This window comes from Prionailurus bengalensis, chromosome E1 (genome assembly GCF_016509475.1).
Source record: "Prionailurus bengalensis isolate Pbe53 chromosome E1, Fcat_Pben_1.1_paternal_pri, whole genome shotgun sequence".
Lineage (NCBI taxonomy): Eukaryota > Metazoa > Chordata > Mammalia > Carnivora > Felidae > Prionailurus > Prionailurus bengalensis.
The window spans coordinates 11,851,846-11,921,776 of record NC_057347.1 but is presented as its reverse complement, the minus strand read 5'-3'; the positions used below and the strand labels follow the sequence as shown (position 1 = coordinate 11,921,776).

Genomic DNA, 69,931 nt, shown 5'->3' with positions numbered 1-69,931 from the left:
TTCGAGCCCCACGTCGGGCTCTGGGCTGATGGCTCAGAGCCTGGAGCCTGTTTCCGATTCTGTGTCTCCCTCTCTCTCTGCCCCTCCCCCGTTCATGCTCTGTCTCTCTCTGTCCCCAAAATAAATAAAACGTTGAAAAAAAAATTTAATAAAAAAAAAAAAAAGAAAACAGTGAAAAGAAAGTTGGAGGTGGTTGTATTAATATCAAACATAGTGAGATTATGTACAGACAGTTGTTCATAGTATTCTCCTATCCTTATAGTGTTTGCAGATTCTGTAGTGATAAATCCTACACGGAAAATTAACAGAGATAAAAATAATGCTGAAAAGTCAATTCACCAAGAGGATAAAACAATCTTAAATATATATAAATCTAACAGAACCACAAAATGTATAAACCAAAAATTGACTTTAAAACCCCTGAAATTGGGGTGCCTAGATGGCTCAGTCAGTTAAGCACCAGATTTCAGCTCAGGTCGTGATGTCACAGTTGGTGGGTTAGAGCCCCGCATCGGGCTCTGCACTGACAGCTCAGAGCCCGGAGCCTGCTTCAGATTCTGTGTCTTCCTCCCTCTCTGTCCCTTCCGTGCTCTCTGTCTCTTTCTCTCTCAAAAATAAATAAACATTAAAAGAAAACAAAACCCTGAAATGGACAAATCCATAATTACAATTGGAGAATTTAACATTGCCCTGTAAGTAATTGATAGAATAAGTAGACAACAAATCAGCAATGAAATAGAAAAACCAAACAACACCATCAACTGACTGTATCTAATTGACATTTAATATAACCTTCACCCGATAACAGCACAATACACATTCTTTTCAAGTGCATGTGGAACGTTCACCAAGATATACCATGTAGTGGGTCATAAAACAGGCCTTAACAAATTTAAAAGAATTGTAATCATACAAGGCATGTTCTCTAAATAATGGAATTAAAGAAGAAATCAAAAAACAAAAAGATAACTGAAAATTTTCTAAATATTCGGATATTAAAGAACACACTTCTAAACAGTTTATGGGCTGAGGTAGAGGTCTCAAGGGAAATTAGAAAAAAATTAGAACTGAATGAGAATTAAAGTACAATGTATCAAACTCTGTGAGATGAAACTAAAGCAGTGCTTAGAGAAAATAGTATAGCATTACACATTATATTTTAAAAGAAGAAATTCTTAAACAACAATTTAAACTTCCACAAAAACTACAGACTAATATCCTTCATGAACATAAGCATATAAACCCCCAACAGAATATAAGCAAATTGAATTCAGCAATAGATTAAAAAAAAAAAAAAAAAGTTCATACCATGACTAAGTAGGGTTTTTCTCAGGAATGTATGAGATGTTCATTGTTTGAAAATCATTGTAATCCAGCCAACAACAGCCTGAAGAAGAGAAAACTGTATGATCCTATAAACTGCTGCATGCAGAAAAAGCATTTGTCAATATGCAACATCCATTCATGATTTTAAAAAACTCTCAGAAAACTAGGCATAGAAAAGCACTCCTTAATTGGATTTAAAAACGGGGGGGGGGGGGGGATCTACAGAAAGCTCACAGCTAACATGATTCTTAATGGTGAAAAAGTGAATTCTTTCCCCCAGGATGAGAAAAAAGACAAAAATGTCTTCTAAAATCCTAAAACAAAACAGCTAATCAACACTCAAATGTCTTAGTGTTTAAAATCTTTGAGGCTTTGAGGCACCTGGATGGCTCAGTCGGTTAAGTATCTGACTTCAGCTCAGGTCATGATGTCACGGTTCCCGCGTTTGAGCTCTGCATCGGGCTCTGTGCTGACAGCTCAGAGCCTGGAGCCTGCTTTGGATTCTGTGTCTCCCTCTTTGTCTGTGCCCCTCCCTGGCTCGTGCTCGCTCGCTCTCTCTCTCTCAGAAATAAATAAACATTATTTATTTGAGCCTTTAATTTTCACATAAGAACTGACTGGACTATAAATGTCATGGTATCTTGTATCTGCTTCATATCTAAGGAAACTATGAAACATACATACTCGAGGCATAGTATATTTTTTCTTTTCAGTTTTTTCTGTTTTTTTTTTTTTTTTTTAATAGAGAGAGAGAGAGCATGCGCAGGGGAGGGGCAGAGAGACGGAGACAGAATCTGAAGCTGGATCCAGGCTCCGAGCTGTCAGCACAGAGCCCGACATGGGGCACAAACCGTGAGAACATGACCTGAACCAAAGTCAGATGCTCAACCGACTGAGCCACCCAGGCGCCCCTTTCTGTTCAGTTTTTGACATATAACTCACATGCCATAATCTTTCACCCTTTTACAATTTACTTATAATTCAGCTGTTTTTCATATACCACGAAGTTGTGCAACCATCACCGCTACTTAATTCCAGAATATTTTCTTCACTCCAAAAAGAAGTCACTTTCCTATTAGCAGTCACTCCCCATTCCCTCTTACCTCTTCCCATCCCCTGGCAACCATTAATCTACTCTCCATCTCTATGAATTTGCCTAATATGGAAATTGCAGATAAATGAAATTATGCAGTATGTGACCTTTTATGTCTGGCTTCTTTTACTTAGCATAATGTCTTCAGGGCTCATCCATGTTGTAGCAGGTCACAATTTCCTTCCTTTTCAAGGCTGAATACTATTCCATTGCATGGATAATACCACATTTTGTTTATCTGTTTATCAGTTGATAGGCAATTGGGTTTTTACCACCTTTTGGTTATTATGAGTGATGCCATTATGAATATTCATGTGTAAGTTTTGGTGTGGATATAGTCTTTCAATGTTCTTGGATTTATATCCAAGAGTGGAATTTCTGGGTCATATGGTAACTCTAAGTTTAACTTTTAGAGGCCACGGCCAAACTATTTTCTAAAGTTGTGGCACATTTTACAAGCCTACCAGTAATGCGTGAGATTTCTTGTTACTTTACGTTCTTGCTGCATTCAGAATTTTCAGTCTTTTCAATTTTAGCCACTATTAAGTATATAGCGGTATCTCACTGTGGTTTGGATTAGCATTTCCTTAATGAGCAATGATGTGGAGAGTCTTCTCTGTGCTTCTTGGCCGTGTCTTCTTTGGAGAAATGTCTATTCGTACCCGTTGCTCGTTTTATGTTGAGTTATTTGTCTTTTCACTGTGGAGTTGTAAGAGTTCTTTCCATACTCTGAGTAAAAGTCCTGTTCCAGATATACGATTCGCAAACATTTCCTCTCATTCTGTGGGTTATCTTTTTACTTTCTTGGTAGGCCCCTTTGGAGCATAAAAAGTTTTAAATTTTGGTGAAGTCTTTTCTTTTTTTTCTTGGGCAGAGCATATCTGAAAAACATCCTGACGTACCTTCCCCTTATGAGTTAGCTGGCTTCTTTCTCTTTACCCCTTTTGCTGTATAAGCTTAAGCCATGAGGTTTATGCAGCCCCAGAAAGGGAAGGGGAAATAGCAGCAGCTAGAATACAAAGGCCATTTGATTCAAAGTCAGCTTTTTGGTTAAGATTTCTAAATTCTAGGGGCGCCTGGGTGGCTCAGTCGGTTGAGCATCTGACTTCGGCTCAGGTCATGATCTCACAGCTCATGAGTTCGAGCCCTGCGTCAGGCTCTGTGCTGACGGCTGGGAGCCTGGAGCCTGCTTCGGATTCTGTGTCTCCCCCCTCTCTCTGCCCCTAACCCACTCACATTCTGTCTCTGTCTCTCTCAAAAATAAATAAACATTAAAAAAAAAATTCTAAATTGTAAAAATTCCCTCCGTATAGCAAAGGAAACGCATGGTGTTCTTTGCCGTGGGGAGCACTCTATCCAAAGGGAATTTCTAGACACCTAGGAAGAAATGGGAAAGGCTTCTGGAACCAGGAGCTTGAGAGGAAAATTAGATAGGGAAGCAGTCAGATGCTGACCCTGGCTTCTTCTCACTCTTGAGTCGAAAGCCTCAAAGGGCAGGTCGGTTAGAAACCACGGCGTTCCCAGAGCTTCCCTGGCATCAACGGGGAAGGGGGCAAGCCCTCTTGGAGAAGGATCGTGTCAACTTGGTGCCAGATCAGCACGGCTCTTCACTGGCAGGCCTGCAATATCTGAGGGAGGTGTCCAGCACCAAGTGGACCTGAGGTAGCGTCCTGCACGGGCTATGCTGTGGCTCACGCGTACCCAGGGCTGCGAGGAGACGGTCAGAACACAGAGGCTGCAGTTCAAGGACTCTGTGAAGAGGCACCAGGCCAGGACCGCAGGCATCTCAGTGTAGACCAGCACGGGGGCCGGTGGGGAGGGGATTGGTACAAACAGCTATGCTGTAGAGACAGAAAGAACAGCACGCAGATCCAAGCTTCTGCCCGCCTCCCACCGTGGAGTTATGAAGCCTTATTCTTGCGGCCATCATGTTGCCTGGGAGGAATCACCAGCAAACACTAGCCTGGACAGTGGAAGAAGACACAGGTCCAAGCGGTGGGGTGGGAGGAGATCCTATCTATTTTATGCAAAGACAATGCTTTTGGCAGGCGGGGTCCTCCACCAATAGGGCAAAATAATCCTTTTTATCATAAAAATCAACTTGGCACACTGTAGGCTATTTTCAATTCACCAAGAACTCTTTGCGTGCCTTTCACGTGCCAAGCATAGGAAGGAACCTGGGGAAACATGTAGTGAATCACTGCTGTGGCCCGTGGGTGAATGAAAGAACATATGGAAAGCCTTTGGCGCAGTGCCTGGCACACAGTAAGCCCGCAGTAAATGTGAGTTCTCTGTCCGCCCTAACCCGGTTAGCAGAACATCTAGATTAATGCAGAGGTCGGAGGGTCATATGATGAAAAGGATTGGTTTGAAGTCATATGGACTTGATTTACAGGCCCGCTGTGTGACCTGGGAAGAGTTACTCTACCTCCCTGAGGCTATTTCTACCCTGTGAAATGAAGATACCCACCTGTGGGGTCATTGTGAAGATACAACACGATAAAGTGCTTGCACGCTGTGTGTAGGTCACCATGACTGATAAAGAAAACAACATGTGAGGTAATACAACCGATACGCATTGAGTGCTTACTATGTGTATGACTCAGTTCTGAAAGCTTTAAGTGCAAAAAGTCATGTCATTCCACAAGAACCCTAGGAGGCAGGTGCTATTATTATTCCTGTTTTGCAAATGAGGAAATTTAATGAGTGGTGTTTAAAGACATGTCAAAGTGTCATAGCTGGTAAGTGCCAGAGTCAGGATTAAAATGGAGGCGGTCGAACTCCAGAACTTGCGTCCCCAGTCACTGCGCTACAGTGCAAAGATCAGGTACCGGGTTCCGATCAAAGCCACTAATGCATGGAGACCATTTCACAGGGCTTGGCCCCTGAGAGACACTCGGTGAAAGATCGATGTCATTGTGTACATGGTGGCGCTTGGAATCCGACTGATTTGAATCCCAATTCTAACACTTACTAGTGACCTAGTGTATTAGTGACCTATTGATGTGTAACATTACCCCGAAACTCGGAGGCTTGAAATCACATTTACCATCTCACGGTTTCTGAGTTACAAATCTGAGACCAGCTGAGGTGGGTGGTTCTGAGCCAAGGTCTCTCGTGAGATTGTAGTCAAGGTATCAGTTGAAGATACATCATCCGAAAGCTTGACTGGGGTGGAAGGGTCTGTTTCTGAGGTGGCTCACTCACATGACTACTTAACGTCAGGTGGTCTCAGTTCCTCTCTGGGTATTGGCAGAAGGCCCGAGTTCCTTAACATGGGGACCTCTCCATGGGGCTGCTTGAGTATCCATAGACATGGCAGGGAGAGTACTGAGAGAGAGAGAGAGAAGCCACAATGCCTTTTAATGACCTATTCTTCTACCATGTTATTGGTCAGAAGTGAATAAGTAAATCCAGCCGTATCCCAGGGCACAGGAATTCAGCTCCATCTTTTGAAAGGACATGTATCAAAATCATTTATTTAAAATGACCACATCAAGGGGCAAGTTATTAATCTCTCGGTGCTTCAGTATTTTTATCCTTTAAAATGGGTTAATATTAGTTTTCTTCATAGCAACTTTGTGGGTTAAGTGAGACAATTCACAGAAAGAGCCTAGATGGTGCCTGACACATAGGAGGCATCCGTATCTGTTAGCTCTGATTGCCATTTATTATTAGCTATGCTGAACATGGCTATGTCTCTTGTCACTTAGTCTCAGTTTGTTCACCTATCAAATGGGATTAGTGATATCTACTCTGTTCAAGGCACATAAAAACTGTTTGCTGAATGCATGCACAAGTGAATTTATTGAATACATACTATGTGTCAGGCCCTGTTCTAGGCACTAGGGACATAAAACTAAACAAACCAGACAAGGTTTTACCCTTATGCAACATACATTCCAAAAGGGGAAGACAAAAAATAAACCGACAAGTAAACAATAAAGCAAATCATTAAAAAAATTTTTTAATGTTTATTTATTTTGAGAGAGACAGAATGCAAGTGGGTTAGGGGCAGAGAGAGAGGGAGACACAGAATCTGAAGCAGGCTCCAGGCTCTGAGCTGTCAGCACAGAGCCCAACACGGGGCTCAAACTCATGAGCTGTGAGATCATGACATGAGTTGAAGTTGGACGCTCAACCGACTGAGCCACCCAGGTGCCCCAAAGCAAATCATTTTATTAAAAAAAGTTTAATGTTTCTATTTATTTTTGAGAGAGAGGTGGGGGAGGGGCAGAAAAAGAGAGACACAAAATCCAAAGCAGACTCCAGGCACTGAGCTGTCAGCACAGAGCCCGATGTGGGGCTCGAGCCCATGAACCGTGAGATCATGACCTGAGCCAAAGTTGGATACTTAACTGACTGAGCCACCCAGGTGCCCCATAAAGCAAATCATTTTAGAAAAAGGAAGCAAAACATGGTGTTGTATGAGAAATAAAATACAGTGAGATAACCCACCAGAATGGCTAAAAAGACTGACAACATCAAATGTTGGTGAGTATGTGGAACAAACAGAACTCGCATGCATTGCTTATGGGTGTGTAAAATGGCTCAATCAGTTCGCCAAATATCTGGAAGTTTCTTATAAAACTAAACACACACCTTTCCTGGGATTCGATGATCCCGCTTTAGGTATTTACTCAAGAGAGAAGAAAATCCACACCAAGACTTGTATGAGTTCATAGATGCTTTACTCATAATAGCCCCAAACTAGAAATAGTTCAATGCCCATCAATGGGAAAATGGACAAAATGACATATATTCCTGCAATTAAATAGAATTCAGCAATAAAAGAATCTTCTGATACAACGTGAACAACACAAATGATTCAAAAACATGCTAAGTGAAAGAAGTCACAAAACTAATATATAACATATGATTCCATTTATAGTTCTAGAACAGGCAAAACTCATCTATGGTGAAAAAAAAAATGAGAACAGTGGGAGATGGGTTTGATGGAGGAGGAGCAGGAAGGAACTTTCTGGGAAGATGGAAATGTTCTAGAGCTGCATTGTTTGACATGCAGGCCACCAGCCATGTGGATCATTATTGTTTTTATTTTAATTTTTTTAATGTTTATTTATTTTGAGAGAGAGAGAGAGAGAGACAGGGAGTATCCCAAGCAGGCTCAACGCCATTAGCATAGAGCCCGACATGAGGCTCGAACCTACGAACTGTGAGATCATGACCTGAGCCAAAATCAAGAGTTGGACGCTTAACCAACTGAGCTACCCAGGTGCCTCCATGTGGATTATTTAAATTAAATTATTCAAAGTTAAATAAAATGGAAACTTTGGCTCCACAGGTGCAATAGGCACATTTTGATTACTCAACAACCACACATGGCCAGTGGCTACTGTATCCGGATAGCATTGTTCCATATCTTCCTAGGGATGAATTCCTAGGGATGAGTTGTCAAATCTCATGGAATGATAAAGTTAAGATTTGTGCATTTCATTTGTAAAATTTACCTTTAAATATATTGAACTCCCTTAAAGCTACCTAGGCTGATGTGTTTAGGGTGGGGTATGCTGCTGTCTGCAGCTTACTCTGCAATGCATCCAAGAATAAGATGGGCTGATGGATGGGGAGGTGCACTGACGTATGGTAAAGCAAATACAGCAAACTGTTAACTGTGGAATCCAGGTGGTGGGCATATGTATCTTCATGATACAAGTCTCTCAACTCCTCTGGGTGAAAACTTTTATAATAAAATTAGGAAGCAACACATGGTGACATAATTAAAGAATGAATATCCAAGTGGAGAAACACAGTGGGGAGTCTTAGTGAGGGGGTCAGGGAGTAACCAGACAAGGTTACTTGCAGGATCACATTCATTCACTCACTCACTCATTCAGGATGTAGGGACGAATCAGACCTGGTCTCTTCCCTTGAATCCGGGAGATGTCAGGAGAGTAACCACTTGTGCCAAGGTGCTGAGGACCTACTATGTGCCCGGCTGGAGCATGGGTCAGTGGGACAGCACAGCCCAAATACTTTCTTAACCGCTCCACACTGCTTCCTTGTGGCTCTACCTCTCTGGCCTTAGAGTGGACTACCTTACCCTTCCGTCACCATAATTTCGGAAAGATCCAAAAATGTTCGTTCCATCAGGGTGGGGACTTTGTTCACTGCTTGATATCCACCACCAAGCACATAGGAGATGTTCAGCAATATGGTGCCAAGGAAATATAAGAATGAAGCTTGTGGTCTCAGTGGCCTCTCTACCCCCTAAAGCCTCTTTCCCTGCTTTAGGACTTTGACCTTGCTGCTTTCTCTCTCTGGACCGCTCGGTCTTTCTGTTTTTTGCATCCCCTATTCTCATCATTTATGTCTCTGCTCCAGCATCACCTCCTGCAAGAGGCCTTCCCTGACCACCCTGCCTGTCTCCCCACCTCTCCATCATCGGGTGCTTTTTGCATCATCGTCTGCTTTTTGGTTTTTGTTTTTTGTGGTGTTTTTTTTTTTTTTTTTTTGCTAAAAAAAAAAAAACAAACCTATACCAGGGTACAAAATAATATATACTTACAGATTTATTTGAAAACCATCAGTTTTATGAAGGCTTTGTAATGTTTGCAAGGTGTTTGTTTGTCCTACTTATATCAGCCTCTCCCCAGATATTCGCTGTAAAGCAGGGAGGCTCTCCGGGGGCACATCATCCTGTTTTGGTTCCTTCATACTGTTGTCACTCTCTGAAAAATTTTTTGCCCGTTTTGTACGTTTGTTTGCTTTTCATCTGTCTGCCTTCTAAGAGGTAAATTCCAGGATGGATGGCAGGGACCTGGTCAGTTTTGTCCACAGCCCCATACAGTGAGTGCTCAGTGACACAGCCTCGCTCCATCAGCGCGCACTGCTCCTGCAGTCACGCTGCGGCTGTGGGAGGAGGCAGTCCAGGCCCGGGGTCCCGGGAGAAGACGCGAGTGGAGAGCAGGGGACTGTGGCCTGTCCCCAAAGCCCCGCCCCCTGAGCTCCGCCTCCGCCGGAGCGCGTGCCGCAGCCTCGCTCTGGGGCCAGAGCCTGCGCGCTGCTCCCCGCGCGCCCCGCGCCCCGCGCCCTGCTCCCCGCGCTGTCCGCGCGCCCGAGCCGGCAGGGGTTTCTTTCCCCCATCGCGGTCATGTCTCCGGGTCCGGCCCGGCGGGGTGGCGCGGCCCAGGCCACGGAGCCCGCGGCGAGCGACCGCCAGGGACCATGATCCGGCTAGGCTGCTGGTGTGCGCGGCGGCCCCGCGGCGCGGCGTTCCCCGCGGGGCGGCGCTGGGGGTCGGGCGGGCCGGCGGGCCGGGCGGGCGGCCGCTCCCTGCGGGTGCTGGTGGACATGGACGGCGTGCTGGCCGACTTCGAGGGCGGCTTCCTCAGGAAGTTCCGCGCGCGCTTCCCCGACCAGCCCTACATCGCGCTGGAGGACCGGCGCGGCTTCTGGTTGTCGGAGCAGTACGGCCGCCTGCAGCCCGGCCTGAGCGTGAGCACCCCCTCGCCCCCCGCCCCGGCCCCGCTCGGCGCCGCGGCGGGGCCGCCGTTCCCGCTCCGGGGCCCCTAGCCCAGCCCGGCGGGACTGAGGCCCTCCTTCCCGGTCCTGGGCCGGGAGCCCGCGTGACCTTGGGTGGTGGGTCATCGCCCTGAGCCTCGGGGTAGTCCTCGTGTGAAAGGGGGGCCTGGGGAGGACCGAGGGCGCAGCCCTGCGCGCAGGAGCTGGTGGCTGTCCTCTCAAAAGTCAGGAGAATAGGAAGCGTAATATACTGTCTTCAGCAGACTTTTTAAGTTTTGGTGCATTTGGCCACGAGTCTTTTAATTTTTTAAATGAAATAAATGTTACAGGTAAAGTCCTCTTTGACCCCTGCCACAGTCACGTGCCCACTTCTTCATCCTCGCGAATTTGATGAGTGTCTTTACCATTCTTTTTTTGCCCTTTTCCATGAATGCATTAGTTCCCAGTGGTATTTGAGGTCCAGAGAAGTGGAGCGCTGCACATCACACAATGCGTCAGTGGTCAAGATGGGGTGGGATCAACTCCTTGGTTTATCCCCTTGCTCTGGCGGCCCTGCTGAACCTGAGCCCGCCACATCCCCCTGACTCCTGATGTGCTCTGCTCTCTGAGTCCGCCACGGATGGAGGGGAAATATCCAGGCACGTTTATAGACAGATGGCTTGGTTTGTGAGCTTAAACTGTTTGGTGAAAGGAACAGGATTTTGCCTTGCCCGCTTAAAGAGGCTGGATGTTTTCTGGCATCCCTTGATTGGCCACCTAGGGTCCCCTAGGTCACCAGAAGTTTGATGATGATGATGATGATGGTATTAGAGCCTATTTTGTATCCGTAGGTTGACTGCATTGTCTCCCATGTGAGATAGACATTATGTCTCCATCATGCAGGCGAGGAAACTTGTCCTAAGTCATATAGCCAGTAAGGGGCTCAGCTAGGATTGGAACCCAAGTCCGTCTGCCTCCCAAGCACATTTAGCTTTTGCCACCCCAAAGTCCTCTTCTCTGTCCTGCTCTAACAAGTAACTTTTCTTTCGACTTAGAAAAGGTTACTTGACAATAATTGGTTTGTTGAGAGGCAGGTTGAAAAGAAAATCAAGCACCATGTCCCTCTTAACACCATGCACTTCAGAAGGTGACTTTCCCAGAGTTCTGTGTGCTCACTCCTCCCAGCTCTAATGGCTGATTACCAACTTCGAAGTGGAGAGAATACCCTAGTAATTTTTTTGCGGCCTCAGTAACATACCCCCTGCTCTGTGTGTGTGTTCGTTTATAGACGGTGCACGGTATTGACAGTCTGGGCACCTTGTTTCCTTCCAGAAGTGTATTAGGGCAATAAAATAAAGCCCGTCCCCGATCCTGGAAAGGACAGTGGTTTTTGTAGTCCTTTGTACAAGTGTGCAGGCCCCAGGACTAAGGAGATGAATTACCATTTTCTAAGGACCAGGCAAAGGAACAGAGGTCCTGGGACACGAAGGAAGGGGTGTTCTGGGAGTGACATGCTGAGTTCTGCTTCTGGGAACATTGCAGGAAATGGGATTTTAATAAATCCCCAGCACAGCTCACAGCAGGACATCCCCAGGTCTCACCTGGGCTGAGCTGGCCCAGCATCTACAGTTAAAGACAACCAATCAGTCAACCCAGCTTAATTATGTAGGCACATCTGCTTTACAAAACACTGCTCTATCTGTATCCCCTTTGGTCTCCATGGTGCTCTGAGGGGTCACCGGGGCTGAGGTGGAAGGCAGTGCTCATTTTAACTGACTTGGAATCCCGCGTGGTCAGAACAGTTGAGGAACTGAGCCAAGAGACAGGAAGTGCCTTGACCAGGGTTTCAGAGCCCCGTTAGTGATGGAAGGAGGGAGAGGTGGCTGGGACGCGATTACTGAGGTGAGGTGGTTAGCCCGGGGTCACACAGTAAGGGGCCAGGACCTCTTACCCCTCTGTCGAGTGTGCTTTCCACCAGCCTATGCTGCCTCTGTGTGAGTCAGAAGCCGTAAGTCATGTTCTGACAGTATCACCCATAAGTGGCCTTGAAAAAGAAATCCTCTGTAAACGTCAGTTTCCTTATCAGTAAGCCAAGGATAGCAATTCTTGCCCCTTGTGGGATGTGAGGCTCAAACGAGAACAGACATTAGCAAGAGTTACTCATTTGCTTAATCCCACACAGTTTGCAAGAATATGGCCAGTGTGATCTCAGGGTTCTCCCCGCCCGTATGACATGGTGGTTCTGGAGCGTGTGGCCTGTGGCCTGGCAGAGACCCTTGCTGCACCACACACATGGGGTTCAGGTTCCTGCTCCTCAGAGGCCTGGGTCTGTCTTCCTTCCCCTTGTCCTGGGCCTGGAGAACTGTGGCATTCTGCAGACTTGGTTTTGGCCCCGTAACACGAGGTAGAAACTTCTAGCCTGGGACTTGGGAGGTGGTGTTCAGCTCTCAGCAATGCCCCTGTTCTGCTGGGTGACATTTCAGAAAAACCCTTCCCTATTCAGAGCCTTGATTTTCTCATATGACAGATGCAGGTCTGGATTTTTGGCTTTCAAACTTTATTTATTTATTTTTTTTAACAATTTTTTTAATGTTTATTTTTGACAGAGAGAGAGAGAGAGAGAGAGACAGAGCATGAGCAGGGGAGGGGCAGAGAGAGAGAGGGAGACACAGAATCCGAAGCAGGCTCCAGGCTCTGAGCTGTCAGCACAGAGCCCGAAGTGGGGCTCAAACTCACAAACCGTGAGATCATGACCTGGGCCGAAGTCGGACGCTCAACCGACTGAGCCATACAGGCGCCCCATGGCTTTCAAACTTTAAAAGCTGCAGAATACGTTTTACACAAAGTACTTACTGACATATCAATGCACAAAGCAGACAAAAGGGCTGTCGTAGTTGATATGAGTGAGGAGCCTGGAGTTCTGCTCAACTGGCCTTCCACCTGCTCTCCACCAGCCCCCCCTTAACCTACACTGCACAGAGGTGCGCTGAAAAATCTCTAAGTTCCTCCAGCTCTTGAATTCAAGGACTCTAGTGCCATGGCAAGACCTGGTCCACCCTCAGAGCCTCTACAATGCCTCTGGCCGTTTGAATCAAGCAAGTGCATATGATTCATGACCTACCTTGGGTCCCAGGTGGCCCTAGCCGTGCCTCTAGCAGAGCAGGCTTCAGAATTCATGGCCCCTGACACCTTAGCTGGTCTCTGCTGGATCCTTGCTGAAGTCGGAGCCCCTGGAGAGGGGCTGGAACACACATACTCCATGTGACCTGCCCTCCCCCTGGGATGTGTCCGTGTGTGTGTGTGTGTGTGTGTGTGTGTGTGTGTGTGTGTTGGGGGGTAAGGGGAGCGTGGAAGGCTCACACTCTTACTGTCAGCAGCTCTTCCCAGCTGTGCCGTCCTTGTGGTGAGGCGAGGTGCTGAGTACCCTGTAAGATGCATGTTTCTCTCTCGTCTTCTTAGGAGAAGGCCATTAGCATATGGGAATCGGAAAATTTCTTTCTTGACCTGGAGCCTCTACCGGGGGCTGTGGAAGCTGTGAAGCAGATGGCCAACCTAGAAAAGTAAGTTTGTCTTCCCGCCTGAGTATTTGCGCCTTCCCCCTGCCGGCGCCTTCCCTTCTCCCCTGCTGCCCCCACCCTCTGCCGCCCTGCCTTCTCTCTCCCTCGTCCCTGCACAGGCCTCCATGCTTGTTTCTTCAGCCCTGGACATGGTAACACCCTGAGTGACACACACTCGGCCTGTAGGCTAGTAAGGTGTTTTGATCCAGTAACAGGAGAAAATACTGAGTCTAACGGGACCTGGGTGACTGGGTGCTGGATGAGCCCGTATTCAGCAAATATCTGAGAACCGACTCTGTTAGATGCTCCTGGACACCAGTGATACAGAGACGAACAACACATTGTCCCGCCGTCTTGGAGCTCACAGCCCTGCCGGAGAGTGGGTGCTGACGTTAAAGAATCTCACAAGCGGAGATAATCACGGACTGTGATCAGTGCTGAAAAGGAACAGAGTAAGGGGTACGAAGGGGCCTAACGGGAGACCTAATGAGAAAGGTGGTGAGGAAGCAGTATTGTGTGAGGTGTTTCTGTTTGCTTCTGGTGGAGCAGTTGCTTCTGTGAGCTGAAGCTCCCGCTCCATAACCACCCACTAAAATCCATCAGCAGTTACAGATGATGGCCTTCCCTGAGGACTTCAAACAGAAAACACAAAAGCCATCCTGAGATGTAGTTCGCGTGCCGTACAGCCATTTAAAGTGTCTAATTCAACGGGTGTGTTCGCAGAGTTGTGCACTCATGACCATGGTCAACTTCAGAACACTTTCATCACCCCCAAAAGAAACCCTAAACCCATCAGCAGTCACCACCCCTTCTTCTCCTTCCCTTGCAACCCTAGGCAGCCACCGTCTACTCTAAGTCTCTGTAGATTTGCCCGTGTGAGACATTTCATGTGCATTTCATGTACATACACTGTGTGGTCTTTTGTGATTGGCTTCTTTTATGCCATCTTGTGTTTTCAGGGTTCATCTGCTTCCTAGCACAAATCAGTACCTCATGGCTGGGTAATATTCCACGGTACGGATATGCCACGTTTTGTTCATCTGTCCATCAGTTAGTAGACACTTGGGTTGTTTCTGCTTTTTAGGTATTAAGAATAATACTGCCATGGACACTCATGTACAAGTTTTGGTTTTTTTTGTGGTCATATGTTTTCATTTTTCTTAGGTGTATATATACCTAGGAGCAGAATTTCTGGGTCTTGTGGTAAATCCATGTTTAACATTTTGGGGACTGCCAAACTTTTCCAAAGTGACAGTACCATTTGACATTCCCGTTAGCAATGGATGAGGATTCCATCACACCCTTGCTAACACTTGTGGGCTTTTTTTTTTTTTTTTAAAGGAGGCTTCACACATAGCATGGAGCCCAGTGCAGGGCTTGAACTCATGCTCTGAGATCAAGACCTGAGCTGAGATGCAAAGTTGAATACTTATAACCAACCGAGCCACTCAGGCTCCCCGTGTGGTCTTTTTTATTGTAGCCGTCCTAGTGGGTGTGAAGAGATATCCCATCGTCCTTTTGATTTGCCATTTCTCTGAGGGCTTATGCTTTGAGCATCTTCTTGTGTGCTTTTTAACCATATGTTTATCCTTTTTGGAGAAATGTTTGTTCAGATCCTTTCCTATTTTTTTTCAATTGGGTTATTGATCTTTTTTATTGCTAATTTTTGAGAGTTCTTTATTTTAAATTTTTTTTTTCAACGTTTATTTATTTTTGGGACAGAGAGAGACAGAGCATGAACGGGGGAGGGGCAGAGAGAGAGGGAGACACAGAATCGGAAACAGGCTCCAAGCTCCGAGCCATCAGCCCAGAGCCCGACGCGGGGCTCGAACTCCCGGACCGCGAGATCGTGACCTGGCTGAAGTCGGATGCTTAACCGACTGCGCCACCCAGGCGCCCCATGAGAGTTCTTTATTTTAGATAACAAGTCCCTTATCGGATATATGATTTGCAAATATATTCTCTCATCCCATGTGGATTGTTGCTTTACTTTCTTGGTGGTGTCCTTTGAAACCCAGAGTTTTTATTTGGATATAATTCACTTTATCTGTTTTTCTCTTTTGCCCCTGTGTTTTTGCTGTTGTATCTAAGTATCATGTGCCTTAGCCAAGGTCACAAAGACTTGCTCCTGTGTTTTCTTCTAAGAACTTTATAGTTTTAGCTCTTCCATGTAGGTCTTTGATCCATTTTGAGTTAATTTTTGCATAAAGTGTAAGGAAGGGGTCCCACCTCAATCTTTTGTCAGTGAAAATCCAGTTCTCAGAACCATTTGTTGAAAAGACTCTTTTTTCCTTCTATTGAATGGTCTTGGCTTCCTTGACAAACATCAACTGACCATAAGTGTTTAAGATTTATTTCTAGACTTGTATAAACTTTTATTGGTCACAGTTTTGCTTGAATTTACCAGCCTGCATGACCAATCAAACATAAGGTATGATTTGGTCTTCACCGTGCCATATAAATGCCTCCCCAAATCATCAGGGTTCAAGGTTCCACCATTAGAACTTTGAGTTAGAGTTTTTCAGACTCATTTGGCTGGCAGTTTAGTTTTAGACTTGAGTCAGGTCCTGCAGAGTACTGTATTTCATTCTGGTTTATGATTTGAACTTGATTTATGGTGGAATACTGTTGTACGACTTCTTCCACCTACAGGAAGAGCCTAGAGGGGCAAAGCGTATGTGTATCTGCACTGAAGCTGTTCAAAATTCTATTTGGGTTTGGATCAGCGTTTCCTGGACCGCATTCAGCCAACTGTATTCTGGGGTGCTAGATAGCATAGTGGTTAAGGTTATATCCTAGCTGGAGTTGGGCTGCCCAGGCTCAAATCTGGGCTTTTCCCGAATCTAACTCTGAGATGTTGGGCAAGTTATTAAACTTTCTGGGTCTCAGTTTCTTCAAGTGTAGAAGGAGGGTTATGAGAAAGTCGTCAGTATTTATAGCTCCTGGCACATTGTAAGTGCTCAGTAGATGTTAGCTGCTGTGGTTACTATCCTGCAAGATTTAGTAGGTATGCAACAAAAAAGTATTCTTTAACCAAAACAGTATGGAGGGCATTGGATTAAGACCAGACTTCTAAGGGCTTCCAGATTGCTGGTGTGTGCATCATGACCCTTCACTGGGGTAGCAGAGGATATAGCATTCTTCATATGTATTCTAGCCTAGAACACTTTCCCCCCCCCACAGCTTCCCTGGTAACGCTTTTGTGAAAATGCAAGCCTAGACCCTACCACAGGTCTTGTACTTCCATTTGGCTCCTAACGGGGTAGATTCCTAAGGTCAGTCAGTGCCCAAAGTTTGGACAGAGAGAGAGAGGGAGCTAGTCAGTAACTAAGTGGATAGCTTTGTATCTAGTACCGAAGTAGACAGAGACCAAGGTTTAAAATGTTACTTAAGGAATATTTGTCAGGCATCTGCTACATGCTAGGCTTCCTAGAAGATGCTGCAGATACAGAAGTAGGTAAGAAATCTTGCCTTCAAAGAGTTCACTAGTAAACAGATGACTAGAACATAGTTCTAGAAGTGGTGTGGTAGATGTATGAATACAGAAGGCAGGGGCTAATACTCCCCAGAGGAGGTGGCGACACTTGAGCTGTCATCTTGAAAAATGAAAAGGGATCTGGCAGGTGCAGAAGGCAAGGGAGTGCCAGGTAGGAGGGGAACAGTGAGCGAATACCTTTACTGCCCACTGTCCTAAAACAGCCTTCCTGGCATGCTGTGTCCTTCCTCCACCAGCACTGAGCAGGGGCTGTGCTTCCTTGGACTATCTTCAGTGGCAACTACCCTTTTTTTCTTAGTGTTTATTTTTATTTTTTGGCGGGGGAGGGGCAGAGAGAGAGGGGGACAGAGGATCCAAAGCAGGCTCTGTGCTGACAGCAGAGAGCCCGAAGCGGGGCTTGAACTCACAAACCTCGAGATTGTGACCTGAGCCAAAGTCGGACGCTTAACTGACTGAGCCACCCAGGTGCCCCTACCCTTTATTATTATTATTATTATTATTATTATTATTATTATTATTCAGTAATACATGAGTATATTCTTATGAAAAATGCAGTGTGTACATATGTGAAAAAATGTGAGTTGCCCATTTTCTCCACTCTCCCATGTACATCTCCCTCAACCCCGCTCTTTCTATCCTCGTTAACAATTTGGGGTGTATGCTTACAGACCTTTTAAAATGCATTTATGTATTGGGGCACCTGGGTGGCTCAGTCGGTTGAGTGTCTGACTTCGGCTCAGGTCATGATCTCACAGTCTGTGAGTTCGAGCCCCACATCAGGCTCTGTGCTGATGGCTCAGAGCCTGGAGCCTGCTTCCGATTCTGTGTCTCCCTCTCTCTCTGCCCCTCCCCTGCTCATGCTCTGTCTCTCTCTGTCTCAAAAATAAATAAAAACATTAAGAAAAAAATTTTTTAATAAAAAAATGCATTTATGTACATATTTGTATGGTTTACAAATACAGGTTTATCTGTATATAAATTTGTATGTTCTACCCAGCAGCCAGAGAGATATTTTTAAACCAAACTCTGCTGATGTTGGTCCCCTCTTAAAACTACCTCTTGGGGGGCACCTGGGTGGCTCAGTCGGTTAAGCGTCTGACTTCTGCTCAGGTCACGATCTCACAGTTTGTGCGTTCGAACCCTGCGTAGGGCCCTGTGCTGTCAGTGTGGAGCCTGCTTTGGATTCTCTGTCTGCCTCCCTCTCTGCCCCTCCCTCTCTCCCTCTTGGCTTCCTACCCTAAGTCCGCCGGGCCCGTGAGGTGGTCTGCTACCCGCTGTGTCGCCCTCCAACCTCTTTTCACCTGCTTCAGGCACGCTGGCTTATTTTCTGCCCCGGGGATGCACCAAGCTTGTTTCTGATCTTACAGAACTCTTAACATACCCTCTTGGAATATTTCCCTTCTAGAACTTGGTGTGGCCACATTGATTTTAATCCTTTAGCTCTGAGTCGCTTTCGTGTCCCCCCTTCAAAGTGGCCATGCTGCTGTAGCTAAAGAGGCCACTGTCCCCACCCAGCTATTCCTCCCCATCCCCCCGGGTATGTTCTCTAAGCTGATGTTGTGTGTCTGTGTTGTCCCTTCCTCTCTCAAATGTCAGCTCCCTGGGGTCAGGGAGCTATATTCCTGGTCCCTAGGGTGCTACCTGGCACAGGGTACAGGCTGAGGTATTTGCTGAATAAACATTCACAGAATAGTTGTTGTTTATAAAATAGGATGTGGTCTTCTATGTTATTCTATTGCTTTCTCTTTTGTACCTGACAATATGTGTTAGCTACCTTTCCCCAACAACACTATCGAACTATCTTATTCTTTGTAACTACTGCATCGTGTTTTATTGTATACATATTCCATCATGTATTTAATGCGTTCCATATAGACATTTAAGTTGGTTCCCATTGCTCCTTGTTTATCAGGGCTACAATGAGTACACATGCAAGTATTTTTGTGCAAGAGTGGACCAGCTGGATCAAAGCCATATGCATTTTTATTTTATTATTATTTTTTTAATTTTAGAGAGAGCACGAGCAGAGGAAGGGCAGAGGGAGAGAGAGAATCTTTTTTTTAAAAATTTTTAATGGTTATTTATTTTTGAGAGAGAGAGAGAGACAGACAGACAGGCAGACAGACCACAAACAGGGGAGGGGCAGAGAGAGAGGGAGATGCAGAATCCGAAACAGACTCCAGGCTCCAAGCTGTCAGCACAGAGCCCGACAGGGGGCTCGAACTCACAAACCATGAGATCATGACCTGAGCTGAAGTTGGACGCCTAAATGACTGAGCCACACAGGCGCCCAGAGAGAATCTTAAGCAGGTTCCACCCTCAGTGCTGAGCCCGACATGGGGCTTGATCTCACGATCCTGGTATCATGACCCGATCCAAAATCAAGAGACTGAGCCACCCAGGCGCCCCTCCATATGCATCTAAAAACAATTTTTATTGAAATATAGTTAGCATACAGTGTTACGTTAGTTTCAAGTGTACCATATAATGATTCAACAATCATGTACATTACTCAGTGCTCATCATAGTGAGTGCACTCTTAATCTCCTTTATCTGTTTCAGCCATCCCCCCACCCACCTCTTGTCTGTGCTCTGTATTTAAATTTGATACTCACTAAGTGATACTTAAATGCTATTCTTCCTGCAGATGTTCCCCCAGAACAACTAGCATAGTATATTCCATATAAAGTGCCATTAGTCAGCATGACTTATCCTTGAAAGGGGCATTTGACGTGTGAAAATAGCCAAAACTGATTTGGAGTCACTGCCGGCAACTGAATGAGTCATAGCTGGATCTCCCTAGTGCTTAGAGTATGATGGATTTCTTTAAGTTTATTTATTTATTGAGAGAGAGAGAGAATGAGCAGGGGAGGGGCAGGGAGAGAGAGAGAGAGTGAGAGAGAGAGAGAGAGAGAGAATCCCAAGCAGGCTCCATGCTGCCAGCACAGAGCCCAACCTGGCGCTCGAACTCACAAACCCATGAGATCATGACCTGAGCTGAAATCCAGAGCTGGACGCTTAATCGACTGAGCCACCCAGGCACCCCTAGAATATGATGGATTTTAGTATGTGATGAATAAAAGGAACTCATGATGTCTAAAGCAATGAGCACTTTCTATCGGGATTATAATTGGCTTCAAAGGTCAGTCCCTAAGAGAAGCCTGAAAAATGTTTGTTTTAAAAAAACAATGGTTAATTTGGAAAATTAAAATATAGGATAAAAAGTCATTTAGAACCTCATCACGTTGAGACAACCACTTATATTTGGTGTTTTTGCTGGAGTTTTCTTGCATACAGATCTTTTCCCCGTAGTTGTCATTATAATATGTATAACTTCAAACATGTATGAAACGGTAGCAGTGTTTGCCAAAGCAAGTATTTGACATCCTAGGGGGACTACTTAGCACCACTCATTTATAAGGATAAGTTTAGTTGTGCTCACACCTGTGTGTGTTTTTTTTTAATGTTTATTTTTGAGAAAGAGAGAGAGACAGAGCACGAGCAGGGGAGGGGCAGAGAGAGAGGGAGACACAGAATCTGAAGCGGGCTCCAGGCTCCGAGCTGTCAGCACAGAGCCTGATGCGGGGCTCGAACCCATGAACCCATGAACCATGAGCTTATGACCTGAGCCGAAGTCGGACACTTAACCGACTGAGCCACCCAGGTGCCCCGCTCGCGCCTGTGTTTAGCCATGACTTTCAATACCTATTGTTAGAAGGTGAAAGAGGGACAGTAAAGCGTCCTCCAAACTGAGAAGGCGCTTTGAGACCAGAAAACATACAGTTTTCTGGGACTCTGTACAGTTTACACAGTTTCAATTCAGGATGACTCTGATGGGGCGATCACGTGAGCAGTGATCCAGAACTGCACAACCATTCCCTGCCAAGTCCTGACGTGAGGCCATAGATTTTCTAGAGGGAAGAGACGGCAGAGAGCACTGTGGTGAGGTCAGAGGGACTAAACGCTTGACAGACCTCATGGCGCCATCTGGGTACCAGAAGACGGGGGAAGAAACTGTGTTATCTCTACTAGGTATCTCAACATCATTAGGAGAGATGAGAGCAAGCCTTTCTACATTCCGGTCAGGGCATACATTAACCTCCAAGGGGCCTGGAACACGTATCCCCAAGGGAGGCCACTGCTTGCCCACGAGCAAGATGGAGGACACCAAAGGTGGAGTCGGTGTTGTGAGCCTGCCTACGATCACGGAGCCCGGCATAGGAGGCAATGTATTCATTCACTCACTAAACACGTATTTTGTGTGTCACTTCATATGTGCCTGGCACCGTGCCAGCACGAAATAAAGACACCCAACCTAAGGTCTCAGGTCTCAAGGAGTTTTCAATACGGTGGGGAAGATGGCAAGTATAAAGAAAAATAATTTCAGTTTGCAATAAGCTTTGTGAAGGCAATAAACAGGCGATATATTTGAGAGTAAACAGGGAAGGGACTGCTTCAGGTGGGGTGGAAAGGTTTCTCTGAGGAGGTGACATTTGACTTCAGAGCTAAGTGGTAGGAATGAGCTAGTTAGTAAGGAGCCAGGGTACAAAGGCCCTGAGATGGGCAAGGATTCTGCTCATTTGAGTGACATCTCAGAGGAGACCAGTGTGGCTAGAATTCAGGGAGCGTGGTGTGGGTGGGAGGGACGGCACACTGGCAGAGGAGCAGGTCGAAGAGACAATGATGGGATTTAACTTAGATTTTAAAAACATGGGCTTGGGGCGCTAAGTTTGGACAGGCAATTTTCCAAAGAAGATATGCAAATGGCCAACGAGGGCATGAAAATTGGCCCCGACATCATTCGTCGGTAGGAAAATGCAAATCAAAACCGTAATGAGATACCACTTCGTACCCACGAGAATGACCGTAATAAAAAAAAAAAAAAAAAATGGACAATCATAAGTGTGGCCGAGGATGTGGAGAATTTGGAACCCTTATCACTGCTGGTCGGATTGTAAAGGCGTGCAGCTGCTGTGGAAAACACTAGAGAAAACGTTTCCTCAAAATGTTAACTGTGGGGGCACGTGGATGGCTCAGTGGGGTAAGCGTCCAACTCTTGATTTTGACTCAAGTCATGATCCCAGGGTCATGGGATTGACCCCTGCGTTGGGGCTCTGTGCTGACTGGATCCTGCTTCAGATTCTGTCTCCGTCCCTCTGCCCCCTCCCCTGCTCACAGTCTCCCTCGGGGGGTGGGGGGGAAGGTCAGTCTGGATGCTTGGCCGGGGCATGGGGGTAGGAAGGCTTGGCAGGGGCAGAATTGGAAACTGAGGAACCATCAGAGGTGGTTGTGGTAGCTCAGTAAGAAATGGTGGGGCTCGGGACTGGGGTGAGGACCGTGGAGGGAAGTCGGTGGAATGAATCACGCGTTGGAGGTAGACCCCATAGGTCTGGGGATGGATATTGGAGCTGGGGGAAGGGTAGGAAAAGGCGTGATTTTTCATTTTTTTCTTGAGCAGCTAGATGAATAGAATAGTGCCATTAACTAGGGAAGGAACAGGTCTGGGGAGCGGGGAGGACCACATGTTCCGTTTTGGAAAAACCGAGTCTGCGATGCTGACGAGATGTCCACATGGAGATCTTCAGTAGACCATTAAGGATGCGAGCCTGGCACGCGGGGGAGAGGGCTGGACTGTGAAGTTAAAGGGGGAGGGGGGGCACCAGCATAAAGATGATGTGTAAAGCCTTGGGTGACGTCACTGAGCAGGGAGTGTAGGCAAAGAGCCCCTGAGGGTCAGAACCAGCAGAGAGGCTGGGAGATTATGCTGGGGCGGCCGGCGAGGGGCAGGCGTGCCAATGCAGGAGCTGTCACAGAGGAGGGCACGGCCGCTCGGGCGCTGGTGAGCAAGAGGAGAGTGGGGTGTGCGTGGGGTATGGTGACATGAGGGTCCTTGGTGACAACAGGCACTTTCCGTGGAGCAGAGGGATTGGGCTCCGGGCTGGGTGGATTGAAGCAGGCTCCGGAGGTGAGGAAGTGGGGTCACCAAGTGCAGGCCGCCTGGCAGATGTATTGGGTCAGAGAGATGGGAGGTCACAGGGGCGGGTGTGAGGTCAAGGTCGCGTGTGTGTGTATGTATGTTACAAGACGGGAGAGAACAGAACACGCTCGAATGAGTTGTATGGAAGAGGAGCGCAGGGAAAGGGGGTGTCGCAGGGCCCCTGCGAAGTGTCGCCCCTGCAAGTATCTCCTTGCGAAGATAAAGGGATGGAATCCAGGACACCAATGAAGGGCTTGCCTTGAGAGGAGGGAGGGAGGCAGGCCTGCTCCTCCCGTGCCGTTGAGCGAGAGAAGGAAGTTCAGGCACAGGCACGTTTCTGGAATCCACGATGGGAAGACAGGGGGTCTCGCGGCCGAGAAGTCTGAGGAAAGGAGGGTGGTGCCTTGGCTGTCCTGGGGAGCGGAAACACGAGCACACGGCGGGGCCTCGCGGGGAAAGGCTGCCGGGCTCCTGCACCACTGCCTTGGGGTTGTGGTCATGAATTTAAGGTTAAAACGGCCAAACTGATTAGGTGCAACATTGGGCTCCTTGGGTGCAGGTAGAAGCCGGAGAGTTGGGTTCTTTCAGGGCCTTGGGGGAGAGAGAGAGGGACGAGCGGGGAGATGGCAGGGGGGCCACAGGGACCTGAGGGAGGGCGGTGGCCAGGGATGAGCCTCGGGGTTGTTGTCTTGCCATTGAGTGAAGATGCCTCCGCCAGGAGGACAGCAGGGGGCGGGCAGAGTGAGGACACAATCCAGGTGTGGCCGTGGGAAGGGTGTCGGAGGTGGGGCAGAGGAGGATTTTGGAGGCGTGCAGGCTGGACCTGGGAGGTGGGGTTGGGTCCACTGTGTGTGCGCAGTGCGCGTGTCCACGTTGTGGCCACTGAGGAGGCTGATGGGGCGGGATGGAGGCACGTCGGTGAGCCCTCGGGCGGTGGGGGGGATGAGGGACGGCCCCTGGGCAGGTGACGGCAGCTGGGAAGGGCAGCAGGCGTGGGGCCGTCGGGCACAGGCTTCACCGAGTCAGGGATTTTGAAGGAGTGTTGCTGTGTGGACGGGGGAGGCCCGGGGCCCCGAGGCCTCGGCCCAGCCTGTCCAAAGGTGTCGCAGGAGGCTCTTGGTCTCCCGAAAGATTTCAAGGACAGACACAACGCAACGGATGAGCAGTACAGGCCAGGGGGTGTATTAAAGCGGAAGTACACTCTCGAGGGGTGAGGCCCCGCGAGCTCAAGAGAGAGCTGTGCCCACGGGGGTTTGAGTCTCTGCCTTTCACCGGCAGGTGTTAGCAGCAGGGTGGAATAGTCATTCCCTGAGTCGGGGATTTCTTGGAAGCAGGGGGCGGTCCCTTCCAGGACTGTGGGTTACTCGCTTTTTCTTCCTGATTTGGTCGGGGGTGGGGATGGGGGGGGGGGGTCCTGTCAAGGCTCCCTTAGGGAGGAGATTTTAGTGATACTCTGTCAGCCATCTTGGGCCTGTCTGGTTTGATCCGGTTTCCCGTGGTTTTGCTTCGGGGTGCTGCCTGGACGGCGCCTGTGACTTTTCCTCACTGTTGACCGGGACTTCCTCTCTGCTGTTAGAACCTGACCGACCATCCACTCTAACAGGAGGAAAGGTCTGGAAGCGAGGAAGAGCCTCCTCATCTTGTGTCTCTGAAGCACGTGGGGTGTGAGGGAAAAACAGCTTTCGCTGCAAGGCACGCAGGGGAGGCAGGTTCCTCGCGGGAGGCCAGGTTGCAGTGCGGGCAGGGGGTGAGAGCGCACCTCGAGGAGAGGCTGAGTGCCTACGGGACGGACCCTGCACGCGGGCGGGGACAGTGAGGGTGGCAGGGGCAGCGCCACGAGAGCCGAGCCTCGGGGGTCGCTGGACGGCACAGGCATTCTCGCCTGGGGACCTGGCAGTCTGACGTCGGTCGGACTCTCGGGGGACTAATTTGCCAAAGAGAAAAGGAGCCAGGGAACCTAGTCTTCCCAGGCTCGTTCGATGCCAGCTTTATGTGGCTGTTTGGGACCAGATGGCTGTGTCGGGGCCCCTGGGCCGTGGGGACGAGGCCCTTCCTGTCAGTTCCCCACTGTCACCAGACGGTGGGGAGGCGGTGTTCCTCAGCAGAGCCCGTGCCCGTCTTGAGGGGCCTCCCTGCCATCGTCCGGCGGCTTAGCCTGACCCAGAGGATGGGGCCGCTGCTCTCTGTCGCCTCCGCCGGAGGGCTTGGCGGGCACGCTCCCTCCCAAGGCTCCTCCCTCACGGGGTTCTTTGCTTTGCATGGCATGAGGCCCTGATTCTCCCTCAGGTAACTTGCTCTGCATCCTTTTAAGGCCTCTCGTCGCTCATGCTTCCTCCTCTCGGCATCTCCCCGTTCAGATCCCCCGAGAGGGCGAGAGATTCACCAGCTAACTGGCTCCGGCCACATGCAGAAGTGCTTTCTCAAGTGTCTCACACAGTCTCTCCTCTCTCCAACTCCGTGTTAGGAGCCAAACATACACAGTCCGTGGGATGCCCGTCCCCGAGCTGGTCGCGGGGCCGGAGGTGATGTCGCACGTGGGTGTTCAGGGCCGTGGGACAGAGCAGATGTCTCTGGCTTGGACAGCAATGCAGGGCAGTGGGTTTTCCGGTTGCAGGTGGCGGGTGCAGACCCGTGAGGGCCTGACGCCCGCAGAGCAGGAGGGCGGGGGTGACGAAGGCCGCGGAGACGTGGGTGCTCAAGCTGACTCTCCTTCCTCTTGTCGCAGCACTGATGTCTTCATCTGCACGAGCCCCATCAAGATGTACAAGTACTGTCCCTACGAGAAGGTAAGATGTGCAGCTTGCTTGGAGGGCCTGGTGCTTTGCCTCTTCTCACCTTTCCCCCATGGTGCCGCGGGTAAGGGGTGCTGGCACTCAGTACCCCCCGGGGGAAGGCACGGCCCTCACCGCACCGCCTTCGGGAGCCCGGGCGGCCTCGTGTCTGCCTCTTCTCCCGTCCCTCCCTCCTGTCCGTGCCAGCGTCTCCTCTCCCAAAGATCTTCTCTGGCACCAGTCTGAAATTCCAGCACGTTCTCTGCGTGGACCCTGGGGAGGGTGCCAGGTTCTCTGGGGAGGCTGACCACCCCCATGTTAGGGAAGCATCATTTGTGAAGGGTGAGACGAGAGAAACGTGCCAGGGGAGGCCGTGGAGGCACCCCCCACCCAAATACTGGGGCGCCTGACTCTGTTCACACAAAAGTCTTACGAAGGTGAGGCGGTTACATGGCGTCTTGCTACACATGCTCATGTCATCTTTATTGGAAAGAACTAGAATGATGTAACGTTGGGGCTTTTCTGGAAATTGAGAACCTGTGGTACCAAACCCACAGGAAAGGTGTGTTGCCCGGGAGGTGGGCACTCCTCCCACAGGTGGGTTCACGGGAAGTGGGGGCAGCCTCCCAAGTCCAGGAAGGCGGGGAAGGCGGGACTGGGCGCCCAGAACACCGCTCCCCCCCCGCCCCAGGGGGATTGCTCGGCACGGAAATTTCTCAAGTGTCTCACACAGTGTCTCCTCTCTCCAACTCCGTGTTAGGAACCAAACACACACAGTCCGCACGACATTGAGTGCCTTGGGTGTGCGTTAAGTGCAATGGGAACTCACCCTTGCTGAGCAGGGAACGGTGGCATTAGGCGAGGCACTTGGCCGTCACCACTGCATTCCGTGCTCCTCACCCATTCCCTGGTTACCCTCCGACTTTTAACATGAGTTGCGCTAAACTCAAGGGAGCTAAGGACCTGCCACCAGTAAGTGTGGAGTTAGGACTGAAGGCCTGGCCCGCTGCTTCTAGCAGAGCAATGATCCGAAGTCAGGTCCCCAGACCGGCGGGATCTGCATCCCCCAGACGTTTGGGAGAAGTGGACGTTTTCCAGCCCTTCCTGTGACCTTCTGAGTCGGAAGCTCTGGGAGCGGCCCAGCGTGTTTTAACAAGTCCACCAGGTGCACCCGCAGGGGTGAGTCCCTGGGCCAGAGTAACTATTTCAACTGTGCTTGTAGTGGGTGGTCAGGGTGATTGCCTGGTGCTTAGTGGAGTAAGACTGAGAAAATGGCAGCCATTCCTGCGTTCCTGTGGACTCAAGCTCCGTCTTGATGCCCACCCTCCCACCTTACGGCTTCAGCCCAAGACCGCCCTCTGAGCTCTGGGTAACTCAAACCTGATGCCCCCGGGCTCCTGATGTCCCCATTTCATGTTTGTCTGCCCCTCTCAGTAAACTGGCATCGTCCGCCAGCCTCTGAGCCTGAGAGCCACAGAGCCATCTTGGTGATGCCCTTCTTACCCCCCACGCCCAGGGCATCAGCAAGTTGCATTTCCCGTTCGGGGTCCTGGCATCCGCCTGCTTCTCTCTCCGTCACACCACCTTAGCTTCTCTTCCCAGAACCGCCAAAAGAGCCGTCCGTACTGCCTGCTCGTTTCAGTTCCGCACGGTTCTACAAAGTAGATCATGTGAGTCCCACGCTGTAAAACCTTTCAGTAGTTTTCCACCGCACTTTAAAATGGAATTTTAAAATACACGCACGCACACACACAAACTCCTCATCATAACCCGCAAGGCCCCCCGAGCCGTCTCTCCTGCCATCCTAAGTTCCTGATCCTCCGTTCTCAATGGATGCTCCGTGTTCCTATTTCTCGAGCCGGCCCGGTGTTCTCGGCGCGTGCCCTTAAACCTGCTGGGCCGTCTGCGTGCCTGGTTCTTCCTCCTCCCTGAGGCCTCACTCAGCCGCCCCCCCCAACCCCGTTTCCTGCCCGTATCTAAAAGTTTGTTCTTTCCCTGCCTTGCTGTTCCGTCCCTCAGCCCCTTGTTTCCTGTATAGACACTCGCAAGGGGTTTACGTCTTCGTCTGTGTCTTGTTATCTGTCTCCCCGTTAGACTGCAAGCCCCATGAGGGCAGCGACTGTGTCTGTCTTGCTCACTTTTGGTCCCAGTGCCTGGCACGCTGACAGCACTCAGTGTTTGTTGTCGGATGCATAGATTCAACAGGCACTCATCAAACACATTCCAGTAACCATGTTTGCCATTTATCTGATGCCTTAGCTATGCCAGGCACTGTACTTTTATTATCAGTACGGCAGCTCCCTGTGAAACAGGGTGCTCCTCTGATGTGAGGGACGAAGAGGAAGGCTGAGAGAGGCGAGGCAGCTCGTCCCTGAGCCTGGTGATCGCACAGGCAGCGGGGCTTGGTCCAGAGCCGTGCGTCCCAGAGCCCACGCCCTTAGCTGCTCCCACCCGCAGCGCCTGCGCACTGCAGAGGGCTCAGAGTCCAGTGAACACAGATGATACCACTTGGGGCTCCTTTGTTGCAAGCGACATCAACGGTGTGCCGCTAACTTGAAGAAAACTAGGGTTTATTAGGAGGCTGTTGCTTTGCTCAGAGAACCACCGGAGGATCTGAAGGAGCAGCCCGTCGACAAGCCGCTGGGGAGCCAGAGCCAGCAGGCGGTCTCTCCAAGCACTTGTGCTCTCAAAGACCACAGCCCCATTCGTTCTCCGTCCGTGGGTGTGTTTGCCCAAGATTCACGTTCCCAGGAGGGAGGCTTACCGGCTGAGCTCAGGTCACGCTCCCCGCCCTTGGTCAGGGGAGGGTGGGCATCCTGACTGACATCCCATTAAGGCCAGGGGTCTTTGAAGAGAAAAAGTGAGGTGCTGTTATCAGAGGAAGGGGCTCAGTGATAGTGGGCAGTGGATGCCCTGACCAAACAAAGGGAAAAAATAACAAAACCCTGGCTGTAAAACTGCTACCTGTGATGAAAACACTATTAATATTTTGAGGTGTTTCTTTCTAGTTTCTCTTTGATGCGTATTAATTTTTTTACGTTTATTTTTGAGAGAGAGAGAGAGAGAGAGAGAGAGAGAGCGAGCAGGGGTGGGGCAGAGAGAGGGAGACACAGAATCCAAAACAGGCTCCAGGCTCCCAGCTGTCAGCACAGAGTCCGACGCGGGGCTCGAACCCACAAACTGTGAGATCAGGACCTGAGTCGAGGTCAAATGCTTAACCAACTGAGCCACCCAGGCGCCCTCTCTTTGATGCATATCAAATATAATACATGTATTTTAACAAAACTTAAATCTCCCGTGGTTTAGCATCCTCTTTCCACTTAATGTAGTTTTAGCCTTTGTTCTGTCACCAAGTATTCTTGGAAAAACATGATTGCTAATAGCCAAAGTCATCTTGTAAATAAATCTTCAATATGATTGTGTCCACAGGATAGATTCCAGGAGATAGAATTCCTGGCTCCCACAAGGAGGGTCTACCATGACACGCACTACAGGGAGGGAGGGTCACACGGTTGGCGCTGTGCTGGCGTCAGGCAGGGGCCAGGCCGGGCCACAGAGGGTCGGTCAGTGGAGGGAGTGGAGTACTGAACAAAGACATGAAGACAGGAAAATGCGGGGTATGTTTGAGGAACTTTGGGTGAGTTGTGTTGGCTGGTGGCCTTGGGGCCTGGCTGGGATGTGGGCTTGGGATCAGGCTGGGGTGCAAGCTCATCTCCCAGCCCTCTGTCACCGTTCAGCTACATTGTCACCTCCTCCCCCCCCGCCCCGCCCCCACCGGAAGCCAGAGGGGAAGGCGGACTGACTGTGTCTTGCGAAGAGATGAAAGTAGCTGTAGCCACCTCCCCTCCCACCGTCCGTGTGCCCTCCCATCCCTAGTAGACGGACCCTCTGTCCTTGGCCAGCTGAGGCTGGGGGCAGGCGGCTGCTGCTGATTCTTCTGCTGGTGCCTGCGGTGGAGTGATGTCCTGTCTCAGGACGTCAACTGAGGATGGATGTTTTGCCCTCATGGCAGCCCCGGTGGGTGCCCACGACCTGGACCTCTCACGGAGTTTTTCCCTCCGCACCTGCCCCCAGGACAGCATCAGCCTTTGGCAGCAGACGTGGGAGTTTTTCTCCTTAGTTGATTCCCCTCGAGACCCAATCAAAGGAAGGAAACCCAATTGCTAAGAGGTCAGCTTCTTTATCATACTTAGGGCGTCAGAATTAGGTACCATTCAGGTTATCAGAACCAGAACCTTCTTTCTGGCTCGACCGTGCTGACATTTTACACCCAGATGTACATGCAGGCAAGGGCTTCACCTGCAATGACCCATTAACCTTCATAATAGCCTTTTGAAGTAGGTATTGTTATTATCCCCAGACTGTCAGGTTTGGGCAGTCTGACTCCAGGGCCTGTGCTCTGTACCTGTGCTATGCTGACCCCCTTTTCTAATTGCACCTGATTCAGAACTTAGCACGATATTACTAGTTTTTTTTTTCCCCCCGAAGAGATTTAAAAACAATCTACGGTGAATGCTTCATGCTCAAGCATGATATTTTACTGTTACTTTTCCGTATTCCGATCACAAGTGGGATTAAGTGAGATGCTTGGACGTAACAATGGGACACGTGCTTTTCATGTGAAGTCTGGTCTCCAGCTGATATGTCTGCTAGATTCTGTGTTTGATTTTAAGAATAAATGTTAAACATTTCCACCCCATAAGTGAGCCTCTTCACTTGAACTCAAATAAAAAATGTCGGCCAAGTTTTGAACTTCAGAAGGTAATGAATGAAAGTTCTTCACATATTTCACACCACAATTGTCCAACTGCTCCCAGAACTTAAACCTCCTGAAAGACTTACACTAAAAGCACATCATTTGCCACCAAAATAAAACATAATTTCTTTTAGGAGCAGTGAGAGTCATACTGCCAACATTTCAGGAACTTTCTCTGGTGGTACCTCCCACCTCCTGTGCTACCTAGGAGAGTCTCAAACTGGGGCTCATGCTATGTTTTGGCCCCAGCTACTATTTATAAAAAAATTGGCTGTTCATGGTAATTGACATAGGGTTTTTTTGGGAGGATGATGGAAACATTCTGGAATTACATGGGCAATGGTCGCACAACATAGTGGATTACTAAAGCAAACCCACTGAAATGTATACTCAAAATTGCTGAATGTTATGGTATGTAAATTATATATAAAAATGACTGTGAAGTAAAATAAAAAGGAAACAGCCTTTTACAATACAGAAAATAATGTGCTAGAAAAAAGAGAGGTCTCAAATAAAACCAGAAATGAAAGAGTTGTCACAACTCACAACTGATACCACAGAAATACAAAGGATAAGAGACCACCGAGAATAATTATATGCCAGCAAATTGGACAACAGTAGAAGAAATGGATAGATTCTGAGAAACACAACCTTCCAAGACTAAATCGTGATGAAATAGAAAATCCGAACAGCTCAGTTACTACCAAGGAGAATGAGTCAGTAACCAAAAACCTCCCAGTGAACAAATGTCCATGACCAGACGACTTCACTGGTGAATCTTGACGAACATTCAAAGAAAAATTAATCCCAACCCTTCTCAAATTCTTCCCCAAAATGGAAGGGGAGTGGAGGGACTCTGAAACACATTTATGAGACCAGCATTACCCTGATCCCAAAACCAGACAAGAATGCCACACAAAAGAAAATTTGAGGTCAATATCCCTGATTAATGCAGATGCAGAATTCCTCAATAAAATACTAGCAAACTGATTTCAACAATACATTTAGAGGATCATATGCCATGATCAAGTGGGATTTGTTCCAGGAGTGTAAGGATGGCTCAACGTATGCAAATCAACTAAGTGATGTGCTACATTAACAAAATAGATAAAAATTATATGATCATCCCACTAGATGCAGAAAAGCATTTGACAAAATTCCATATCCATTTTAATGAAAACTCTCAACAAAGCAGATATAGAGGGAATGTACTTCAACATAATACAGGTCATTATGACAAATTCAGGGCAAATACTCTGCTCAAGGGTGAACAGCTGAAAGCTTTTCCTCTAAGAGCAGGAACAAGACAGGATTTTTATTCAACATAATATTGGATGTCCTAGCCACAGCAATTAGGCAAGAAAAAAAAATTGGAAAGGAAGAAGTAAAACTGTCACTGTTTGTAGATGACATGATATTATATATAGAAAACCTTAAAGACTCCACCAAAAAACTGTTGGAACTAATAAACAAATTTAGTAAAGTTACAGGATACAAAATCCTACACAAAAGTCTGTTGTATTTCTTTACATTAATAATGAACTGTCAGAGAAATTAAGAAAATTTCATTCATAATTGCATCAAAAATAATAAAATACCTTGGAATAAATTTATCCAAGGAGGTGAAAGACCTGTATATTAAAAACTATAAGACCTTAATGAAAGAAATTGAAGAAGATACAAATAAATGTCAAGATATTTTGTACTCATGAATTGGAAGAATTCATATTTAAAAAGTTTTCATATTGGGGCACCTGGGAGGCTCATGGTTGAGCGTCCGACTTCGGCTCAGGTCATGATCTCACAGTTCGTGGGTTGGAGCCCCACATCAGGCTCTGTGCTGACAGCTCAGAGCCTGGAGCCTGTTTCAGATTCTGTGTCTCCCTCTCTCTCTGCCCCTCCCCCACTTGCACTCTGTCTCTCTCTGTCTCAAAAATAAACATTTAAAAAAAAAAAAGAATTTCCTTTAAAAAAATTTTTTTCATATTATCCAGGGGTGCTGGGTGGCTCAGTTGGTTAAGCGTCTGACTCTTGGTTTGGGCCTTTAGGTCATGATCTCATGGTTTTGTGTGTTCGAGCCCTGCAGCAGGCTCTGTGCTGGCAGTGTGCGGCCTGCTTGGCATTCTCTCTCCTTCTCTTTCTGCCCCTCCCCCACTCATGCTATCTCTCTCAAAATAAATGAATAAACTTAAAAAATATATATTCATACTATCCAAAAATAATCTACAGATTCAGTACAATTGCTATAAAAAAAACCATTGGTATTTTTCCACAGAACTAGAACAAACAATCCAAAAATTTGGAGCCACAAGTGACCCCAAATAGCCATGGCATTCTTGAGAAAGAAGAACAAAGCTGGAAGTGTCACGCTCCCTGATTTCAAGCGATATTGCAAAGCTATAGTAATCAAAACAGTATAGTCTTGACATAAAACTGACACCTAGATCAATGAAACAGAATAAAGAGCCCAGAAATAAACCCATGCATGTGTGGTCAATTAATTTAGGACAAAGGAGTCAAGGATAGATAATGGAGAAAGGACAGCCTCCAAGAAATGGTGGGAAAGTTGGACAGCCACGTGCAAAAGAATGAAACTAGACCACTGTCTTACAGCACACACAAAAATTAACTCAAAATGGATTAAAGACTTGAATGTATGACTTGAAACCTTAAAACAGAAGAAAAATAGGCGGTTAACCCCTTGACATACATCTTGGCAGTGATTTGAATCTGGCATCAAGACAAAGGCAACAAAAGCAAAAATAAGCAAGTGATAACTACATCAAACTAAAAAGCTTCTACACAACAAAGGAAACCATCAACAAAATGAAAAGGCAACCTCCTGAATGAAAGAAAATAATTGCAAAAACGATATCTAAAATATATAAAGAACTCATACAACTCCATAAGAAAAAACAACCCCCAAACCAAACAATCTGATTACAAAATGGGCAAAAGATCTGAGTAGGCATTTTCCAAAGAAGATACACACATGGCCAACAGGTATGTGCAAAGATGCTCTCAACATGATTAATTATCAGGGGAATGCAAATCAAAACCTCAATGAGGTGTCATCTCACACCTGCTAGATTGGCTGTTGCCAAAAAGGCCAGCAATAGTAAGTGTTGGCGAGAAATGTAGAGAAAAGGGAGCCCTTGTGCACAGTTGGTGGGAATGCAAATTGGTACAACGACTCAGGAAAACAGAATGAAGATTCCTCAAGAGATGAAAAACAAAACTACCGAATGATCCTGCAATTTTACTTCTGGGTATTTATTCAGAGAAAACAAAAACAGTAATTTGAAAAGATATATGCACCCCTTTGTTCGTTGCAGTATTATTTACAATAGCCGAGATGTGGAAACAACCTAAGTGTCCGTTGATGGATGAATGGATAAAGAAATTTAGTTATTATACACAATGAAATGACTCAGTCATAGAAAATCTTGCCGTTTGTGACAACATGGATGGACCCTGGGGGCATTATGCTGAGAGAAATAAGTCAGACAGACAGAAACAAATACTGTATGATCTGTCTCATATGTGGAATCTGAAAACAAACAAACAAACAAAACAACCCAAGCTCATAAATGCAGAGAGCAGGTCAGTGGTTGTAAGAGGTGGGGGATGGGAGAAATGGATGAACTGTTTGTTTTAGTGCAAACAAATAAAATTTAAAAAGCTAATGTTTAAAAAAATTTTTTTTTAAAAGGGGGGCTCCTGGGTGGCTCCGTTGGTTAAGTGTCTGACCTCGGCTCAGGTCATGAACTCCTGAGTTCGAGCCCCACGTCAGGCCCTGTGCTGACAGCTCGGAGCCTGGAGCCTGCTTCGGATTCTGTGTCTCCCCCTCTCTCTGCCCCTCCCCTGCTCATGCTCTGTCTCTCTCTGTCTCAAAAATTTAAAAAAAAATTTAAAAAAAAATTAAAAAAAATTTACCATCTAAACTGTTTCTAAGAGTAGAGTCATCTGTTTCATGTTTATTTTTGGAGCTATTGTAAAGGTATTGTTTCTTTCGTTTCAATATCCAAAGGTATAGAAATACAAGTGATTTTTGCGTATTGACCTAGTATCCTGCCATCTTGCTAAACTTTATTCGAGTAGCTTTTTTTTTTTTTTTAATTTTTTTTTTTCAACGTTTATTTATTTTTGGGACAGAGAGAGACAGAGCATGAACGGGGGAGGGGAAGAGAGAGAGGGAGACACAGAATCGGAAACAGGCTCCAGGCTCTGAGCCATCAGCCCAGAGCCCGACGCGGGGCTCGAACTCACGGACCGCGAGATCATGACCTGGCTGAAGTCGGACGCTTAACCGACTGCGCCACCCAGGCGCCCCTCGAGTAGCTTTTTTTACATATAATTCAGGGCTCTCAAAGTTTAACTAAATAACATCTGTTAACTACTTACTACGTGTCAGGCATTACTCTGTGTCCTACGCAGATTTAATGTGATCATAACCACACTGCAAAGACACAGGTCTTAGAAGGTTAAATGGTTTGCTTAAGTCCTGCAGCTCAGACACATCAGAACCACAGGAGAGGAGAGATGAGACCAGCAGTGGCACCCTTTGTCCAGCTGCCTTGTACGAGCACTCTCTGTGTGCCAGGCACTGTGCTAAGACTTTTACGTACATTGTCCCATTTAATCCCCAAAGGAGTCCCGTGAGGTAATACTCCCATTACCTCCACTTCCCCATCTCCCCTGCTCATGCTCATGCTCTCTCTCTCAGAAATAAATAAACCTTAAAAAAAATTTTTTTTAAAACATGATGGGTGGTGACAGGCCGCCTGGGTGACTCAGTCGGTTGAGCGTCCGACTTCGGCTCAGGTCATGATCTCATGGTTGATGAGTTCGAGCCCTGCATTGGGCTCCCTGCTGGCAGCACAGAGCCTGCTTCGAATCCTCTGTCTCCCTCTGTCTCTGCACCGCCCCCTCAAAAATAAATAAACATTAAAAATAAAAGGTGCAGGAGGCCTTCATAGCATGCGTGTTGGGTTGAGTAGGCCAGGCATGTGCGGGCTTGGAGCTGGGGTGCGGGCAGCCTGGGTATGAGCCAGGGTTCTGCCGCTTTCTAGCTATGGGGACATGGACAAGTCCCACCATCTCCTTGAGTATGTTTCCTCTGCTGCCACTGGGATCATCACATCTTGATGGCGGCCCTTCCTCCTGGAAGAAGCCTGGCTGTGCCCCAGCCATGTCTGTGCCCAGGCCTGACGGCCCCTTCCTCTCCCCCTCCCTGTTTGTCTTCCAGTATGCCTGGGTGGAGAAGCACTTTGGCCCCGACTTTCTGGATCAGATTGTGCTGGCCACAGACAAGACCGTGGTCTCCGCCGACCTTCTCATAGATGACCGGCCAGACATCACAGGCAAGTGGCCTGCCGCAGGTGAGGAGCGAGTGTGGAGAGCTGGGAGCCACTGGGACCGACAGCATGCAGGGCTGGCCTCACGGCCCCTGTCCTGAGTGGTCCCCACTTAATCACTAGATGTGTATTAGGCCTTCAGCCTCCAGTGCTCCCCTACCGGGAAGGCAAGGTTATTCTCAGCGTCCGGCAGCATCTGGCCTTGGAAGGGGTGCCCCTGGGAGTCGGGAGAAGCGGGTCTCAGCTCCTGGGGTAACTCGTCGGATGAGTCCCTTTTTACCTCACCTAAAATGAGGACCAGGCCGGCCCCTAAGCATTTGTTTTTAGCAACAAAGCCGTTTTTTTCCCCCAAGGGCAATGTGGACTGAACCTGCTGGAAAACAGAAAAGCATAATGTGTCTAGTTGAAGGAGCTATATTTGTCCCTTTTGCTGATGGGTGACTCCCTCCCTCCCTCCCTCCCTCCCTCCCTCCAAACAAACAAACCTTATACCACCTTCGAGGGGAGCGGGGAAATTCATCAGCGCACCTAACTGGGTAGGAAGGCTTCTGCTGCCGTAAATCTAGGAACTCAAACACCAGTCAGAATTCGGTTTCTTTTATCTCCTGACTGCTCTGCTTTGCCTTTGTACTCGGTCAGGCTCTCCTGGTAGCCATCAGGGCTTTCAGAGTTAACGCCTATTCTTTTGGTCACCTCAGTGGGAGAATACAGAATATCGCTTCCCTAATGGCTTTTGGAGCTGGCTCGGGAAACACACCCATCTATCTCTACACGGGTCACAGTGTGGCCACAGGGTAGGATTCATGCGTGTGCCCACCCCTGACCTCCCAAGCCACGTGCTTCCACAAGGAGAGTCAGGGCACGTGGGGAGGCATGGAGCCCCGCCCAGCTTCTGTCTCCGACCACGGGGAGCAGGGGGGAGGCCTGTGCAGGAGGAGCCGGGGAGTCAGGCTGTAACCCGGGGGACAGGATCAGCACCAGAGTGCTGGTGTGGACAGGTGGACCTGAGGGATCGAAGGTTACCCACGGTCGACAGGTGGGAAGCTGCGAAGCCGGCACTGGCCAGCGAGGGAAGGGAAGGCCGAGCACGAGGGAGGGGAAGGGCAGGGCGTCAGCAGGGCTCAGCTCTGAGGGCGGCCGTGGTGAGAACGACCACCACCATCACCACCACCACGGAAGCCACCGTTTGCTTTGGGTCCCCTGGGGGCCGTCCCAGGTGCTCCTCCGCGTGGCCCATCTCATTCAACCCTTGCAACCCCCCAGTGAGCCGGTGCTGGCTCAGTCAGCACTTGACCGACGGGGAAGCCGGGTCTCAGGCCCGCTGTTGCTGAGGACGCCCCGGGCCTCCTGGAGCCGGCCTCAAGTGCTGCTTTCCCGCCCACAGGGGCCGAGCCGACCCCCAGCTGGGAGCACATCCTCTTCACGGCCTGTCACAATCGGCACCTGCAGCTGCAGCCTCCCAGCCGCAGGTTGCACTCGTGGGCAGACGACTGGAAGGCCATTCTGGACAGCAAGCGGCCCCGCTGAGCTGGACTGTGCTCCGTCCGGGCTTCTCCGCAGGGCCCCTGGCCTCAGGGCTCCCACCTCAGGGCCTGTGAGGGGTGGGGGGGGAGGGCTAGTGTTCTGGCCCGGGGCTCCCTCTCCGATGTCCCGGGCCCACTGCATGTCTCCCCCCTTTCCCCAGCCCTGCCAGGCCTTAAACTGATCTCGGGGCAGGGCTGGCCCAGGGGCCCTGGACAAGACACGTGCCCCCCGGGGGATGCAGGCTGACCTCAGGCCACGGCCGGGCTGCCCAGGGCTCGGGGCTCCAGACCGGAAGGAGCCGAGGGTCCAGCAGGCCTCCCCCACCCCTCAGGGAAGTCCCCACTCCCGGGTCTGCGGCTCATCGGCGAGGGTGCCAGCAGTGAGGTGCTTCCGGAGTGAGAGGGCCCCGAGCCCTCATTCTGAGCTGCAGCCCCTTCCCTGCCTGCCCGCCTGGTCCCCGCTCCCCTAGGGACCCACCGTGGATTCAGCAGACACCCTGAATTCCAGGGCACGCCCGTCTCCAGGCACCGCACGCCATCCTGCCTTTGACCGGCTCCGAGATTTCTTGTACCTCCGGCCCTGGGGCCCTGCTCGGGGCACAGCACAGTCAGCAGGCTGCAACGTCTGCTGAAGGCCTGGAAAATAAATGCTGTTCACGTGTCACTCAAGGAGTGGCCACCTCTAGCCTTTGCCTGAGGTCCTCCGGCGTCTGGCCCCTGGGAGCCCAGCTGCACATCTTGGGGGGTTGCCCCCCACACTGATGAGGGGGGCTGAGGAGCCTCCCCGCCCATCGCCGTGGGTGCTGCAGGTGCTACGTGGGACCAAGAGGGATGGGCAGGTGGAGAAGCTGGCGGCCATAGTGGTCCCCTGAGTAGACCCTCCACCATGCTGACTGGTCCCCTCCTTGTGCCCCCAGGTCTCCAGCCCCTCCTGTCCTGCACAGTTCAGAGCAGGGTCCCCCACTCTGTGCTCCTCTCACCCCACGTCCCTGAGATCCCAGCAGCCAAGTGGGGAGGGGGCGGGGTGATGTCAGAGTCTCCACTTTTGTTCTTTTCGGTCTGCTGGGAAGGGTGACATGAACCAGCCATCACATCCCCAGGCTTTCTTGAAGGCTTCCCCCCTCCACTGCCCTTGCAGGGAACCCCTGATTGTCCCATCTCTGGAGTCTTCCTGCCAGGCCCCCTGTGACAGGTACACTAGGGCTGCCCCAGGAGATAGGGTCAAGTAGGAGACAAGGTGAGGGAAAGTTGCTGAAGCTCAGCCAGCCTGAGCTTCTTGACTTTCTGGCTCTCAGGGCCTCACCAGCTCGGGCATCCAGATGAGGAAGGAAGGACTCTGCTCGGGCAAGGGCAGTTTTCCACTGTGCTGTCCCCACCTCGGCAGCTGTATCCCTCCGGGGCTGGGGTGGGGGCTCTGTACGTCCGTCCTGACAAGGAGTGTATTTGGGGTTGAGTCACCTGGTCCAAGCAGTGCAGTGTCCAGAGGAGTCCTGGCCCTCCCAGCCTGTGGCTCTGGACGAAGTGAGACCTTGAGGGGCTGGCCCCTCAGCTGCTCCCCAGAGACCCTCTGTGGCTGCCCACTCGAGGACATGGCCACTGTCTAAGAGCCAGGAGACCATTTCACCTGCATGATATACTTTCTTCCTGGGCCCATTTCCTGCCCACCGGGCCCGCAAGCCTTCTTCCTAGAGCCGCCCCTGTGTAGTCACGGTGTGTAGATCCACCGGGACGCCCTAGCTTGGGACTGGCAGGGCATCGCAGCCTCTGGCCTGGTGAGAACCGCATCCTCGCCCGACTTGACCTTCTGGCCGGGAGGAGGGCCCACGGACGGAGTACCCGCTGCTCGAGGGGTTGGTGCTAGCCCAAGGCCACAGCAGTGAACCAGACCCACCCAGCCTGGCTCTCTGAAAAAACAAGCCACTTAGCTCATTTCTCTCTTGGGGCCTCGTTCTGCTCCTGACGGAGACTTAATCCCATCAGGTTTTTCTCAGCCACATCTGGTTCCTCCCAGGGAGTGTCCCAAGCACGGGGTGGGAGGGGTGTCGGGATATGTGGTGGGGAGGTGGGGTGTGCGGATGCAGGGGCCTCCTTTCTTCATGTCGACGGCAGTGGGGAAGGGAACCCCCTTCCTCATCCTCACGCTGGTGTCGCCGGACCAGTGGGTGCCGACACTGCTGGGATAGCCTGTCCCCTCCACGTCTGGTGCGGGGGGGGGCCCTTCGGCCACAGGGAGAGAGTTGCTCCAGACTGTGCCCCGCTGGGGGGCGGTGCGACCCCTTTGCCTGCTTGCCTCCTCCCCGTGCTCCTGGCTCCTGGTGACCCGCAGGGAGCGCCAGGGCCACGGGCAAAAGCTGGGGTGGGGTGGGGGCGGCCAGGGCACAGAGCCCCCTCGCAGGCACTCTGTCCCTCGTCTCTGCCAGCCCTTGCTGTCCGCTCCCAGCCCACGCGGGCCCGATTCTAGGTCTGCTTCTTACAGAGCTACGGCGTGGGTGCTGTGCTGGCTTCAACAGGCTGGCTCTCCCACAGCCTCTCCTTCGGGACTGATTGGCAGCCTGAGTGTACAAACTCCGAAGCTACGGATTGCTGAGCTTGTTCTTTGCTCATCCAGGATCCCTCACCCTGAGGCGACAGCGGCCTCAGCCGCCTAATTCATTTAAAGGAGAAAAAAAGAATTGTAGCGGCAAAGATGTTTTAGTCAGTGCCTCGGAATGCGGCCCCACCGGACGAGCAGACGAGCCATCCAGAACTCACTGTGATTCCCTGAGCTACAGGAGAGGTCTGGGGCTGCGGGAGCAACTGGAGTGGGGCCCTGGCCAGCCTCGGGCCCGGACAGGCCCCTTCCAGCAGGCGGCACTGGCTGAGGTCTGGGTAGAGGAAGGGAGAGCCCTCCTGGCTGAGGGAAGGCTGTGCAGAGGGCCTGGGGCTGGAGGGGGTTGCCGAAGAGCGTGGGAGGGAAGCAGCAGCAGAACGAACCTGGACAAGAGTTGGGGAGGTCAGGTCGGAGGTGGAGCCTGGGCAGAGAACCAGCATGGAGGTGCTGCCTGTCCTGTGGCACCCACTTTGCCGGGCCCCATCATTGCCCTCATTGTGCTGGGAGGGAGGGACACCTGCAGCAGCTGATGACAGAGGCCAGGACTTCTCGGCTTTATGATTTTCTTCCCTTCCTCCCTCCCAACCTCCCTCCCTTCCTCCCTCCCTCCCTTCCTCATGCCCTTCCTCCCTTCCTCCCTCCCTCACTTCCTTCCTCCTGCCCTCCCTCCCTCCCTCCCTCCCTTCCTCCCTCCCAACCTTCCTCCCTTCCATACTCCCTCCTCTCTCTCCCCCCCTCCCCCTTCCTTCTTTCCTTCCTTCCTTCCTTCCTTCCTTCCTTCCTTCCTTTCAACAGGATACACACAAGTGAAATGAAGGTGACTTTCTTCAAAGCCCATGAAGTATGTGTTTGGCTTCAGCACCGTTTAATGAGTTGCAGAAAAGGGACTCCACCTCCTGGTAGCAAAGCCAGGCTTGTCCTGCCCCGAGATGAGGTGGCCCATCAGCGTGGTCCCTTGCCTTCTTCACTGGCTGGCCTCAACAGGCTCAGCTCCTGTCAGGAGTGGAGATCTACCCCTTTGATGATGTTGGAAATAAGACCAGAGCCCCTGGAGGGAGCCATGGCCTCCAGGTTAGCCAGGGGTCTGAGGCAGAAAGATTTAGTATAGTTATTCCACTCTTCTGGGTCACGGTTTCCCCACTGGGTCCCATTCCAACATAATAACCTCACTAACGGTCATTTCCTTAGTACTTTCACATTCCACAAGTTGAAGAGCACGTTCTGTGGCCTCATAACCACCCTCTTGTGGTCACTCCCACTTACTGATGGGGCTGTGGTCTCAGCAGAGCCAGCTGTCCCGACCGAGGGTGTGCCAGGTCGGTGGTGCCACCAGGATTTTAGCCCACGTAGCCATGTTCTGGGGCTTGTGACCTCTACATAACACTGTCCTCCAATCCAGAATTCCCTAAGGGCTCAGGTGTCCATGGTTAAAGCCGAGGCAGTGCTCAAGGGATGGGCCTCCATCTGAAGAGGAGAGTATTCAGGCACTCAGCCTGCAGCAGGCCCGAGGGGCAGATAAGGGTCAGGTCAGAACTGCAATTCCTAGCAGCCAGAGGAGTTGGCTGGTTGGCCCTCAGTGACAAGCCCGAGGAAAGGGGTATGGGGAGGGGGGAGGAGGAGGAGATGAAAGGGAGAAGGAGGAGAGGGAAGCTCACTGATTCTCCTGCAGGCCAGGCAGAGGGACAAATGTAACAGAGCATGCGTGACACTTGGTATACAACCTCCTGTCCCCTCGATTTGCCAGTGTCCTGGCAGGCACCTGTTGTCTAGGACAGGAGGCCCGTGGGGTGAGCAAGAAGGGGGAGATGGCTTGGGTAAGTCCCCCCTAGGGAGAAAGTGGCCCACTGGTACTGTGATGAGTGAATCAGCTAGAGCGAGAATGAGCAGGTTCCTGGGCGGGAGGATCCCCATCCTCTCCAAAGCGTGGGTGTCAGGGGTGTGAGAGAGATGATAGAAATTCCAGCAGCAACCCCAGCTGGTTGAGGAGGCCAGTTTCACAAGCAGAGGAGCTACTGAGCAGGTGGGACCGAGTTGGTCCCCAAGATCCTGGCTCTCCCTTTAGCACGGAAAGGAACGAATTCAGAATCCCTGCATGAGAAGGACCATCCTGGGAGCTCATTAGTGGCCACCAAGGAGGGGCAAGGTGGTCCTGGGGCTGAGGGCTGCAGGGGGACCACCCAATCTGGCTGGGCCGAGAGCAGACCCTTGTTACCCCTGAAGCAGGGGCTCAGTAGTGCAAGCGGGTAGGGTGAGGCTCACGGCCTGAAACCAGGAGACATGAGATGTGGCCAGTGCCCCAAGCAGAGGCCGGCTCCTGCATCCAAATGTCCTCTCACCGGGGAGGAGATGAGGGAGACCCTATGAAGAGCAAGAGGGGATAGCAGCCCCTCCAATGAGTGGGGGCTTAAGAGTTAGATGCTTCTAGAAAGAGCCTGAGAGACCAAAGAAGACCATTTTAGGTGGAAAGAGACTGAGTTAGCTTTAACTGGCAATTAAAAAAAATTGTCACCAGTTATGGTCAATAACAGACATCTATCTGCATATCTGTAGCGTTTTTAACTTACATGTATTTGGTTTTTCCCTCAACCTGCCCAGGAATTCGGGCACCGAGAGGTTAGTTGACAAGCCCTGGGCCACCCAGTGAGGAGACGTGGGGCTCCCAGAGCCTGCAGGGAAGAGCCAGGAGGCCGCCTGGCAATGGGAGGGACTGGGAACAGGGAGTCTGGAGAGTGGACTTGCCACCGGCTTGGTGGGGGACCTCTGGAGGCTCTGATGGGAACCAGGGGTGCTTGTCCTGACTTGGCCAGCAGGTGGCAGCACAGCGCACTCTTGAAATCGCGGGTGTGTTTTGTGTGTGAGGAGCGGGGTGGACTGCGACACTAGTGATGAGTGAGTGCGCGCGCAACTGCAGGGAAAGAAGAAGGAAGGAGCCAATTCCCTAAGCTCCATTCTGGCCCCCCTGGACCAGCTCTTCTTGCCCCTTCCTCCTTCCTCCCGGGCTGCTGTGGACAAGGTGGGGCCCTGCTGTCAGACCCGCCGAGGGCCCGTGTCCAGCCTGGCTGCTGGGCAGGAAACCTTGCCTCCAGCCCTTTATAGACGAAGCTGGGGCTGTGACAAACTGACTCAAGGATAGAAACGCATAGAAACAGGAACCCGATCGGCTGTCCCATGAACGCAATTTGGCTGAAATTTTTTAAATCCTTGATTAGATTGCACGAAGCTGGGTCAGACGCATAGGCTGGGGCATAGAAGAGGCCAGAAATGATCAGGATACTTAAAACTTAGAAGGCCGGAGAGAAGTGGGGCCAAGGAGACCCAGCCTGTGATGCGAACAGTGTTCTTACCTGATTCTGCCGTGACCTCCCAGGCTAGGATCCTCTTATGTGAAAGGACAGGGAACAGGCGACGCAGGTTGTAGCGCGGGACCTGCAGTTGTCAACTATGGCCACAGGGTGGCGCCAGAGGACAATCTCTGGCTGCTCGGTGCCTCCCTGGGGCTCTGGAGCTGGTAGTCGGCTGGACCAGATCTGCCCTATATTCTGGTCCCATACTGGTGTTCCCGACCACCAACATCTCTTTCTGACCCCGTGTAAGCTCTGGAAACTCCTGTGGGTGGGTGGAGCCTGATCTGCGCACAGAGGGGACCTCAGCCACTGATGACTAAGTAGATGGATGAATCCCACCTGCTGTAACCCTCCCCTAAAACAGCCCAGGGCTGTGGGGGGCAGTTCAGGCTCCAGGGAGACACCAGGAGGGAGACTGTAGTCCTGGGTGGGCCCGGCTAGGGGAGAATGTAGGTGCTGAGAGACCTTATGGGTCCCTGTCCTCACGGAGACTCCACTGTCGCAGGGTTCCATCCATGCTTCCTGTCTCCCCTCCTTCACTAGATGGTCCACACAAACCAGAGGTGCGGAGCCCTGAGGCTCGTGTTATCGGCCAAGAGTGTTTTCTCCGGGCAGCTTTTACACCCTGCCGCTCACGTGCCCTGGAGTCTGGCTGGAACAGTTGGTGGCTCTCCTGGTGGGGCAGTGCTGAGCGGGGCTTTTGCAAGGCGGGGCCCTGCTGTCAGACCCGCCGAGGGCCCGTGTCCAGCCTGTCCGGCGCGCAGGAGTGCTCACTCCTTCGCGTGTGCTGGGGGATTTGTCTCTGCTCCCTCCATGACCCCGGCCTGCCCACATGTTTCAGTCATCTGCCGGGCCCTGGTGGCATGTGAGCGCCTGGCCTCTGACTCTAAACAAGGCTTACCACTGTTTGCTCAACATTTCCCGCTCGACCTTGTTCTGTTCTCCCATCCCGCCCCACCCCCGCAACCCGCAAGCGCCCCCTTCTCCTCCCCACTTAGCTCACCCCTGCTTGCCCCTGCCACCCCCAAGAAAGTTCTCGCAGACTGCCCCAGTCTCCCGGGACACCTCCCTCTTCTGACCTCAGCACTAACTGCCTGAACCCCTGGCTTCAAACTTGGGCTCTAGGGAAAGAATTTCCTGTCTTGTGGATGAAAGAGGCCGAAGGGGGAGAGGATCCAACATTTACTGAGTATATTCCAGACCCTTTCTCACGTCACTAATCTCTCCACATGGCTTATGAAGTAAGGCAAGGATAATCTGGTTTCGATTTTGTGAAAATTGAAGCTGAGACTGTGACGCCCGGGTTCCGTCCAGCTCCAAAGGCCATGCCGTCCCCGCCATCCAGAGCTGCTGCTCCCAGTAGGGAGAAAACACCTGCAGGCATGCAGAGGTCAGAAACTGTGCCTAACACCTTCAAGGGAAGGCAGCTGGGGCGGATGGAGGGAGGGAGCTATGGGGGAGGGGTGGCTGCTGCAAATCGTGAGGGGGCCCAGAGGCTCTGGAGGGGTGGATATGGGGACTCAAGAGGGTCCTGGACTCCTGGCAGAATAATTGTTTAGGGTACCTCCATGGAAACCACCGGGTGAGTTGAACTTTCTTCCCTACCACCCACATGCATGTGACGCGTGTGTGCGCGCACACACACACACACACACACACACCTGGGCCAGGCAGAGAATGCAGGTATCTGTGTTTTGGAGGAGTGGGGAGGAGGGAGCATGGGTGCTACAGTTGGAGAGATACACAGTGTCCCAGAAAGATGGTGACACCCAGGGAGACTAGAGAGCCCTAAGCACAGAACACTAAGGATTGGGTGCTGGTACCTTCCATTCCCCTAGAACGAATGAAGGCAGGCTGCGGGAAATCGACGAGGTGCTTGCAGTTAGAGAAAACCTCGGGCACAAGGATAAGTCCCACTACTGATGGCGTCAAACTCCTAAACAAGAGGATGGATGCCCAAGGTCAGGGACTTACGTAACCAGAGCAACGATTTAGAACTAGTGTGATCAGTATCCTTAGATGTGGTAGAATATTGGACCCTCAAAAAGACCAACGAGAGATTTTGGAAAATTAAAAGCTAGTCATGGAAAAAAGCCCTCCATCGATCAGCTGAATAGCAGAGTGGGCATAGCTGGAGAGCAAACAGTGAGTTGGAAGATTAAGGAGTCTTAAAATGCAGCACAAAAGGACGAAGAGATAGAAGGTACAAAATAAAAGGAGGGAGATACAAAGAACAGAGTTTTGTTGTGGAGGCTGACACCGTCTCAGAACTCTGATTATAATAGGTCACCAGTGCCAGGCAGGATGAATGAATAGAGATTCACTACTGGGAAGAGTATTGAAATTTTAGAACACTGGGGATAAACATTTCTAAATATTTCCAGACAAAAACCAGGCTACCTGCAAACAACATAATGCTAGAAGCAAGAAGAAAATGAAGTAATTAGCTTCAAAATCTAATGGAAAATAACTTCAGACTCAGAATTCTATACCCAGCTAAATGTAAGAATAAAACCACATCCTGAAGACACATGATTTCTTGGAATGTTTTGCATTGGAAAAAAATTCCCTTTTGAAAATAATACTAACTGAAGTGCTCTAGCAAGAAGGAAAATTAATTGGAGAAATGAAATACAAGAAACCATGACTAGCCGAGAACCGATAAAATTTATTAAATCTAAGTGTTATTGCATAAGAATTAACAGTCTGAAGCTAAAACCACAGATATTAATCAACAAAGGAGTTAAAGAGTTTGTGGAACAGAGGAGAACAAACGTATGTTAAAACTTGTGGGAAGGTGGATATAGATTCTGATTAATTCTAATTAATCAGTAATTGTAGGGTAAGACTAAATGTGTGTGTGAAAATGTTAAGGGAAATCTGCACAAAAATAGAAGTAGAATGTATAACTTGTAAACTATTAGAAGGAAACACTGAAATGGAAGAAATGAAATCAATCTAACAAGTACGTGGAAAGAGGGAAAAAACACAAAACATAAGAAATACGATACAGAAATAATATCAGGAATAAGTTCAGACATTCCATTAATTGCAATAAATGTGAATGAGTCAAAATCACAAGAAAAATCTCCACAAAGAATAAGATCCTGCCTTCAAGAGATACATATAAATGGTATCGACTCAGGAAGTTTCTAAATAGGAGAATAGAAAGAGACATACTACGTAAGTCCTAACAAAAGGATATCAGTGAGTATACCTCAATATCAGACAAGACAGAATCCAAAGAACATTAACAGAGGACAAAGTTGGATTCATGTTGCTAAAAGAGACAGTTTACCAACAAAATGAAAGCTATGAAATTTTATGCCCCGACAACATGGTTTCACGACGCTTGTAACAAAGACTGATAGATAGAGCTAGAAGGAGAAGTGGCCAGTGTCACGATTAGAGCAGGAGCCTTTAATAGATTTTTCTCAGAAACTGACAGATCAAAGGAGCAAAAATAAGGAACACACGTATGATATATGTGTGTTTAAACATGTATATTATACATGTATTTATACATACCGTTCAAAAAAGAAATTACACTGCTTTCAAAGATACATGGACTGGTCATGAGATTGGAGTCTTGAAAAAGAAGAGAGAAATTATTTTGTAGACAGTATGATCATCTCCTTAGAAAAGGGAGAAAGGGCCAATGGCAGAGCTGTTGGATTGGGAGACCAAGTGCAAGAACCATTGTTCCCCTGGCATTGGGGGCGGGGAAGAGCAAGACAGCTGTGAGAAATGACATTTGGAAGGCAGGGCAAGAGGGCTGGGAGAGTGAGGACAAGATGACAAAGGGAGACCTCTTTTGGCTGAGGAGGTGAGAGCTGGGAGGTGATAGTCTCCAAGCGCAGCTGAGTCTGAGCTTGCCAACAGTTACTGAGTGCCAAGCATCTCCCAAGTGTTTTGTATGAATCATCCGATCCTTGAGGTGAGTGCTATGAATACATCCATTCTGCAGATGGAAAACCCGGATGTACACAGGGATAGTGAATCATAGCAGGCTCGAAATTTGGACTTGGGTCCATCTGATGCCGATGCTGCTATTAATCTCTAAACCGTAGGAACATAAATCACCATAAACAGGGGCTCTTAACCCTACTCTGGGCACCGTTCTAGGGAGAGAGTCTATCAGTTTTATCTGGCTCTCAAAGAAGACTGATCCAGGAAATATTAAGAATCCCTGGGGTGGCTCAGTCTGTTAAGTGTCCCACTCTTGGTTTTGGCTCAGGTCATGATCTCGGGGTTGTGGGATGGAGCCCCACATTGGGCTCTGCGCTGGGCTTGGAGCCTGCCTGAGACTTTCTCTCTCCCTCTCTCTCTGCCCTTCCCTCACTCTCTCTCTCTCAAAATAATAATAATAATAATAATAATAATAAAGTTAAAAAAAATAGAATCCCTGACTCACATGTTGGGCTACTTTCCAGAATTGGGAAGGAGGGACTCTGAGAGCTTGGCAGGGGGGAGGGTGCTGGCCCCCACAGCCCCTGGGGCCATCAGAAGCCTGGACAAGAGGTCCTGGGATAGACCGTGCTGGCTGTTCTGATGCTCCCATGAGTCAGTACAGGACACGTGGTTCCATCCAGGCTCTCGGAGAAAGAAGAGACAGACTCTCTGAGATCACCTCTGCCGTCAGCGATAATCCAACCCTGCGGTCACAGATAGGGCCCCTGGAGCCCAGAGAGGTTGCCCCAGTCACCCATGGTCCTATAGCCGGTTGGTGGCCAACGGCCAGAGCCAGGAAGTGGTCAGCACCCTCCCATCTCACTGCCCTGACCTCGATGATCCAGCCTCTCCTCCCGCGGTGTGATGTTCAGGGCCAAAGGAAGAGCCCAGTTCTCCAGGGAGCCTATGTGGCAGCAAAGAGACCAGAAGAGGACGTCAGCCTGTAGCCAAATGGTGTGACTTTGTTGATTTATTTTTTTAATTGTGGTAAAATACAGATAGCATAAAACTTCTCCTTGTAACCACTAACAAATGCACAATTCAATAGCATTAAAGTACATTCGCCATGCTGTGCGACCGGCCCTACTGTCTAGTTAGTGCCAGAACTTTCTCATCACCCCAAACCCATTTGCAGTCACTCTCCATTCTCCCCTCCCTCGGCCCCTGGAAACCACCCATCCACTCTCCGTCTGTGCATTTGCCTGCTCTGCAGATTTCGTATGAACAGAACCAAACAATGGCCTCCTGTGTCTGTCTTCTTTCACTTACCGTATCTCCAAGGTCCATCCGTGCTGTGGCATGCATCAGGGCCTCCTTTTTTATGACCACATAGTATTCCTTTGTGGGGGTAGATTACACGTTGATGTTTACCATTCGCCTGTTGAAGGACACCTGGGTTGTTTCCATCTTTTGACGACCGTGAACAGCGCTGCTGTGAACAACGATGTGCAAGGTTTTGTTTGAACACCTGCTCTCCGGGGTTTTTTTTGCGTGTATACCTAGGAGTGAAACGGCTGAGTCATATGGTCATTCTATGCTTAGCTTGCTGAGGAACCAACAAACCGATCTCCACAACAGGCTGGAATTTTCCCTGGCCCTTCCTGTCCGCATGCAGCAACCCCCGCCCCTTCCCAGGCAGCCCCCCACCACCCCCTGCAGCCCGCCTGTGCTCCTGGGCTCCAGGCCCACTGCCCATGCTTGCTCGACCTCTCGGACGTCCCCGTGCGTTGTCCTTCTCAAGTCTGCTCCACCGGCACTTGCCCCTTTCCTCCGACATTGACATGCCCTCTGCCCAGTGTCCCTGCTGCATGGGCCCCAGCAGGTGACAGGCCCCAGCCTCAGGCTGGCATGTGAGCCGTAGGTCACGGGGGTAAGGGTGGCGTGCCTACCGTGTGCTGCTGGTCTAACTATACCTGTTGCCCCATGTGATCCTCACAGCGAGCCCTTGAGGCAGATACCAGTATTGTCTCCATTTGCGGATGTGGAAACCAAGGCTCAGAGAGGTTCAGCCACTTGCCCAAGACCACACAGCTAGTAAGCAGTGGCGTGTGGGCTTGAAACAGGCAGGCTGTCTCCTCAGGGTTGAGACAGATCGCGGGGCTCCCGGGAACAACAGAAAACCTCTCTGACTTGCAGAGAAGAAGGTCAGAGATTAGGACGTGGGCTCTATAACAGACAGAGGTGGGAGAGAGGGTGGCTCTTGGGAGACGTGCCTCTCTCAGGGGGCTCAGGTCACAGTGAGGGTCCTCCCGGGGGTGGCTGTCATCAGGTCCTGCGTTTACCAGCTACTGTGGCCCTCAAGGGCCTGCTGAGCCCGGGGGAGTTGGCAGAACCTCGTGGCAGAAAGCACGTTGGAGGTGACAGGTAGCTGGGAGATGATGATTTTGCTCCGGTGCGACCGGCACACAACATGCGATTTTTCGGTGAGATGGTTTGTGTCACTGCCGGCAGGCTGCAAGCGCAGGGGTGAGTACGCGCCGACGCGGAATATAACCCTCAGCTCCATCAAGAACCCAGGCGGCAGGCGGCGGGGGCGGGGAGGGGGGCGGTGCCCACGTGCCCACACGTCCACGTGCCAGAGTCTGAGCACAACACCTCAGCCGGGGGCCATTCCACAGACCCTTCCCCCAGATGAAGAGCCAGCCGCCAGGGCCTGGCAGGGGTGGCCCCCACCCCCTAGGGCAGCGACTGGCCTCTAGGTGGGCCTCCTTCTGCAGCAATGTCTTGGCAGGAAGTCTGGGTGATCATCTGCGGCTGCATTAGACCTGAGCCAGGTCTCGTGCTGTCTCCCCAGCCTGGGCTCACGCTCAAGTTCCAGCTGATCCCTGAGGGCCAAAGGCAAATCAGCGTGCGGGGCCCTGCCCTAGGTGCAAGATCACACCGGGGAAGGCGGGCCCCGTGGTCGCCTTCCTGAGCACGGGCCACACAAGCAAAGGAGAAGGTGACAGTGAGCCGTGAGGACCCCCCCCACTCTCTCCCCTGCAGGGATTCCGAGTAGGGGTGGCCACCTCAGGAGGCCCGGGGAGCCCCGGGCACATGTGTCAGCACCGAGTGGACGCCAGGAGCTCGCTCCTGGGCAATCCAGCTAGCCAGGGGACCTCGGCTCTCCCGTGGATACGGTGGTCTCCCGGTTCCAGCCCCCTGAGCCTCCTCTCCCTGGAGCCTCTGGAAAACGATTTCCAGATCCAGGAAGCCGAGGATCAGGTCCCTGATGGCGGAGACCTCGTAGGTACCTGCTGCTCTGTGAATTCCATGGGAGAGAGGGGCATTTAAACTGGGACAAGAAGGAGGAGCGGGAATTAGCTAGGCAGGGGAGGTGGTAAGGGTGATAGACAACGGGATAATGTGTGAAGACCCCAGGGCAGGAGGGACAGGGCCTTGGGGGGCTGAAACAAGCCCATGTGGCTGCTAGTGTAGATGGGGACAGGAAGCAGGGGTGAGGGGACGAGACAGAGGTGGGCAGAGACTCCACTCTGCACCTGCCTGGTGGCCTTAGCTTGTTATGGCACCTTTAGCCATCAGCCTCCCGTTACAGTGACCTCCCCACACCCCAGCCTCCTGGGTGACTGTAAATGTCTTCTAGGTCAGACTGTCTTAGCCTCATCTGTACCCGGCCCAGGGACTGGTCAGCGCCTGGTGGGTGTCTGCGGGACCCATAAATAAATAGATGTTCGAATTAAACCGATCTCACAGAGAGATAGAAACCGGGGTTAGGTGAGGTTGAAGGACCTGTGTCCGTGAGTGCGGTAACCCTGAACTCCTGGGAGGGGTGGGGCAGCCCCCCTGGGTGGGGCTTCTGGAAGGCAAAGGGTGTGTTTAAAGAAGCCAGACTGGGAGAAAGAGAAAACAGGTCTCCACACCTCTCCTGGGAGGTGAAGCACCTTCTTGAAAACTTGGAAGGCTCCCTGGAAGAGGTGATCCCAAGGCAGCCGGCTCCTCCCATCGCCCTGGGCTTCTGACCCACTGTCCCCGGAACCCAGAGGCCCCGCCCATTCCCTTTCCGGCAGGGGCTCCTCTCCTCTGGTTTGCAGGCCTGGAGGGAGGGAGCAACAGGGAGTGGGGAAGGAGGCAGACGACCTGTTCAGGACACTGGTTGATTCATCAGGCTTTGCTGCTTTCCGCAGCTCTGCAACCTTCAGCTGCATATTCAGGCTGGCTCCTGGCTTAGCCCTGCCTGCGTCTGTGCTGCTCTATTTTTACAGCCCTGGGGAGGGCTGACGAAAACATTTAAAAAGACACAAAAATTAAAAAATTTAAAAGTCCGGTGCCAGCTGTTCTGTTTGGAAAGCAGGCTGACATCTGTGTTCTGTCTCATTGAGCTGCATGCTGTCCCCACATCCACCCCCCCCACACACACCCGATGGCCCAGGGGCTTAGGAAACCCCTGGCTCAAGCCCCCACTTTGCCACTCACCCTCTGCGTGACCTTACCCAACCCCCTTCCTGTCCTGTGCCTCAGTTTCCACAATGTGACAAAGAGAAGTTCGGACAAGTGGATTCGTGTTTGAATTTGGGTGGCTCGAGAACTTTCTCCATGCAGGAGAGGGGTGTGACGGGAGGAGGTGGCGTCCCTTCCCTGTTTCAACACCCCCTCCTTCTCCATCCCTTTGAGTAATTCCTCTAAAAAAGCTCCACTTTTCAACCTGAAGGAAGGGTCCGGCCAGGACCCTTGCAGTGGGCTGGGAGGTTGTGGGGACAGGGGTCGGCATCCCTGAGTCGTAGTCTTGACTCTGCAACTCACTTTCACCGTGACCTTCCGGCTCTCAGTTTCCGTATCTCTCGGTTCCCCGTGTGGGGGCAGAGTCGCCAGGATGCGGCGCGGGTGCACCCCCATGATGCGGTGTCCACACCAATATCTCTGTCCCGCAGGGTCTCTGCAATGTGACCTCACCTCGCCCCCGGAATCCGGGAATCCGGGAGAAGGTGAACTCACGCAGGGGCAACAGCACGTGCAAAGCACCCTGAGGCTTAGGACAGAAAAGACATTGCAGTTTCCGCTTGGTTTGCCGCGATGTCCCTCAGGCAGTGCTGATGTCTGAGGTCATTGTCATGCTGTGAGGAAGCCCAGGGACAAGCCCTGAGCTCATGCCAAGCGGAGACTCCGAGGGGCTCTGGACTGCACTTGCATCCAGGAGAGCTCCCAGAATTCCTGAGGAAGGGGGAGAAGCAGTAGGGTTGCTGTCCTAGCCACTAAGATTCGGGGTACGACAGTAGCCGGTGCAGACCCGGTGAGTGCAGAGTGGAGCGCGGGCGGTCCTTCAGAAATCTCGGGCAAAGACTGGGGTCCAGAGCTGCAGTGGCGGCTTTAACAGAGGGTAGCCGTGGACGCTTTGCTGAGCTGGCTCCTCTGGGCCAGGGAGCCTCTTCTGTCAAGTGACGGATGGGATGATGTCAAGTGATCAGCTGTACCGGTGCTCCCAGAGCTGCTAGTCCTCCCCTCCGCTGGGCACCAGGAGGTATGCATTCCATTCTCACCCCACCCCCACCCCCAGCCCCGCACCCCCACTCCCCCAAGGAGGCGTGGTACCCGAGACTCGAGGGTCAGGGAAACCACACCATAGTAGTTAGTAGATGCTACATCCTGGAAGAGAGGCCAATGGCTGGTTCTCCACGATCTTGTCTTTGACTTGGCAACCGCTAAGGCCTCACGTTGAGATGGTGTCACAAGGCACTGAGCACCCCGTGGCCTGGTTCCTGAAGATCTGTGAGGAGAGAGGCCTCATCCCCCCAAACCCAACCTTTGTGGTATTAAGCCACTGAGATTTGGGGGTTGTTACTGCAGCCTGAGATAACTGGCCTGAGTGATGTGATGCGGAAAACAATCACAACTACGGATTTCTCATCTAATTGTTGAGCATCTGGGCGATCGCAGGCACTCAATCAAGCCCTGGCTGTTATTACAATGCCAATTCCCGTTTCTCGGGCGAGTTTTCCCCGGGAAGAGATGCCGAGGCCAAGCTCTGAATGCAAGGAATGTATCCAGAAAGCGATTCCAAGGAGCATGGACACGGGAGTGAAAACGAGGTGGGGCAGAAAAGGAGGTTCAGTAGTAGGGTGTAGGGAGGACCCGGTTACTGCTGTGGGCAGCTGGGGTTCAGCTCTGCTGGGGACCTCTGGGACAGCGGTCAGCACACACCAGGTTGTCCCCACCCGGAAGGTGAGGGAGCTGCGGATCTGCCCCTCAGCGCCCATGGGTGGCGAGCTGAGGGCGGCTGGTGGGGGGAGGGGGCAGTTAGCTCCCAATCCCGGGGCCCAACACCAGCTTGCTCTGGGCGCCGGTGCCTACACACAGGATGGGGAGGCATCTGCTTTCGCAGCCAGGAGGGGGGCTCCGGCAGCTGGGTGCACTCCCAGATCCGAGCTCGACCCCAGTCCCCTGACTTCCCGGCTGGCCTGGACCGTGCGCGCTCAGGGTGGGCCCTGGCGTCCAAAACCAAGCTCTGCGCGGAACGGACAGCTTGGCGCGCTGGGAGCGTTGGCGCTGCACCTGCCTGAGTGACCGTGCGGACTGCGAGCAAGCCGGGCGCGCACCTGCCGGCCCGGCCGCCCAGCCTCCCTCCACCGCGGTGCCCGCCCGGTCTGCACGGGGGTCCCGTCGCCCCCATGCTGCCTGCCGCCCCGCGGGGGCGGGAGAGCAGGGCGGCCTCGGAGAGAGGCGGCGACACCCGGGGAGGGGGGTGGTGCTGGCGGAGGGGCCGGTTCTCATACCAGCCCTGCACCTTGCGGGGTGGGGCCCCCTTTCGGCTTTTCAGAAAACGGGAGAAGAAACTTGACACTGCTCATCGTGGACCTTGGGGGGTGGGTGTCCAGAAAGAGCTTTGTATGAAGCAGCTGGCAACTTCTAACCCCGGCTCTGCCTTCCTCAGCTGGGTGACCTCGGACAGGACACTTCACGGCTCAGGCTTACCGCTTCAGTTCTCGTCTCTAAAAGGAGAGGCTTGGGCTGAACCGAACTGCGAGAGTCTTGTGTTAGGGGGGCTGACGAAGGAGTCTGCCAGACCCCGGGTGCAAATCCTGAGGCTGCTGCTTGCTGGTTGCCTGACCTTGGGCGGGACACGGCCTCTCGTCAAGCCCCAGTTTCCTCGTCTGTTGGGAAGATTGAGATGGTGGCGGTCACACCTGCCGCTGTATCACCCGGTATTCTCAGTCTCACGGATAACCGGGAAGGTCTTCCGCCCTCGCTGTGGGACCCTGAGAAAAATACGGGACCTCTCTGGTTGTAGTATCTGACCCTGCTTTGCCCAGATATTCGCACAGACAGATGGGGTGCTGGGTGTGATATGAGGGATGAGGGCCAATGAGGAAAGGACGAGGGTCGGCCGTGAGCATCACGATCCATCGGGAGAAACTGACGCGGACAGTATAGACCCCCCTCCTGGCAGGTGATCCCCGGGGACACGCTCCACCACTCCCACCCCCCTTCTGATTAAAAAAAAAAAAAAAATCAACTCCAGGCATCCATCATCTACTCATCCATCCTTTGGACACACTTAGCAACTTCCAGGCCTCTGGAGAAGGAGGATTCAAGACAAAGGTACGTGTAGTTGAATTGGGGTGAAACATGTGCAAACAAGTAACTCAAGACCCAGAGGCTTATTGAAATTTTGGAGTGTGGCGCCACACTGAGAAATTGCTCCCGCATCGTATCATGCTATAAAAGCCTTCCAAAGGAGACAGGGCGGGTCCTGCGTCCAGAAGGGGACACCTCACCTGGGACAAGAGTCTGCACCCTTCTGACTCCCAGGAGCAGCAAAAGATGTTCGGATTCTAGGGCTGGAAAAGAACAGGCGAGGCTGCCAGACATTCAGTGTGGCCTGAGCAACGGGTAATGCCAAGGGGAGTCCCTCTCCCCGACAGTCAGGGCTTGCCTGGAGTAGCCAAGTTCTCGTTTGTCCTGTGGGCCCGAGCGCGAAGAGACCCCAGCATCAGTTGGTTCTGACTTCTCCCCACCTGTGGGCAAGCGGCCGCTCAGATGAAGTTTCAAATGACTTTAAAGATGTGTGAATGTAAATAAAAACACAACAGACCCAAATTTACAGGATGCAGCGAAAGCAGTGCTAACAGGGAAGCTCATAGCTGTAAAAGACCACGTTCCCAAAGAAGGAAGGGGGCGCCTGGGTGGCTCAGGTGGTTGAGTGTCGACTCTGATGTCGGGTCAGGTCACGATCTCATGACTCGTGAGACTGAGCCCTACGTCGGACTCTGCGCTGAAAATGCGGGGCCTGCTTGGGATTCTGTCTCTCCCTCTCTCTTTCTGTCCCTTCCCCGCTCTTTCTCTCTCTCTCAAAATAGGTAAAATAAACATTTAAAAAAACCGAAAAGAAGGACGATCCCAAATCATCAACCTACCTTTACCACTGAAGGAACTAGAAAGAGAAGAATAAATTAAGCCCAAAGCTAGCAGAAAGAAGGAAATAAGATTAGAGCAGCGATCAATAAAATAGAAAACAGGAAACAAGGGAGAAAGTCAGTGAAACCACATTTGCCTCTTCAGAACATGACAAAGTTAGCAAAACCGATAAGCCATTAGTTAGATGGACGGAGAGAGACCAGGATAAGGGGGCGGGGGACTCAAGTTATTAAAATCAGAAATGAAAGTGAGGACATCACTACTGATTCTACAGGAAGAAAACTGATTATAAGAAGGTTGCACACCAACAACCTACTTGAAATGGACAAACTTCTAGAAACACACGACCTATCGATACTGAATCACTGAAAACCTGAATAGGTGATTCATTCAGTAATCAAAAACCTTCTGACAAAGAAAAGCCCTAAACCTGACGACCTCACTGGTGAATTCTCCCCCAAAATTTAAAGAAAGACTAACACCAGTCTCGCCCAAACCTTTCCAAAAAATTGAAGACAACACTTTCCAACTCATTCTACAAGGCCGGCATTACCCTGAAACGAAAGGCAGAGGAAGAAACTACAAGAAAAGAAAGCTACAGATCAATACCCTTTACGAATATTGATGCAAGAATCCTCAGCAAAATGCTAGCAAACTCAATTTAGCAGCATATTAAAAGGATTGTACACCATGACCAAGTGGGATGTATTCCTGGAAAGCAAGGATGGTTCAATATACAAATATCTGTTCGCCTAATATACCACATTCACGGGACTAAGGAAAAAAATCCCACAAGAATTGCTTGCAGGCACTCAGACGGATAATTGTACACCCATGCGCACAATAATCAAAAGGTGGGAATGATGTAAGCCTCCAATGATGGAGAAACAGATCAACAAAATATGGTCTACACACCCAACAGAATATTAGTCAGCCTTAAAAAGGGAAGGAAATTCTGACACACTACAGCGTGACTGAACCTTGAAGACATTATGCCAAGTGAAAAAAGCCAGTCACAAAAAGACAAATACTGTGTGACTCCACTTACATGAGACACGTGGCGTCGTCGACTTCATGGAGACAGAAAGCGGAACGGTGGTTGCCAGAGGCAGAAGGAAAGGGGATGGAAAGTTCGGGTTGGTTTGTTTTTTGATTTGTTCTAATGTTCGTTTATTTTTGAGAGAGAGACAGACAGACAGACAGACAGAGTGCCAGTGGGGGAGGGACAGAGAGAGAGGCAGATACAGAATCCGAAGCAGGCTCCAGGCTCCGAGCTGTCACCATAGAGCCCGCCGTGGGGCTGGAACCCACGAACCGTGAGATCATGACCTGAGCTGAAGTCAGATACCTAACTGACTGAGCTACCCAGGTGCCCCGAGAGTGAGTGTTGAATGGGGACAGAGTTTCAGTTTGGGAAGATGGAAAAGTTCTATGGATGGATGATAAAAACGGTTGCAGAAAAATGTGAAAATATGTCATGCCACTGACCTGTACACTTAAAAATGGTTACGCTAAGCACCCTTCCGTACAACTGTAGCCCCAGCAATTCAGGAGGCTGAGGCGGGGAGGGGGGGGGGATCGCTTGAGCCCAGAAGCAACAGGTTGTGCCAGGAGAGCTGGACCTCCCCAGGTCGGAAGTGGGGCAGGTAAAAAATGGTTAAAAGAGTAAAATTTGTGTTGTGCGTACTTTTCCACAGTAAGAACGTATACGTAAAGTTCGTAAAATAAAAATAACGAGCTGTGACCTAGGAGCCCGCGGTGTTGGGGAGATCTTACACCCGTAACGAGTTGTAGTGACACCATAACAAGGTATTGATGAATGTGGTCCTAGGAGGGGTTGAGCGAAACGCCACGGGCAGCCGGGGTGGGGAGGATATGCTTGTCACAGAGGGACTGAAAGCTTCATTTGAGCTGGACCTCCCAGGAAGGCGGGGTGGAGAGGGCCTTACAGGCTATGCACTGCCTAGGCAAGTCCTGGAGGGAGGTGAGGGCTGTCCCGGGTCTGCTGTGACTGGTATCAGGACCCGGGAGAAGGGCAATCCAGGGGAAGGCGGGCCTCCCCTGCTCTCATCAATCCTCGGGCTTCCCTGCTCGCTCCTGGGGCTCGGGGAGGTCTCTGAGGTCCCGCTGTCTCTCTGCTCTTCCTTCTGCGGTGGAGACTTATCCTGGGGAGGCGTTCCTCCTGGCCCTGGGGTGGGTGCTGGCAGTTGCCAGGGATACGTGCCCCACGCGCAGGCTCAGAAGAGCGACTGCAAGTAGACAAACCTGACCCCGGCCAGGGATGGAATGTTCTAATTAGCTTGGACGGAGTCCTGTATTTAGCTTTACTCCAGGTTCCAGGCGTGGGATTGCATGCCCCAGAACCGTAGGGATCCCAGTCGGAATCAGGGATTCCTGGGAAGGAAGAGGAGAGAAATGGATGTTGAGATCAATTCAGAGTGCTCAATGTTAAGAGATATCACAACAACTGGAAAAGAATGATATAGTTATTAGAAGTGCCTCCGGCTGCAACAGAAAATGCAACCAACAATGAGTTAAACGAATAGAAGCCCGGGGTTCCGCGGTGGCCAGCACTGATTGAACTGGGCGGCATCGTTCCCCCAAAGAGCCAGGCTCCATCCACACACTTGCTTCTCGACTCTTGGCGTGCTCACTTTTATTCTTTACTCGCGTGATGACTGCCATAGCCCCAGGAATAATACCCGCGTTCAAGGCAGGGGGATGGGGGACAGATCAAATCTGCAGGCTCCCTTCCCACATCATCCTCCTTATTGGGATACCGGAGCCTGTCCAGATGCTGCTGAAGAGACTTTCATTTAGGTCTGGGTCCATTTAACTGGGTCCTATGGCCACTCACACTTGCAGATAGGCTGACCAACCATCTGGGTTTGTCTGAGACTGAGGGAGGTCCGGGGACTTTTGGTGCTAAGACTGGACACATCCTGGGCAAACCAGATAAGCTGGTCACCCTAACGGGAAGAGGGCTGAGGAAGCAAACGTGGGGCTTCCCAGGCTCTATGGTAGAATGTTGCAAAAGAGGAGGGGGTGATGGTGGGTTTTGGGGGTAGCCATCCGCAGTGTCTCCCACAAACAACCAGGGTGGTGAAGGGATTCAAAATCAAGACATATCTGGAATCGGTGAAGGGACTAAAAAAATACCCTAAAAATTAGTAGACGTTCTACATTCTGGATATGGGTTGCAGTATCTTCTCCCAGTCCGTGGGTCACCTTTTTGCTTTCTTAATAGTGTCTTTGACAAACAAATGTTCTTGACTTAGCATAGTTTGATTTATCATTTTTCTCTTTATGGTTAGCACTCTTAGTTTCCTAAGAAACCTCTACCAACATCATGAGATACTCTCCTTTTTTTTAATGGCTTTATTGAGAGATAATTCACATACCATACAATCCACCCATCGGAAGGGTACAATTCAATGCTGGTAAGATATTCTGAGATGTGCCACCATCAGCAATCTAAGGACATTTGCATCATCTCAAAAAGAAATCCCGTGTCCTTTGGCTATCATACCCTTATCCTCATCCCTCCCCGACTCCCAGGCCTAAGCAACCACTCGTCTACTTTCTGTCTCAATAGATTTCCCTATTCTGCACATTACGTATAAATGGAATCCTACAATATGCGGGCTTTTGTATCTGGCTTCTTTGACATAGCATAATGTTTTCAAGGTTCGTCCATGTGGTAGCATGAGTCAGAATCTCATCCATCTTTATGGCCAAATATGAGGTCAGGGTCAAGATAGTGTCTCCTCCATAAGGATATCCAATTGACTTGGCACCATTTACTGAAAAGACCACCTTTTCCCATTGCACTCTATCATAAATTAGGTAACCTACGTGTGTGCTTGTTTCTGGACTCAATAATTTTTTGTTTTGTTTTGTTTTGTATTTTTTGGACTCAGTTCTATTCTTTCAGGCTATTTGGCCATCCTGATGTCAACCCCACAGCATTCTCCCTGAATAGAACTTTAAGAGCAAGTCTCGATATTAGCTTATCTAAGTCTTCCCATTTTGTTCTTCTTTTTAGTTTTTTTTTAATGTTTATTTTGAAGAGAGAGAGACAGAGAGAGAGAGAGAGAGAGTGGGGGAGGGGGCAGAGAGACAGGGAGACACAGAATCTGAAGCAGGCTCCAGGCTCTGAGCTGTCAGCACAGAGCCCGACACGGGGCTCGAACTTGGAAACAGTGAGATCATGATCTGAGCTGAAGTCGGATGTTTAACCGACTGAGCCATCTAGGCACCCCCTGTTCTTTTTTTTGAAACATTGCCTTGATTGTTCTTGGCCGTTTGTATTTTTTTTTATAAATTTATAATTGCCTATCAGTTTCTAACAAAACAAAACAAAACCAAAAAACCTGTTGGGATTTTTATTGCGTTTATGTTGAGTTGAGTTACAGAGCAGTTTGAGTAGATCTGACATCTTTGAAACGTTGAGTCTTCCATTCCAAAAAACATAGTATGTTTCTCTATTTAAAAAATTTCTCTCAATAACATTTCATAATTTTTAGTGTAGAGGTCTTATGTGTCTTTCAGTAGATTTATTCATAAGGGTTTTTTGTTGTTGTTTTCGATGCTATGCTAGAGTGAAAATGTTTTCATTTGGATCCTTGTCTTCAAATACCTGAAGGGCTTTTAGGTAGAGCAGAGGGCTGGTCACTGATTTAGTGCCTGGTGTGTGCAGGCAGGCCTGGAACCAAGTGCCGTCCATATTTTCCCATCTACTCCTTAACAGCCCTTGGACACAGGGCTATCCTATCCTCATTTGACAGAGGTGGAGCCAGGCCTGAGGCCAGGGCTCTCTGATGGCCAAGCTGCACCCGCTCAGTCTCGGGCCAGACCTGACATGGGGAAACCCGTGCCGATGGCTGCAACCCTCTGAGGATCTTTCCAGATAAGAAATTCTACGACTCCCAAATTCAAATCCAAGATTCGAATTTATCCAGCCCCACCCTAGTGCAAATATTAGTGAATCCTGACTTTTTTTTTAATAAGTAAACAAGTCACTCTATCAACTGAAAACACAATTTCTTAAGTCCATAGAACCTGAGTATCGTAATACTTTTTAACCATAACCTGAGTGAGGGTTAAAAGTCATCACACAATTTGTAAACAACACTTCAAGGGTGCTTGAGATCTCTGAGGGGAAAATGGCTTAAATGGAATGGCCCACACCTCCCCATGAGCTCCAGCCAGCATAGGCACCCAAAACTGCTGATAACCCCCACTGCAGGCCTCACAGACCCCTCGATCTCAGCATGAGCCAAATGGAACTCACATCTGCCTGTGTCTGGCCAACACTGGTCATACCTTTTGGTGACTCACATCCTTCCTAGGTTGGGGGAATTTCCCACACAGTGAGACAGAAGCATGCTTCCCAGAGGCCCCGGCAACCAGGCATCCATATGTGGTCTGGGCTTGGCCAGTCACACGAGCCTGGGTGAGGTGCTACAGAAAGTCTAGGAGCCACTCTGGTGACGGTGGCCACCAGGACGCCCAGGGGCACAGGTGCTGCAACCGTCTGGCCCGGGCGCAGGTGCTGAGTTCTTCCGGCCCCTCCCGAAGAGCCTGCGAGCTGGATTCTATCTTCTGCAACCGAGAACCTTGCCTGGAACACGCCCCTCCCCAGGCTCGCTCCCCGACCCCCTTTACAATAGAGAGCAACAAGGCCCCTCCGGCTGTCCATGCCTCCAGTCCAGCAGCGACCCTGGTGTCCCCCCTCCCCCTCCATCCCAGAGCCTGGGTCTTACCGACGATTCTGCTTCCTACAAAGCTCGAGGCTGTCCAGTTCACCACTCCCACCCTCACTCTGGAGTGATCTTCCTGGGAGGCAGACTAGGTCAGATGGCCCCTCACTGAAGCTCTCCAGTGCCTGTTTCCCCGGCTTATGAATTTTGCTGGGGAGCCTTTCCTCGGGGGACCACCCTAAGCTTTCCTACCCCAGTGCTGGCTCTGCCCCTCTCGTTCTCGAAGCCACGATCGCTTCTCCTGACCCAGGGCTTTTGCACATGCACTTCATCTACCAATAGCTTTATTCCACCCTTTCCTAACCCCTGCCCTGACTTTGCCTTTAGTCTTAGCTTCTGGGGGACTCATTTAAAAAAAAAAAGTTTATTTATTTTTGAGAGGGAGAGAGAGAGCACGAGAGCGAGGGCAGGGGAGGGGCAGAGAAGAGGGAGACAGGATCCGAAGCAGGCTCTGTGCTGACGACAGCGAAGCCCAACGCAGGGCTCGAACCCACGAACTGTGAGATCATGACCTGAGCTGAAGTCAAACCTTTAACCGTCTGAGGCACCCAGGCGCCCCCTGGGGAAGTCATTTTTGAGCCTTCCCCTCAGGGAGAGACATCTCTCACTTGGACCTTTGCAGCCCCTGTGCTTTGGGAGGCTCTGCGTGGTTGGTTCCCTGCTCATGCCTAGCCACTTATGAGCTATGTGCCCTCAGGCAAGTTACTGAATCTGTCTGGGCCTTAGTGTCCCTGTTTCTTCATCTGCAAAATACAGTTAGTGATATTTGCTACTCCAGATTCAGCTTCCACCCTTTTCTGCTCTGTCTGCGGCCCTAAGCTCACCCTTCAGGCTGCATTGTCCCCTGACTTCAGTGGGAGGTGCCATCTGAGCTCAAGAGAACGGAGCCGGAGGCGTCAGGGAGTCGCTTCCTAGCCCCTTCCTTGTCTTGGGCCATTTCTGTCTAAGGCACTGTAGTCACTCTGTAATAGGTCTCTGTGGAGCCAGGGGTGAATTCTGTTTCTATAGCCCAGAGCCGTTGAGAGGATAAAATGAGAAGACTCATGATGATACTCTCAGCACAGTGCCTGGCTCGCCTCATTTCAACTCATTACTTTTCCCTGTTTCTGTGAACAGACTGGATCTGCAATGCAAAGGCCTTTCTCAGCTGTGTCCCCAGAGCTTAGCACAGAGTTCAGCACATTTGATGAGCATTTGATGAATTAATGGTCCTATTTGCCTGTGTGCAGTACGGTCCTGGTGCCAGGAGAAGAGGCAAGAGTATCCACAAGGCTCCCTTGTGCAGTTGTTCAGGTTGTGCACTGCAAAAGTTGCCTGGCCCAGGAAACAAGTGGAGCCCAGATCGGCCTGTGCCCTTCCCACCAAGCTATGCTCCAAGAGAAAGAGGTATTTTTCCTAATTTGCTCAAAGGGGCTGTGTGAATTAATGGTTCCTTAAGGCTCTACCCCCAAACCCAGTTTTTATTCATTCATACAGTATACTCCATGCTCCTGCCTATGTCCTGCCTCCCAGCCCCCTCGAGTACCTCTCTTTTCATTAGTTCCTCTCTGCCTTCCAGGAAGCCAGCAGCTCCCCAAGGAAGTACTCTAGCTTGAGAGAGGCCTGCAGAAACCGGCAGGGACAGGGCTTCCAAGAAAGTCTCTGGTAAGCCTGAGCACCAGAGCCACTGATCTCCCGGATAAATGGGGGCAGACAGCAGTGAGTGAGTGGGCAGGCCCAGGAGAAACCAGTCGTGGGCGGCTGCAGAAATACTGACCCTGGACTCAGGGGGGGGGAATAATAGGCAATTAGCACCAGAGTGCCCCCATCCAGCCCCAAGCCCATTAAACACAGGACGACTTTAACCAAATCCTACCTTAAAGAGCTCTATTTAGAGGCAGCTTAGTATAAATTGTTCTGTAAAGAGAAAAAAAAAAAAATCCCAACAATCCAGGCAACAGAGCGGTTCCTAGTGGGAGTTGGTAATAGGTGGGTTGGAGAACCAGCGGGGGCCAGGGCCTTTGAAAAGCTCTGCAGGGAGAGTGGAGGAGGTCGTCAATTTCAATTCAGCCTGTTCTATTTCACTCTGTTCCAGGGCCTCTGCCTTCCCCCAGTCTCTTACGTATTTGGAACCAGAAAGGGTGCACAGTGAGCTGGGTTGCATCTCTGCCTGTGCACAGGGAGGTAATCCCTGGTCCAGGGAAGGGGGCCGTCCGGGGCCCAGGCCTGGATCAAGCATGAGTGTGGGACACTGATCACTCCCCTGTGCCTCGGGTTCCTTTCCCTTTGCTCACTCCCCTCTAGGCAGCACCGGAGCAGCTCACCCCTGGCTGCACCCGGAAGTCACCAGGTGAGTTTTCCAAATGCTGATGCCCGGGCCCCACCCTGAGATTCTCGTCAGTTTGTGTGGATTGGTGCCCTACAGTGGGCACAGTAAACGTTCCCGGGTACTTCCACATGCAGTACCTAAGGCCCGTCCTATCCCTGCTCTCTTGTGTGGTTAGCCACCCATATGGGCCTGGGAGACTGGCAGGTGCACCTTCCTAAACCCCAGGGGCAGTGGTTTTCAGAGTGGGTTCCCTGGAGCAGCAGTATCGGCATCGCTTGGCGATGCTTTAGGAATTCATATTCTCAGGCCCAGCCCTAGAGCTCTGGAATCAGAAATTCTTTTTGTTTGTTTATTTATTTTTGAGAGTGGGGGAAGGGGCAGAGAGAGAGAGAGAGAGAGGGAGACAGAGAATCCCAAACAGGCTCCGTGTGGCCAAGGAAGAACCAGATACGGGGCTCGAACCCACGAACCCATGAGATCATGACCTGAGCCAAAATCAAGAGTTGGACGCTTAACCAGCTGAGCCACCCAGGGGCCCCTGGAATCAGAAATTCTTGGTGGAGCCCAGCAGTATGTGCTTTAACAAGCCCTCCAGGGGATTCTGCTGGGCAGCCAAATTTGAGAATCCCTCCCTAGAATAATGATGGAATTATCAGTGCAGTTCAGCGCACTTCAAACTTTACCATGCACAGGACTCAATTAAAATATAAATTCCGGGGATCCCTGGGTGGCTCGGGCGGTTAAGTGTCCCGACTCTTGATTTCGGCTCGGGTCATGATCTTGTGGATCGTGGGATCAAGCCCTGAGTCGGGCTCTGCGCTGACAGAGTGGAGCCTGCTTGGGATTCTCTCTCTCTCCCTCTCTCTCTCTGCGCCTCTCCCACTCACGTGTGCACTCTCTCTCTCTCTTTCTTTCTCTCTCTCTCAAAATAAAATAAATACACTTTAAAAAAAGATTATAAAAAATGCAAATTCTGGGGCACCTGGGTGGCTCAGTCTGTTGAGCGGCCAACTTCGGTTCAGGTCCGAATCTCACAGTTCATGGGTTCGAGCCCCGCGTCGGGCTCTGTGCCGATGGCTCTGGGCCTGGAGCCTCCTTCGGATTCTGTGTCTCCCTCTCTGTCTGCCTCCTCTGCTTGCACTCTGTGAAGCAGCGGCGGGGGGGGGGGGGGTCTGTATTTCAGGCACAGCCCCAGGTGTGGCCGCTGGTCCGCGGACCACACTGAGCAGCTAGGCTGTAGCTACGTTGACTGAGTGCTTACTGTGTGCCAGGCACTGTGCTAGACCCTGTGCTTAAACCGTCTCATCTCAACCTCCCGGAAACACTAAGATGTAGGAAGTATTATTATTGAGAGATCACTCTCAATAATAGTGATAGGGAGAATCCATAGCATTCATCCATGGGAAGTATACAAAGACTCTCAGTGTATTCAGAGTTGTGCACTCACGGCCCCAGTCAACATCAGAACATTCTCATCCTTCTCAAAGGAAACGCGGATCCTCTTAGCCATCCCTCCCCCAGCCCCCAGCCCCCAGCCCCCGGCCCTAGGCAACCTACCTTCTCTATAAACAGATTTGCCCCTTCTGGACCTTTCACTTAAAAGGGATCATACAACACGTGGCCTTTTGTGCCTGGCTTCTTTCACTCAGCGTCATGTCTTCAAGGTTCATCCATGTTGTACTTTGTGGGAGTGCTTCACGCCTTTCTCTGGCTGAATATATTCCGCTGTTGGGTAGATCACAATTTGTGTATCCATTCAACTGTTGATGGACACTTGGGTGCTTTGCCTTTGGGGGAGAGCGTGGCTCGGGCTGCCGTGGACACCGGTCCACAGCAGTCCCGTTTCATAGATGAAGACACAGAGACTGAGAGAGGCCACACAACCTGGGCACTCCTTGCTCCAAGGTGCCTCCTTGCCAGCCGTCTCAGAGGCCCAGGTGGTGGCAATGCTCACGGTGAGTGGCGGCACGTTTGTTTCTGGAGAAGGAGCGAGGGGCTTGGAGGCAGGGCTCCCGGATCAGAGTGTTGGCTTAACTCCTTCCGGGGAGAACGGGGGCAATTTGTTTAAGTCTGAGCCTCAGTCTCCCCGGGAGACAAAGGATAAATCTGTTAGGAGCTGCCTATGGAGGAGGGGAGAGGAGGGGAGAGCGCGGGCAAAGCGTTCTTGGCAGGAGGAGGCACTCTGCACTGTCGGTGGGGCTGAAGTTCCTGGATCAGGGGCCAGAGGGGCCGAGGGCACTAACTGCAGCCTGTGATGTAGGACCCAGGGAGAGCGAGAGCAAGAGCGAGGAGAGAGAGAGAGAGATGGAGAGGCAGGCAGTGGGCGTGCCTGGTGGGGCAGGGAGGGGAGAGGAGGGGCAGGCTGCCAGAGGCAAGGCAATGAAGCTTTTCACCTCCTCCCACAGCCATTTACCCAGCCCCGGGGGTAATTGCCATCATTTCAAGGCTGGGTAATGCCAGGCAGATTAGGGAGGGAAAGGCTCCCTCGGCAAGCAGGAACATTAGGCACAGTTATAAATGTCAGCCTCTGACAGGAGCCGAAGCTTGAGGGCACAGCCTCCCAGCTGCCGGCCAGTCCCACCCCTTCCCCCCGTTTTGGGGCCAGGCTGGGCCAGGCCCCAGGAGCCTCTTGGGCTACTGCCCACCCCATACCTTACCTTCCACTCCCTGTGCCCTTCCGGCTGCTTCAGCTCAAGGTTCAGGCCCTGTTCCTGGTGCCCAGTATGTGCCCTTGGGCAAGCGTGTGCCTTAACCTGAGTCTCGTCTGCAAAAGGCTGTGAGCCTTGGCCACCGCCAGGACCTATTTTAGCCTCCCAGCACCACTATGGGGGGGACACTTCTACTATCTCCAGGTGTCGGGGGGGGACACTGAGGTTCAGAGAGGCGAGACCCCTTGTGGGCCTCAGTTTCCCCATCTGCAGAATGTGGACGTTGGGGAAGAAGAGGAGACCTCGGAGGGCACTGCCGGCCTCACAGTCTCTGTCCCGAGGAGCAGGGGCAGAGATCCTGGAAATCAGGCAGGACAGCGGGAGGCACGGGGAGCCAGGTTGAAGGCAGGCGTCTTCCAAAGTCATCTGTTCTGCTTCCGGCTTGGGGCCAGTGCTGCCGGAAGCCAGGAGTGTGGGCCCCCAGCTGGGGCGCTACCCAAGGGGACGGGGTGACGGGGGAGAGGGTGGGAGGGGAGGCACGTGGCAAACGGAAGCCAGACTGAAGTGGGGAGCTCCTGCCCCGCGCTGGGATCCCAGGGGGTCGCCACGCAGCCCCCCCACCCGCCCAGCAGCTATGGTGCCAGGTGTCCCCAGAGTCACCGTCGCAGGTGTCCCCAGAGTTAGGGTCAGGCCTGCTGATGGGCATGCTGGTGCCAGCACAGCCGATGCCAGGCGTGACCAAGACGGTCGTGTTTGAAAAGCGGAGAGACAGATGGAGAGGAAAAGGGAGTCAGGCACAGGGACGCATCTGCCGGAGGCGGTTTCCTCCCACCAGAAGAGCCTGGGGGGCGGGGGCGGTCCCTTCCTCAGGGCCTCTGCCCCGATCAGGGAGGTGAAGTCGGTCCGACCTGGGGCTCTAGGGCTGGTGATTCCTGGGAACCCGGGGAGAGAGAGAGAGAGAGAGAGAGAGAGACAGCACGGGTGGGGGAGGGGCAGAGAGAGAGAGAGGCAGAGAGAGAATCCCAAGCAGGCTCCACACTGTCAGCGCAGAGCCCGCTGCAGGTGGGGCCCAAACCCACGAACCGTGAGATCATGACCTGAGCGGAAGCCAAGAGCCCGACGAGAGCCTGACGCCTGACGCTTACCAGACTGGGCCACCCAGGCGCCCCTGCCCTTGCTTTGTTAAGCATCAGCGCATCTTTCCATCCCTCCGCCCACCCACTGATGTGTTTCAAAGGGAGTTGCCGGCGTGAAGATACTTCACCCCCAGACACTTTACCTGCCCATCATTAACCGGAGGTCAACACTCGTTAGTGGTTCTTCTCAAAGGTGATGCATACATACCGCGTCACGGACAGGTGTAAAATCCACTGTCGCTGGCAAGCAGCGAGCCTTGTGTAGCTCAGGCTCCTCCAAGATGCGGAGCATTGCCAGCTAAGCTTGCCCTCGTTCCTTCCAGTCGTTTCCGCCCGCTGTTTTCTACAGCAGCTACTGTTCTGGTCTTTTCCACCTTTGCTTAGTTTTGCCTGTTCTAGAACTTCACGTAAATGGAGTCACACAGCATGTGTTTTTCAGTGGTGGTGTGGGGCGGTGGGGGGGGGGGCTGGCTTCTTTTGCTGAGCGTATTTATTTTGACATCCATGCATGTTGTTGCCTAGACTCATGGGTCATTCTTTCTACTGCTAAATAGTATGCCACCGTGTAAAATACTCCATTTGCTTACCCGTTTCATCTGCTCACCCGTTTCTTTGAGATGTTCTCAGTTTGGGGCGATTCTGAATAAAACTACTGTGAACATTTGTGCACGAGTCTTTGTGTGGACATATGTTTGCATTTCTGTCGAGTAAATACTTAGGAGTAGAATTACTGGTCTTCTGTCTTTTATGCAATCAAATTAAAAAAAAAAAAAAAGAAAGGGGGAGTGCCTGTGTGGCTCAGTCGGTTGAGCGTCCGACTTTGGCTGAGGTCATGATCCCACAGGTCATGAGTTCGAGCTCCGCATCAGGCTCTCTGCGGTCAGCGCAGAGCCCGCTTTGGATTTTCCGTCTCCTTCTCTCTCTGCCCCTCCCCCACTAGTTCTCTCTCTCTCTCTCAAAAAATAAACATTAAAAAAAAAGAAAGAAAAAGAAAAGAGTGTAGGTAACCAAGTTGCAGAAACTTTGCTCAGTCGCCATCCTGTTGTTGGAGAAGCTGCCCCCCTCCGCCCTGGACAGTCCTCTGTGGGCTGTGGAGGAATGCCTGGCATTGAGACAGGCCTGGTTCAAATCCTGGCTCTGCCACTTGTAAACTGTGTGACCTTATGTGAGTTTTGAACCTCTCTGAACCTTAGTTCCTCCTCTGTAAACTGGATACAACGATGGCAGTCACTGGGTAGTTGCTGGGGAGCCCTACATCCCCCACAGAAGGGCGATGACATGCCCAGCCCAGGACTTGGCCCCACTGTGGGTGATGGCCAGCACAAGGCCCTTCTCCCCGCTTATTTAATTCAATTTATTCAACTCGTATTTCAAGACCCAGTGTCTTCTCATTGAAGCCTTTCCTGAAAGTCTGCATACAGTGAAAAGTGCAGACACTCACAGAACACTTAGCAGGAACCGCCTGACTCTACACGCCATGCAAACGGTAGGTCATTTTGTTCTCTCGATAACACCGTAACACAGTTTATCATCATGCCTATTTTATAGGCACAGAGAGATTCAGTGATTTGCCCAAGTCACACAGCAAGTAAATGGTGAACCCGCTCCGTGTAGCAGATCTCTATGGGTTGGCCTATTCTAGATATTTCCACATAAAGGCAATCATACAATATGTGGCCTGTTGTGTCTGGCTTCCTCTATTCATATAATGCTTTCATCTTCTTCTTCTTCTTTTTAATGTGTATTTTGAGAGCGCAAGAGAGCGCATGAGCAGGGGAAGGGCAGAGAGGGGGGCGGGGAGCTAGAGAATCCCAAGCAGGCTCCACACTGTCAGCGCAGAGCCCAACGCAGGGCTTGAACCCATGAACCGCGAGGTCACGACCTGAGCCAAAATGAAGAGTCGAACGTTTAACCAACTGAGCCACCCAGGCGGCCTTCCGCAGGATTCTTTCGAAGTTCATGCACGTTGCAACATGTGTCTGTATTTCATTCTTTCTCATGGTCAGGCGGTAGTCCGTTGAATGGATAGACGCCATCGTGTCAATCCGAGCATCTATCGATGGACATCTGGGCTGTTTCCACCTTTTGGCTACTGTGATAAGGGCTGCTACGAACATCTGTGCCCAAGCTTTTCTCTGAACTCCTGTTTTGAATTCTCCTGGGCATATACCGAGGCGTGGATTTGCTGGTCCCGTGCTAATTCTGTGTTTAACTTGTTGAGGAGCTGCCGAGCCGTGAGCTGGTGTTGAAATGCTCTCGGGTTGTAGCTGAAGATGTGGAGGACGAAGCGGAGGAGGGTTTTGCGATGCCGTGGGCCTCTTACTGAACGGGACACAGCGAAACAGCGTCACAAAGCTTTCGCAATCATCTCCGCTCTGCCAAGGCCCTTTCCACGCCGGCCATCCTGTCAGAGCCAGCTTGGGAAACCGAGCCTCCCTCCCCTTGCACCCCTGAGACCCAGGGCACATGTTCGTCCTCCTAGTGGGGCAGCCCTCTGGCCCTTCAAGGGTCCCCTCCAGAGAC

The 69,931-nt window shown here is 51.0% G+C and overlaps 1 protein-coding gene across 3 annotated transcripts; it reads left to right on the top strand.

Moving 5' to 3' along the window:
- Positions 1–9,409: 9,409 nt before the first annotated feature.
- NT5M (5',3'-nucleotidase, mitochondrial) lies at positions 9,410–38,005 on the top strand. 3 transcript variants are annotated; one of them, XM_043583334.1, is made up of 5 exons: positions 9,410–9,877; positions 13,343–13,443; positions 25,639–25,699; positions 35,689–35,821; positions 37,182–38,005. In XM_043583334.1, the coding sequence occupies exons 1-5, from the start codon at positions 9,608–9,610 to the stop codon at positions 37,322–37,324; spliced, it is 708 nt and encodes a 235-aa protein (XP_043439269.1). In that variant the 5' UTR covers positions 9,410–9,607; the 3' UTR covers positions 37,325–38,005. The 3 variants fall into 3 exon arrangements, with proteins under 3 accessions (XP_043439269.1, XP_043439271.1, XP_043439270.1); XM_043583335.1 differs by having other exon boundaries at positions 9,461–9,877; positions 35,689–35,803; XM_043583336.1 differs by lacking the exons at positions 35,689–35,821; positions 37,182–38,005 and adding an exon at positions 27,201–28,803 and having other exon boundaries at positions 9,452–9,877.
- Positions 38,006–69,931: the final 31,926 nt, after the last annotated feature.

Bases quoted from the DNA above. Each gene is read 5' to 3' on its own strand.
- NT5M (XM_043583334.1), top strand. From the start codon at position 9,608: ATGATCCGGCTAGGCTGCTGGTGTGCGCGGCGGCCCCGCGGCGCGGCG. The intron at 25,700-35,688 runs GTAAGATGTGCA...TTTGTCTTCCAG, and splicing joins AGTACTGTCCCTACGAGAAG to TATGCCTGGGTGGAGAAGCA. The intron at 35,822-37,181 runs GTGAGGAGCGAG...TCCCGCCCACAG, and splicing joins AGGCAAGTGGCCTGCCGCAG to GGGCCGAGCCGACCCCCAGC.